This window comes from Physcomitrium patens, chromosome 2 (genome assembly GCF_059467195.1).
Source record: "Physcomitrium patens ecotype Gransden chromosome 2, ASM5946719v1, whole genome shotgun sequence".
Taxonomy (NCBI): domain Eukaryota; kingdom Viridiplantae; phylum Streptophyta; class Bryopsida; order Funariales; family Funariaceae; genus Physcomitrium; species Physcomitrium patens.
This window is the reverse complement of record NC_143411.1, coordinates 17,246,088-17,318,176: the sequence shown is the minus strand read 5'-3', so window position 1 is coordinate 17,318,176 and position 72,089 is coordinate 17,246,088. Positions and strand designations below refer to the sequence as shown.

Sequence of the window (72,089 nt, the reverse complement as noted above, 5' to 3'; positions counted from 1 at the left end):
AGGAAAATGAGGATGCCCAGCTACAATAAGAACCGTGCGACTGGATAGTGAAATATCGCCACAACAACCAGGTTCCTTTCTTTCTGCTCAACTCGCCCTTTATTTTATAATTCCTTTATTTATTAGCCCTCAAAAACTAAAAACCTTAGCATTATTAGATTCAGGAGCATCTGCTTGTTTCTTAGACAAAGAATTTACAAAGCATTATAAGATCTTTTTAGTACAAAAATCCAAACCTGTTCACGTTGAGGTCATAGATGGGCGACCTTTATTGTCTGGTAGTATCACCCATGAATCAGAACCTATAGAAGTGACATTTAAGGGCCATAGTAGCCATATTATTTTCAATAGTATTAGAATCCCATCAAATCCTATTATTTTTGGTCTTTCTTGGTTCGAAAAGCATAACCCATCCATAGATTGGAGATTGCAGAAGATGACCTTTCTCACAAAACCATCCAAGAGCAAGCCTCGTAGAAAATCCCAAATAGAAAAATTCTTATTCATTGGAGCAAGAGCATTTGTAAGATCATCAAAGGAAGGCACACCGTTTGTTATTTATGCGGCTTCAACTACCGGAGAGAAGATCTCGACAGCAAGTATACCAGAGCAATATAAGGATTTTAAAGACGTGTTTCAAAAGAAGAATGCTGACATGCTACCGAAACACTGACCATATGATTGCACCATAGACTTGCAAGAAGGAGCGCAACCACTTTTTGGCCCAATCTACAATCTATCACAGAGGGAGTTGGCAGAGTTGCGGAAGTATATCGATGAGAATTTAGCCAAGAACTTCATCCATCATTCAAAATCATCAACTAAGGCATCCATCTTATTTGTGAAGAAGAAAGATGGCTCGTTGCGGATGTGTGTAGACTATTGAGGCCTCAACAAGATAACAAAGAAGAATCGTTACCCGTTACCCTTGATTTTTGGTCTCTTAGAACAACTTGGATGTGCAAAGATCTTTACAAAAATTGATCTAAGGAGAGCTTACAACCTCGTACATATCAAGGAAAGAGATGAGTGCAAGACAGCATTCCGTACAAGATATGGCCATTTTGAGTACAATGTCATGCCCTTTGATCTTACCAATGCTCCAGCAGTCTTCCAACATATGATGAATGATATTTTTTGGGAGCACCTTGACGATTTTGTTGTCATCTACTTGGATGATATTCTGATATTCTCCAAAAATAAGGAAGAACATGAGAAGCACGTTCGTTTGGTCTTGGAGAAACTATGCAAGCGAGAACTATATGCCAAGTTAAAGAAGTGTTTATTTCACCAAATGGAGATGGAGCTTTTGGGATTCGTTGCGACTACGGAAGGCTTGAAGATGGACCTCAAGAAGGTGGAAGCAATCATCTCCTAGGAGGTTCCAAAGACAATTAGAGATGTACAATGCTTTCTTGGTTTTGCCAACTTCTATCGGATCTTCAACAAGAATTACTCTCAAGTTGCTGCTCCTCTCACTTGGTTGACATGCAAGGATAAGCTGGAATGGGGACCTCTAGCGGAGAAGGCGTTTCAAGACCTGAAGACCGTATTTACTACGGCTCCAATTTTGGTACATCCAGACTTTATAAAGGCCTTCTATTTAGAAAATGATGCTTCGAATTTTGCTTTGGGAGTTATACTTTCACAAATGGAAGACGACAAGAAGCTCCATCCGATTGTATTTTATTCTCGAAAGTTCTCTGCTGCTGAAATCAATTATGAGATCCACGATAAAGAACTTCTTGCTATAATGGATTCTTTCCAAGAATGGCGTCACTTTCTTGAAGGAGCTGCACACCCACTGACCGTATATACAGATCATAAGAATTTGGAGTATTTCATGTCGGCTCAAGTTCTAAATCGACGTCAAGCTCGGTGGAATATGTCATTATCTAGGTTCAATTTTGTTATCACTTATCGACCTGGAAAGCAACAAGGACTATCTGATGCCTTATCGAAGAGATCGTATCTTGTACCAAAGGCTGGAGAAGCAACATTTGATCAACAATGTACTACGTTGTTGAAGCCAGAGTAATTTTGGCTTTGCGCTACTATTGTGCCAATTAATGCTGACTTCCTGAATCAAGTACGTGCCGTGATCATTGAAGATTCAGTAGCCATTGATATTAAGCAGTATGCCAATGACGACAAGTTCAAGGTGGAGGGAGATCTTTTATACTTTGAGGAGCGGTTGTATATTCCAAAAGGACCAGCACGACTTCGAATTCTTCAATCTCGCCACGATTTTGTAGTTACGGGACATTTTGGATTCAACAAGACCTTAGAGCTTATTTCTCGAGATTTTTGGTGGCTCCAAATGTAGAAGGATGTGAAAGATTTTATCCTCTCCTGCGACATCTGTTCAAGATCCAAGAATCCTTGGCATCGCTCTTATGTACTCCTATAGCCATTACCGATTCCACGTCGACCATGGTCTTCAGTTTCCATGGACTTCATCACGGACCTGCCATCATCGAACTCATTTGACAGCATCTTTGTCGTGGTAGATCGGCTTACAAAGATGGTACACTTTGTTTCTTGTAAAAAGACATCGTCCAATGAAGTCACAGCAAGGCTCTTTCTCGATAATATATATCGATATCATGGACTACCAGATGATATCGTATCAGATCGAGGAACCTAGTTCATATCAAAGTTTTGGAGATCTCTTTTTGAGATATTCTAAGGTGAATATCAAGCTTTCTTCGGCTTTTCATCCTCAAACTGACGGCCAAACGGAACGGGTGAACCAAGTCTTGGAACAATACTTACAATACAGCATCAACTATCAGCAAGACGATTGGACTGCATATCTGCCGCTAGTTGAGTTTGCATATAACAACACCCTCCATGCATCGACTCAATACACATCATTCTTTTCCAACTATGGGTATCATCCGAAGCTTGATTTATTGAGTTTGTCAATAAATAACAATCCAGCAGCTGAAGGCTTTGCAAAGCAACTATCAAAGCTTCAAACTACGTTGAAGCTTCAATTACAATCTGCTCAAGAATCCTACAAGACGCCTACAGATAGATTTCGAAATCAAGCACCTACTTTCAAAATTGGAGATAAAGCATGGCTTCTTCGACGGAATATCAAGACCAAGCGATCATGTGATAAGTTGGACTATCAAAGATTGGGACCATTTATCATCCAGAAGCAAATCAATCTAGTGGCGTACCATCTGAAATTACCGACTTCTATGAAGGTACATCCAGTCTTTCATGTTTCTTTGTTGGAGCCTTATCGAGAGTCGTCTTTTCCTGAAAGAGTGCAATGTCCGCCACCTAGTATTGAAATCGAGAATCATGAGGAATACGAGGTTGAAAAGGTGTTGGATTCACGATGAAGGTGGGGCAAGTTGGAGTATCTTATTCATTGGTGTGGCTACGACATTAATGAGCGAACGTGGAAACCAGCTGAAAATCTTGCTAATGTGCTACAAAAGGTACAGGAGTTTCATCAACAACATCCTTATAAACCTAAGCCGATTTGATGATAGCTTCCTTCTGAAGCTTGCTCACCCAAGAATATAAGAAAAGAAGAGAGCACCACCAAAACTCGTAGTTGTTGTAGTTATTTTTTCCAAGATAAAGTAGAATTTTTTCAATAGCCATAGTTTGGTCTTCTGATATGGATAGCCAAGAGATAGATACTATGTCAGTCAGATTATCCCAACTGACTAGCTCACGAAGGCGACCCCGAGATGAAGAACCACCTACACCATGACGACGACGAAGGATACCGAGTAACCGATCACTGGTGATTGTATTTGAGTTTGAGCCTACTTACAATGGTCAGCCAGAAGGCGTGTTTGTAGGAAAATTTCACAATGAAGACATGAAAGTTCATGCTTGGTCAGAAGTCGAAGGCATAGGCCACTACCGTTGGCTTCAAGGGCCGATGAATCACTTACCTCGTGAACAACAGTTGGAGTTCATAGTAAACGTTATGCAACAGATCTTCATTTTCTTGCATTGGTACTGATTAACAACAATATTGCTTCTCAGAGACCTCGAAGCTAAAAGAGGGGGTGATGTTAGGGACATAGTACTTAGAACCTTCTAGAGACAAGTTTCTAGAACCTTCTAGAAGCTTCCTAGTTGATGGAAGTTGCTTGAGAAGTTTTTTAGTTGGTGGAAGTTGCTTGAGAAGCTTTCTAGTTGGTGGAAGTTGCTTGAGAAGCTTCTTAGTTGGTAGAAGTTGCTTGAGAAGCTTCCTAGTTGGTGGAAGTTACTTGAGAAGCTTCCAAAATAGGAATATATATTAGAATCGAGGCTGAAGAGTTCTTCAGTCTCGACAACACATCTCTTGGAGCTCTAGCTCACCTCTCTGGTATTATTCTTGTATTCATCTGATTAATCTAGTTCTTATCAGTTCTTCTTGAACTTCTTGTTAGATCTCGAGCCTGTATTTCTGTTTCCGTGACATCCAGAATGGATGAGTCAGCAGCAGCATCAGTTGGAACTCCATGATGCCTAGATTATAAAACTGGAGGCTTAAGTCCGTGAATTGGGTGAGTGTAATGAAGATCTATCAAATCAGTAAAAAAAGAGCCAATGGAAGATTGGAGGAGGAGGAGAATTTGAATTTAGAATTAGAATCGGTGGAACCTACATTCGATAATGCAGCAAATGATTAATTGGGTGGACCAGAGGAATTAATAATTTTGTAGAGTTTTGTTAAGTAGTTTTTAGATAGGAATCAATTGTATGTTTGCAAGGACGTTGCTTAGATAGGAGTGGAGCTATGTAGAATAGATATTAGTTCGTTTTTATAAGATATTTGTAAAATAAACTAATAGTCCATAGAATAGTTAGTTTAGGAGGACGGATGATTGATTCTGTTATTAAAAGTGCTTATTATAGGATTACGATTAGAATCTGGAAATCAGTAGGAATTATATAAGAATTGTAGAAGTTTGTTGGAGAGCCAGACTATGATAGTCATGAGCCGGGGTTAAGCTTGGTGCTTCTTCTTTATTTTTTTGTTTTCTTTGTTGTTGAAGAGTAATGGATAGTTTTTGAATGCTGAGAAGTGAGTCTGTGGAATAAATCAGAGATTGATTTATGAGTTATTGATTATGTAATTAGAGTACTGAGTGATTGAATTATATGAGAAATTATTGGAAGATTGATTATGGATGGAAGATTATGATTGTTGTTTATTGACAGTTGTGTGTGTGTGTTTCAATAGAAGAAGTCTGTGATTGCAAGAATTCTGTGAATTCAGATTGGTTGGAGTGAAGTCTGTTATTCCTAGTATTGGATGGAATTTATTGAGTTTTGAGCGGTCTTTTGAGAGTGCAGGGTTGCACATTGTGGTTATCAGTTTATGGAGGAGTATTATTATTGGAAGGAAGTATTGTAATATTTCTTAGTATTTTAGTGGTTTGAAATACAGTTAATTGTATAATCCTAACAAGTAAAATTCATGCACTTAGTCTTTCTTTGTGTTCGAATTTTCCTATACAAGTTTATTCTGGGAGAAAATTGTAGAATAAGTAAAACGGCAATCACAATAAGATAGATGATATAAATCAAGGAGGCTCAGACAATAGACGTAGTCAGAACCTTGTAGAAGAATATTTTAGAACTATATAAATATTCATGGACTAACAAGTTTGAAATGTAAATGGACAAGAAGCATCAAAAGCATTTAGAAATGATATTGGAAAAGTAAAGAGGTTTCATGAAAAAAATATCACTAGATTTTTGAGGATCTATACTTGTGAAATAGAAATCTATCAAATTTCAAATGACAAGATGATTGAAAACTTTAATCTAGCAATTATCTAAAAATTAAAAAAAATATGAAATAATTATATAGAAGCATGCATGTGAATACATGGACTAGATTTAAATAGAGATTAAGAAATACATACTTTAAAGAAAATATTGAAATAATATCTAAAAAAAGTTTTTTTGATTGGATGGAACAACAACCAAATAAAGATATAGAATTAAATAGGCTACTAAGGGAATTAAAGAAGAAGTTTGGACAACATCCTTTATTTGAGAAGCGCTTTTTAGATTTGAAAAAATCAAAGTTTCTCTACAATTATACATGCGCACTAGAAGATAGATTATTTTTTCTTCTTTAAGATGGCATGGCTAAGGTGGTTTTACTATCAATTGGAGAAGATTGGAAGAAGCAATGACCTTCATTACCAAGAAACATCATATGAAGGCTAGAAGATTAGAGCAAAGAATAGAAATAACATTAATGATAGTTCTAAAGATTCTTGTAATGACTTTGATTCCTTCTATTTCATCAAGCTCTTCAAAAGATAAGACTATAGACAAAGACATTCTTAAAGAATTAACAAATGACATAAAAATTGAAAGTAAAAATCAATGTTTTAAAAAAAAATATAAAGTCAAGTCTTTCATGACTAGTTGAAAGATCAAAAGAATTTGAGGTTAGATATATTTGGTGTGATGATCCAAATTTCAAATGTAGTGATTGTGGATAATACAAAGATGCCATGACGAGTGACATTGTTATCTTCAAAGAAATCAAAATTAAAGATGCTATAGCAAATAAGCCTTTAGAGACTAATTTTGAAAGAAATAGTATGAAAAAATTGATGGAAAATAGATTTAAAAAAAAATCTTCAAATAGTAGGAAAACAAAAAAATTATTATTGAAGCTGAATATAATAAGGTACGAACCTCTGTACATGTATCTAAAGAAGTGATGGTCAAAGGAGTACAAATTATTAGAAGAATAATTAAATAAAATCATCCAATTGATGCAACTACCATTAAGGCATATTTGATAAGTAAGCATGGTATAAAAGAATCCTGTGATGCATTAGTAAAGGTCAGGACAAACAAAATTAGTGAAGAAGAAGGAAAAAAAGATCTAATTTATAAGAAAAAGATTCCAAGTAGTAGAAAGATTGCTCTAGGAAATAGACCAACTAGCAATGCAAGGTAAGAAGCATGACCTTTTGCTTTATATCTAAGAGCTAATATTTCACTTTTAAAAATAAAGTGGAAGGAAAAGATAAGCAACAATAAGAGCAAGAAGAAAGAAGACAATATTTAAAAAAAAGATAAAGCACCAGCCTATAATCTCAAATTTGATATTGAATCCATAATTGATATGAAAGGCATTTTGGAATAGAAAATTTCAAATGCCAAGATTGAATTTACTTTGAGAGGAGCTTGTGATATTACCAAAAAAGATTTTCATAAGCTTATCATTGATGTGATTAAAAAAAAGATTCAAATGGTAACTAAAATAATAATAGTAAAGACACTAAATACTATAATAATTAAAAAAAAGATAAAGAGATTTAAAAAGTATTTTCTTTAATTTGTAATAATGTAGGCAATAGTAACCAAAAAAAAAAAAAAAAAAAAAAAAACATGGAGTGATTATTGGTAGGACTCAAAATACAAAAATTAAAGTTATAAAAGAAATTTTGTATAATAAAATAAAAAATAAAGTGTTGCAAATATTTTTATATAATGAAATTGCTTACATCATAGTAGAAGTGAAAATTTATAAGAATAAAGAAAGAATTGCAATAGAAGCCAAGATATTACAATTTAGAATTGGCTAGCTAAAAAAAGTGATGGTGAAGTTTTGATAATTTATACTCATCCATTCCAAGTAAGAGCTATAATAGAGATATATCTAAAGATTTGAGACCTTGAAGAATTAATTTTAGCATTGGTGGATTTTGGCTTTAACATCAACATCTTATTTAAAAAGGTTTATAAAAGATCAAATGGCCAATTAATTTTGGCCAACTATAGATGTATATTGAAAGCTGCTAACAATAAAAGAAATAATATTTATAGAGCATGTTTAGCAATAGACAATAAAATTGGTGATGTTGACGTGGAACAAAACTTCTTGGTATAGAATCAACAAAGTTATTTAATCATTTTAGAAAAAACATATATTATTGCAATAAGAATAAAAATCAAGGTGTTAAATAATAGCTCACATTATATTATGGTGCATAACTATGATTGTAAGAAGTTAGTTCAATTTTTCAAAATAAAGGCAAATCATAAGAGGCATTGAGATCAACTTAAAAAAATTTCTTAAAAACATAAACATGATGAGTTTCTTCATTTTTAGATTGCACATATGGAGTATTTGGTTCCATGAATGCAAAGAAATCATTTACTATTGTAAGCTCTAATATACAATGGAGTGAGTATAGAAATAGAATTTAATAAAGAATAGGTTTGTAAATTATAAAAAGGTTAAGAATTAAAGGTTTAAATATAGAAGATTAATTAAGAAGATTAAATAAAATAAAAATAATTAATATGATTTTGAATAATGTATTTATTTTTCTAATTATCAAAAAAAGATTTTGAAACAAAGTTTTATAAATTTTGGAGACTTTACAATAGAAGATCATTGCATCTACTGATCTAATGCTGGAAATTAATATAAAAAGCTTATATGAAGAGATATTCAAGATAGCTACAAAAACAAGATTGATTGAAACTTATGGCTTAAAAAATAAAACAATAGTGAATACTAAGTATAAAATTGTAGCAAAGAAGAGAATTGGGTACCAATACAACTGCAATGGAATTCCAAAGATCATATCAAGAAGGCTAAAGAATAGCCTAGATTGAAAGAAACAAGAGAGATTAGATATAATTATATGAAGGAAATATAAACCAAGCTAAAGATTGGAGGAAATGAGTTCTTACAAGAATTTGAAGAGAATAGGTTCCAAAAAATAATCTCTAAGCATAGTTAATATTTATCTCTTTATTAAATGATATTAGATATATTAAATCAAATAGCTTCATGTCAATGGTCATTTTAATTATTCCACATTTATCTTAGTATTCAAAGCTAATTCTTACATCTAAAGCCTTACTAATTAAATTGATAAATATATATATAAAAAAAATACAAATGAAAAAACTTCACCATCTTTACTCCAATCAATAGTTCATAGTGCTAAAAAGGCTAGAACTTTGAGGTTCATCCAATACACACAACTAGCTAAGAATATGAAACTAAATATATATATATATATATATATATATATATATAAAATGAAGCCCCTAAAGTTTTGATTAGATATTCTATGTATTTATTAGAAATTTCTATTCTGATTATAATTAGTTTCAGCTTCCATCAAAAAGTAGAGATTTGACAACTACAAAGACTCTAGTGGAACTTATAAAGATATGCAATTTGCCTCAAAATGCCACAAACTTAGTAGTTCATATGCAAAGTGCCACGAATCAAAGCTTAGGAGAATTCAAGCTTGAAAAGACTATTCTTTTTGTAGATGATATACTTATCAATGGCTACAAAGAAGGGCCCAAAGACTTGATATTGGATGTTGATGTATGAAAAAGATTTGTGAATGATCACATTGATGATTTAGAGAACATTTTAAAGAGGCTTGAAGAGGTGGATCTAACCTTGTCCATTGATAAGTCCAAATTTGGAATAGATGAGATTGTGATGGTTAGACACTTATATAAGAGATATGATAAAAAACCTAATCATAAAAAAATTGATACTATTACTAGAATGAAGGTATATAATAGCATCATTGAAGTAAGAAGATTTTTAGGAGCTTGTATCTTCTATCAAACTTGAGTTCTACACTTTTTTCACATAACTGAATCACTATAAAATCTCTTTAAAAAAAGAGCCTAAAATTCAAATAAGTTCAAAAGTAAGAATTAGCCATAGAAGGTTTAAAAGAGATTTTGAAGCCACCACTAATCTTGAGGCAAGTTGACTATAATAGTGATAGACTAGATATTATTGTTAAATAAGCCTAATTGCTATTGATTGGACTAATAATTAAGGTAATAATAAAATAAAAAAAACAAAAAAAAGAAATTTGCAATCAGATTTAGAGCAAGAATTATCTCAGACAAACAAAGAACATATCCACAAGTAAAAAAGAAGTTTTTGGAAGTGCTCACAATTATGAAGGCAAATAGAAATTACTTAATTGGAATAAATGTGGTATTTAAAATTGATTGCTTATCATTGTTAGATATAATTTTTAATTATTTTATTCATAATATTACCATATTGAAGTTGATAGCCTATATTAGACCACTCAATCTTATATTGGTACACGTTTTTAGCAAGATGAACATTGAAGCCAATATGCAATCTAGAACTAAATATATTTGTGAAAAAAAGATAGAAACACAAGAGATTAGTGAAGATGATGAAAATGAAGATTATAGCTATATATTAGCTATTAATAAAATAAACACAAGTAATAAAGATCATCATTTTAGAAAAGATCTTTATAGAGGCAAGTTAAAAAATATTGGCATCTATTTGAGTATGATGAGGGACAAGAAAGTTGGTCAAATAAGGCTTTCAAAGACATCAGACATTAGTCTTATGGCTATATTCTGAGAGATAGTTTCTTATAAAAGAGGCTAAAGAAGAAGAATGGAGTACTATTGAGAATGGTGGATGATACAAGGACCAAGAACTAAGTTTTCAAAGAATTTCATGATACACTTTGGGTTAGCCACAAAGAAGTTTGAACCACCTACCATAAGATCAAGGAGCAATATTGATAGAAGGATTTTTACAAAGATGTAGAGGATTTTGTGGCTTCTTACACTAAATGTCAATTGCAATTCAAAGTCAAATTTAGACATGAATTGTATCTCACATATCTACTTGCTATGTATTTTTAGTAGGTGATTGATTTGGTAGCTATGCCATTGGGATTATGGGGTACAAAATATCTTGTCTTGATAAAATTTTAAAAAAAAAAAAAAAAAAAAAAAAAAAACTCTTAAATTATGCCAAAGTTAGAGCTTTGAAAACCAAGACAATATATAGAGTGTGCAGATCCATCTTGAAAGATATCTTTAACAAATATGGTGGCATTGAAAGAATGAAGGCTAATTGAGGAGAATTAGATATAATAGAAGTCATTTTTTTTATAAAGATATAATTTGAAGTTGAAGCTAATAATTATTTATAACCTTAAGGCTAATGGCAAGAATAAGAGAGGACATCTTTCCATCATAAATGTTCTTATCAAGACTTGCAAAGGTAAGTCAAAGTAATAGCTAAGACTTCTATTATTTGCTTTATAGATAGATAAAACTATTTATAGTACTATTATTAGTTATATGTCTATTGAATTGATGTTGGATCAAAAGTCAATTATGCCTATGGGAGATTTTGTGCCTACTTGGATGTTATTAGATTGTAAGAATGTCATTACAATAGAGAGATTATTGAAACTCCAAATTCAACAGCTTGAAAGATTGCCTAAAGATGAAGGAATTGCATTGAAGAAACTAGAGGCTACCAAATAGAGTAACAAGGAGAGATTTTACAAAATTCATCATTTGAAATTCAAATTAATTAGAGTTAAAGATTAGATATTAATATTTGATAGTAGTTTGAAGCAACAATATAGCACTCTTAGAAAGTTTGCTCAAAGATGGTTTGGTCTATATGTGGTGGTAATAGTACATGATAATGCCACTTATTTTTTTTGTGAGTTGGATGGCACAAGATTAAAGATACTTGTGGCTGAAAAATAAATGAAGGCATTTAAAAAGAGAGATAATAGATTTAGTCCAAATGATCTTATAAATTTTGAGAATCCACATCTAGACCAAGGTAAAGATGTGGAGTTATTTAAAGAAGATGAAGAAAATGAAGAAAATGAAGATATTTAGGTTGGCATATGCCAAAGAATGTGCAAATTTGAAAAGAGTGGATGTCGTGTTGAGAAGTGATTTAATATGTAAAATTAATATAAAATATTATAAAATTTAATTTATAATAAAAAATAAAAAATAATATATATATATATAAGTTAAGATAGATTGATATGAGCTTGAGATAGAATAATATGGTACTAAAATAAAGAAATATGGAATGACACAAAATAATAGAGATTGGTGTTGACTTTTAGACCATTCTCTCTTTTTTTTTTTCTTAGACTTTTTTTCTTTAAAAAAAGAACCAATCACTCTTTAAAGATTTTTTTAGAGGTTTTTTCATAGTGTGTTTAAAATTTGATTTTGATATTTTTAGGAGTTGTTTTTTTTAATAAGTTCTCTAAAAAGCTCTTACTTGCTTCAAAAAGAATTACTATAAAATTGCAATGCCTTTTGGAATAAAAAAAAAAAAATCAACTACTCTTAAGGATTTTTATTTGGAAGTTTTTTCAAAGTATATTTTGAATTTTGGTTTGAAATTTTAAAAAGTTACTCTTTTCTTTATAAGCTTTCCAAAAAGATCTTACTTATTTAGAAAGAAGATAGTATGAAGCTGTGGTGTCATTTTTTATAATAAAGAGAAGCCAATTGCTTTGTGCTAATATGATTTGTAGCTTTATTTATTTATAAAGCATGTTATAAAGAGTTTTAAAAAGTAAGATTTTGTGTAAATATATAAGGGCTAAATAGCTCTCTAAAAAACCATCATATATTCAAATCTAATGAAGTATAGAGTTGTGATATCAATTTGAATGAAGAAGAAATATCAACTATTGTATACTATCAAGAACTACCATGTACATATGAAGTGGTGGAGTTTGTTTGAATGAAAGGCAATATTTGACCATATCTAGTTGTAACCATAAATCTTATATTTTTTTGAAGCAAACTCTTTCATTCTAATAATAATGGATAAGAACCATTCCATAATAAGTATTCTTAGTTGCACAAGGAAAATCCAAAAAATTCTATGTATTGCAAACATCTTAAGGACAAGATGTGAGATACCTTGTGAAATAAAATATTATGTGTTCAAAGTAACTACACTCAACTACGATAATAGTATCCATTCGAAGAGCCCATACCTACTCATGGATGATATTGTAGAAGTAATTTGATGACATGGTACTAGAGGAGTGGCAAGCAAGGAAATAAGGTGTTATTATGAGCTTGTCAAAATTAACAAAGATACTAAAAGGTAGAGAGCTATTTGAAAGTCAGAAAAGGTATTTAGTGGATGTTGAGAAGTAGCATAGTATTTAATAGATCCTGAGTAGTAGCACCACAAATTAGTTAGTATTGGACTGAAGATTATATAATTTTGATTGAGCAATAAAATAATTTTTATCTTTTTTTATATCATTATATATATCAAATCCAATCTTACAAGGTCTTGTCTCATACTTATAAGTAACTTCAAAAGCCTAAAAAATAATAATTATCGTTAATTTTATTATCTAAAGATGAAATTACTATAGCTTCAAAAGAATTATTTGTCATTAATCAAAAGTTACATCTTCTTCTTTTGGTGTAAGATTAAAACTTCTAAAAAACCTATTTAACAAATTCTATTGTTCTTCAAGTTGATAAGTGATTTTAAATTCAAATCTTAATAAAGATATGCTCCAAAGGACTTGATGAAGATTTAAAATATATATTGGTATAAAATGTTCAAGGTTCTTGTAATTTTTTTATATAGTGATTGGACTCGAAGCACTTTCCAAATGTTAACATTATTCTTGAAATGAATCTATAGTTGCAAGAAGTTTTTTTGTTGTAGATCTCATACTTAATTTTGGTTGCTAAATTTTTTTTGAATCAAAAGCTATTAAATGAAGTTTTTCATATACTCCCATTTGTAACAATACTTCATTCAAAATAAAGTCTAATATGTCTATTTCCATAAAATACTATTTTGGAGAATCATTGCAATATAAGATTAGTATAGAAATAAAAATCATCTTTGAAACTTCAAGTAATGCTTTTGTTTCTTTGTTCTACTAAAGTTTGTCTTTATAATTCTAGCATATTATTATAGCTACAACTTAAGAAGAATTCTTGATAAAGATTTAATGACAATTGGTAAATACAAAAAAAATATTGGATATTTTTTGTTATTCTTTAAACCTTCCAATCCATAATAATTTTAATTTTTTTAGGGTGTATTATAAGGCTATCATTTGAAATAAATATATCTTAAGAAATCAACTTGAATTATATAAAATATACACTTTTTCATCATGGTATATAATCCTACATCTCTAAGTTTTTGCAACATACAACAAATATAAAATCTACGCTTTTTTATATTCTTAGAATAAATTAAAATATTATTTAAATAAAAAATGATAAATCATTTAAAATTTTACAAAACCAATATTATTTATAAGATGTTGAAAAATAATTGGTACATTTTTTAGTCTAAAAGGTATGATATTATATTTTTAAAAATTATATTTGATTTAAAACATAGTTTTATATTCATCTCCTTTTATATGTACCAAGTTGTATGTTTTTTGTAGATCTATTTTGATATAGATCTTTATTTTATTCAATTGATCAAGAAATCGTATTATAAAAGGTAAATGATACTTATTCTTAATTTTTATTTTGTTAAGTTCATAATAATTTACATACATTTGTAGTGATTTATTTTATTTTTTTCACAAATGAGATAAAAGCTCCTATTGGAGACTTAAAATGGCATATGAAGTTCTTAGCCAGGTTCATATCAATATATCTCTTAAGTATAATTAACTTTTTTTAGAATAAGATATAAATTAATCCAAATGGCAATTGAGCTCTTTCTTGAAGATCAATTGAACAATTATAGGAACAATGCTCTTGAAGAATATCTACATTTTTTTTTTCAAAAATATCTCAATAATTTTGATATTGGCTTGAAGTGTTGCTTGAAGTCTTTCTACCATCAAAACAACTATGGCATAAATAGAAAAAAAAAAAAAAAAAAAAAAACATCTTTTTTTTTTGCAGTATAAATAAAAGCTTTTGTATGTAGTTGTATTGAACTTAAGATTTTTTTATTTTAATAACAAAGTTTTGAATTATGATATAAAAATAATAAAAATAAAAATAAATCAAACTTACAAGAAATTGAGTCAATTCAAGAATTATATTTCTCAAGCCACAATAAACCTAAAATAATAGGATTAAAAAAGAATCTAATTATATTAAAAATTGATGAGTTGTTATATTAATTAATTGCTACAATTTCATAGATAATATATTTTGAAGACAATAAACAACCATTCATGACTTCTACATACATGGATTTAATTTTCTTAATTAAAATTATTTGATGTTTTTTTAATAAAATATTTATTTATAAAATATGTTGAAGCTCTTATATCTAACAATGCAAAGACTTTACATTTTTTTGGTACTAAAAAAATATCTATTATAAAGCAAGGTGAAGGATTTGAAGAGTGAATAGGATCTTTGATAGTTGTTGCATAAGATTCCAATTGCATAATTTTTATTGTAAATGGAGAAATTGGTTATTTGATACATTATCTTTTTTGGCAACTATGCTCCTCATTTTGTGATTATATTGCTTTTTTTAACAATGTTGAATAGTGTGCTTAGATTCTCCACAATATAAGCAAAAACCTTCTTAACAATATTAAGTCTTTTATTATTTAAGGAGGTGTTTAAAATATACCATATTAATTTACATATATTTTAGCTTTGATAAATAAGTTTTTGAAAACTTAAGAATTGTCATCATCACTTGACTTATTCTTCTCCAATCAAATCTTTGTTCTTAATATCTTTCAAAAAGTCAATTCTTACATACATGACTTAAGTATTAAATTGTTCTATAAATCCACTCTTTGCATTGTCAATGACAAATCTTTGACATTATCTTTAAGTCTATATTAAAATTGATTAATAAGGGCTTTGTCATTTTAATCCACGTTGCAAGCAAGGTTTTGGAATTTAGCATCATATATAGTGGTTGTATGCTATTCTTGTTGTAAAGATAGGAGTTTTATCTTTGCTATCTATTTTTAAATATATATTTTTTAAATATGGCTATAAATACTTTAAAAAAAATTATACCATAATAGAATTGTGAATCTTTTTTCATCAAAAGTGTAAATCATATATATATATATATATATATATATATATATATATAAATATGAATGCTTTTATGAATCCAACTTAAATAAAACCATTAGGCTATAGGAAAAGATGTAATTTTAGATAGAACTTGATTTACTATAGAAACTCTCAAAATCTTGATCTTATTCCATCAAACTCTCTAGCATATTGATCCTTCTCTCCTTTGTAGTTGTAATATTAAGACTTTTCAAATCCAATTATAAGATTGATCTATTTGATTCTTACAACTTCACAACTTTTAAGCATATACTATAAATTTCATTGTTGCCTTTTATAATAGGCATATATAAATTACCTTTGTCAATGACATTGGAAATATGTGAGATTTCTATCCTAAGAAAATTAACAAACTCATGAAGTTCTCCAGTAGTTGCAAACCTATTATTATTTTTGATAAATGTAACATCTATGATTTTTCCATTTGTTTCCTCAACACACAACAAAAACACAATAACTAAAATCATAATACAAATACTGCATCAATGATAATAGTAATAAAAAATATTGAAATAAATAGATTGTTTTTTTTAGAATTTTAAATATTTTAAAATTTTAAAATTTTAAATAATATAGTTAATATTATTTAAAAATAATCATCATATAAAAAAATAAATATAATATATAATAATATAAAAAAATAAAAAATAAACAACCTTAGATTCTAAATAATGGTGCTTTTAAAATTTTGTGTGGTAGAGCATTGAACATCTTTAAGATGAAAAAATAAAATAAAAATAAAAATAAAAGTCATATGTCCAATGAATCAACTTTTATTTATCAAATTAGATATCTACTACATCTATATTAAATATTTATGAAAAAAATATCAAATTTGTTGGCATTTCAATTTTAAATTGTTAATAACATCTAGAAGTCTATTGAATGAAATGAATGTTAATCTAAAAACTTAATAAAAAATTGTGTAATTGATTGAAAATTTGCAATAAAAGAATGACATTCAAGGCAATTTAATTGTATACTAACAATGTATTTCTATAACATTCAATGTGTTTCAAACACATCTTTTTTTTTTTTAAACTATGTTATTCAAGTTTTGTATTACTACTTGGAATAAAACCATTGGAACAAAAAATAAAATAAATCACTATGATAGAGCACTTGGAGCAAAATCTACAACACATTTTTCTATCTTAGATGAGAATCAACTTAATTGACTCAAAATATGTGATGACATGCCTTCCCATGCGAAGGCATGTCATATTTAAGTTATCTTCCATCCATTTTGTATTGTGCAATTTTATTCAAGTTTCATCAAAATATATCTTTTATTTTCGGCGATGCCAAAGAGGACTCATCCACAGATGATAACTGCGTGACCAGTTGCTCTCTCCCCCTTCAGGAACCAGCTTTCGCAACTTGGGGGGGCGCTCCACTTCGGGGTGGCGGAGGCTCAAGGACCATGACCCGCGATGAGAAGGCGCGGTGGGAAAACCCGTGACGTCGTCGTCGTCGCTGTCGTCGGCGCCTCGTCCCTGGGTAGCTGCCTTGTGGATTTCTTCGGCCTCGCGGTGTGCGAAACAGCGCCGTGCACACAAAGGTCCAACAGCGGCATTTTGGATGGTGGCATGGTGATGGAAGTTGCAATTGGCTGGGAAGCGGCTGGAAGGAAGGGGAGGGCGAGATGGGAAGGGCGGATGAAGGTGCGGGGATGAAAGTGTGTCCGTCACCACTCCTGACACCATTACGAAGAAGATTAACCACTCTGGCCCCGGATGCAGCAACGGCAGCGTCAAGGAGCAATGCCATTCTCTTCCCGTCGCTTGTCCGTCTGTGCGGTTTCGAAGCTTCACACATTTCTCGGCGCTTGACCACGCCAACTGTATTCCCCTTTCCGCCATGTCCAGCTTCTTCTCGTTCTTCTTCCTCTTCTTCTTCTTCTTGACCGGCCCGCGTATATGAAGGACTGACCGCCACTTCCCGCAGGATTGCCTCCTCCATCTGCAATCGGGGGCGACGCCTGAGAAACAGATAGCGAGCGCGAGAGCGAGGGCGCCACAGATAGCGAGTGTCCACGCGCGCTGTGGATTGGACGAGGGTTCGGCCGCGTCTTCGCTGCGAGGCAGTGATGGCGGAGTGAGAGTGGGAAGGGCAGCAGGAAGGAGAGCTGGGCAGGGTGATGAGGCGCGGGAGGGAGGGGAAAACGGAAGGAGATGGTGGTGCGAGGGGTTAGGGTTCGGGAGTTAGGGTTAGGGGTTGACGGGCTGCAGTGCGGGGTCGATGGGATGGAGACGGGGCGGATGAGGGGATGGTGAAGTGGAGAGGGGGTGGTGCAGGAGATGACGACGACGACGACGACGACGACGACAACAGGGTCGAATCCCGTCGGGGACGCCGGAGGGGCATGTGCAGGAGGTGCTCCTGCGGGCTCCGAGGTTGTTGCTTCGTCTGTGTCGACGGGGGCGGGTGTGGCAACGATGACAGCGACGGCGACGGGTGCGTCGGGGAGCGGTGGAGCGATAGAGAGTTCGGTTGTGGCCGTGCGGGGGGAGAAGAACGGAGTGGCGCGGGGTGGGGAGAATGCGGACGAGCCGCGGGAGGGCGGGCAAGAGTCGGTGATTGTAGAGAAGCGCGGGGAGCACGCCGCTGTGTGCAAGTGGACGATTAGTCAGTTCGCGAAGGTGAAGGCGCGGGCGCTGTGGAGCCGGTATTTTGAGGTAGGCGGGTACGACTGCCGGTTGCTGGTTTACCCGCGGGGGGATTCGCAGGCATTGCCTGGGTACTTGAGCATTTATTTGCAGGTTACGGATCCCCGGGGATCATCGTCTTCGAAGTGGGATTGCTTCGCCAGTTACAGGTTGTGCGTAGTGAATCAGAAGGATGAAACGAAATCCATTCAGAGGGACTCGTGGCATCGGTTTTCTGGGAAGAAGAAATCGCACGGTTGGTGCGATTTCACGCCGTCGTCGACGGTGCTGGATGGCAAGGGCGGGTTCGTTGTAAATGAGGCGGTCCTGATAACGGCTGAGATTTTAGTACTGCACGAGTCGGTATCGTTTTCGAGGGAGAATGAGCTACCCGCGACAGGGGGTCCTGCTCCCGAAGTTCTTAGTGGAAAATTCACTTGGAAAGTGCACAATCTGTCGCTGTTCAAGGAGATGATTAAAACGCAGAAAATTATGAGTCCCGTGTTCCCTGCCGGCGATTGTAGCTTGAGATTGAGCGTATACCAGTCGTCGGTTAGCGGTGTAGATTACTTATCCATGTGCCTGGAGAGCAAGGACACTGAGAAATCCAGCGTCCCGGAGCGCAGCTGCTGGTGCCTGTTTCGAATGTCAGTGCTGAACCAGCGGGCTGGAATGAACCACATGCACCGGGACTCGTACGGACGGTTTGCTGCGGACAACAAAAGCGGCGACAACACCAGCCTGGGATGGAACGATTACATGAAGATGGCGGATTTTGTGGCTCCGGAGATGGGGTACCTGGTAGAAGACACCGCCGTGTTCAGTGCTTCATTTCACGTGATCAAGGAGTCTAGCACGTTCTCGAAGAACATAGGGCCACTGAGCGCCAGAGCCAACGCGAAGAAGAGCGATGGGTATCAGGGGAAGTTCATGTGGCGGATTGAGAACTTCACCCGGTTGAAAGACCTTCTGAAGAAGAGGAAAATTACGGGGTTGTGCATCAAAAGTCGGAGATTCCAAGTCGGTAATCGAGATTGTCGGCTCATCGTGTATCCGCGAGGTACGGAGCGCATTCTCTGGTCGCTGTGATTGTGGATCGCCGTCCTTGTGTGCAATGCATGAGCGAATTCGGACGTCTGTGTGCACCTCGAACATGGGGTTATGTTCTGAGTGCATTGCGCAGAAAGTGAAACGTGGTTGTGCGCCGAATGCCGCGACCTGTAGGTCGTGGCGAAATCTGGATTGCGGTCGCAAAATCGGAATTGGGCGTTTGGCTTTCGGGCTGTGCTGCTTGTGGAGATGTTTCCGGTTGCTGTGGCAGCAGCTTGGTTTGGATGTGTGTCGAAAGGCTGTGCTCGTGACCAGTGGTTTCCTTGGTGTTGTGTTTTCAGGACAGTCACAACCTCCGTGCCACCTGTCGATGTTCCTGGAAGTCACAGATCCTCGCAACACTTGCGCTGATTGGAGCTGCTTTGTGAGTCATCGTCTGTCGGTTGTCAACCAACGTACCGACGAAAGATCCGTGACAAAAGAATCCCAGAACCGGTATTCGAAGGCTGCGAAGGATTGGGGGTGGCGGGAGTTCGTGACCCTGACTAGCCTGTTCGATCAAGACTCTGGATTTCTTGTGCAGGACATGGTTGTTTTCTCCGCAGAGGTGTTAATTCTGAAGGAGACTTCTACAATGCAGGAGCTCTCCGAGTACGAGGGTGAGGCAGCAGCTTCAGGAGGAGGTTCCGACACGGGTAGAATCGTGAACCGCGGAACTTTCACGTGGCGCGTGGAGAATTTTCTGGCTTTCAAGGAGATCATGGAAACTCGGAAGATTTTTAGCAAATTCTTTCAGGCAGGGGGGTGCGAGCTACGCATAGGTAAAGCCATGACGGCTGTGAAGCGATCGGTCTGAACCCGCAGCAGTAGACGTGTCTCGTCTCGATTTTAAACTAGGTGTTAGAATGGATAGCGGGGACAGCACAGCGTGGTTTGTTCGCTGCTATTGCACTGCAGAAGGGAGGGTTTGATGGCATGCCCGTGCACGGTTGCGAGAAGGAGTTGAGTCTTGAATTTTGCGACAGGTGCAGAGTTTGGAGGAGAAACAGGGATGAGTTGGCGGCGCAGTCTGCGCCTGGGTTCAGTGTAATCATGGCATTAGCGCATGTCCACGATCCGTCTGTGATTTGTCTGATATAGTCCGTGATGGTGATCGTTTTGCAGGTGTATATGAGTCCTTTGATACTCTGTGTATATACCTGGAGAGTGATCAGTCTATAGGATCAGATCCAGACCGAAATTTTTGGGTGAGATATCGCATGGCGGTGGTGAACGTTAAGCATGGAGATCGCACGGTTTGGAAGGAGTCTTCTATCTGCACCAAGACGTGGAACAATTCGGTTCTGCAGTTCATGAAGGTGTCTGACATGGTGGAAGCGGATGCGGGCTTCTTGGTCCGAGACACGGTCGTGTTTGTGTGCGAGATACTGGACTGCTGCCCGTGGTTTGAGTTTTCTGACCTGGATGTAAGTGGGCCTCATGGGAATTGCTATGTTTTGGATTGACGTTGGCGGTCGTTGTGGGAGAGCGCGTGGCGGGTATGTGGTGGCCGCGCTAGGGGGAGCGTTGAGACGACGGGGTAGATTACGGTTTTGGCATGAATTTGGTGGGTCCGAGCTTGCGCGGTCAGGGTCGCTTTGTGGCGTGATGTCTGATTTTGTGGATTGCAGGTGCTGATATCTGACGACGAACAAGACGCGCTGTCCACTGATCCAGAGGAACTGTTGGACTCGGACGACAGTGAAGGCGTTAGTGGTGACGAAGAGGATATCTTTCGAAGCCTACTAGCACGGGCTGGGTTTCACTTGAGCTATGGGGACAATCCTCCGCTTTTGTTGGATCCATCCCAGCTTCAGATCACACTGCGCGAGAAGTTGCTGATGGATGCGGGAGCTGTGGCAGCGTTTTTAGCAGGTACGGGTAGCGAGAAGACTGAATAGTTTGGTTAAGACGCGAGCTTATTTTGCGGGGATGGCACGCGTCAGTGGTGCGATGAGGCGAGGTTGATTGATGCGAGCTTGGGGATGGTAGTTGAGCAGGCTTAGGTGGGGCGTTAGGACGAGGAAGATCTCTGGTGCTTATGAGGCACACGAGTGTTGTGAAAGGAGTTGGTGTGGAACCTGGGGTGTTGCGTTTGTTGCGCGTTGGCTGAGTACTGGCGCATGTGGGATGCACTTTGTAGGCTTGAGGGTGTACTTGGACGATCCAGCAAAGGTGAAGCGGCTGCTTTTGCCAACCAAGGTTTCGACCACAAGTGCGGGAGGAGGCGGAGGTAAAAACGCAGCAGGGAGAGGGGAGGCGTCTTCTCCCAGTCTGATGAACCTGTTGATGGGAGTTAAAGTGCTGCAACAAGCTATAGTAGATCTGCTGTTGGACATCATGGTTGAGTGCTGTCAACCATCGGAAGTGAAGAAGTGCAACGATGTGCCGGTGGAGAACAAACGAGGTGGATTTTATGAAGGGAACAATGTAAGTGGGGTCTCGCTGGCACATACCGCTTTGGGTGAAAGGGGGGGGGGTCCTGAGTGTGGGCGAGGTCGTTTGTTCATCAGACGATAGGAGCGCAATGCTCCCTATTTGAACCTGTAGGGAGTATTGTAGCAAACGTTTTGGATGGAGGTGGCACCTCGTTGTGAAACGGCAATGCGAGTGAAACAGGAGCCTAGCAAGGTCGTGTGATGGAGTGGTGTTTTTGGCGTGCTTGAATGGGTGGGGTTTGTCGTTGTAGGGGACATCGTTGAAACGCTGTATTGTTCAGAGCATGAGTGGTGGGTGGATGGTCACAATGAACAAGTGATGAACAAGAAATAAGTGGGTGGAGAGCAGTGTGGCAGGCAACGTGATTTGGCAACTTTCCTGGCTTGGAAATTGTTGGTGCAGTAGCTGTGTGTTGTGTGTCCTCGCGCAGCGAGCGGTGTCGTAGGATATGATTGAGATGGAGATGTAGAGTGAATATTTTGGATACTGATTTGCGTGGATGGCCGAAGTGGCAGGCTGCTAAGCCCGCGGCCGCAGGGGGAGTGGACTGGCGGAACGGCGGTTCAGCTGTAGAATCTCGAGATAGTGGATTAAGCTCAATTGATCAGCGACTAGAAGTAGGAGGAGATGGATCTTCAGGAGCACAGGCTGTGCAAAGCAGTGACTCGTTGGCTGTAGATATGCCAGTGGGAAGGGCTGCTGCTCTATCTGTGTCGTCCGTGCAGTCTGAGCCGGCAGCGAGCCAAGAGTCATGTGTTCCAGATACTATGAATAATACTTTCTCAAACCATGCTCAGAAGGTACCGTGGACGGGGACACTTGCTGTGTTGCGTGTCATTGATTGTGAGAACAAGGCTGTGTTTGTGCAGTCAGTCAGGTTTGCAGCTATGAATGATGTGGTTTAATGTTTTGTACGGTTTTTCACAGTTTGCATGGGTGAGGAACGGTGGTTACGTAATTATTTTGAGCATGGTCGGGCGGAATCGGAAGGCGATATGGAGGGTGATGTCTGACCGTCGGATTTGGGGTGTGATGGGTGGCGTGTGCAGCCGAAGTGGCCTGAGCAATCCGACGAGCTTTTGGGATTGATAGTGAATTCTTTAAGAGCCCTGGAAGGAGCTGTACCTCAGGGTGTTCCGGAGCCGCGGCGAAGGCCACAATCAGCGCAAAAGATTGCACTGGTGTTGGAGAAGGCTCCCAAGCATTTACAGCCGGACTTAATAGCTCTGGTGCCAAAGCTGGTAGACTTGTCGGAGCATTCGTTGGTTGCATATTCTTTGCTGGAACGGCTTCAGAGACCGGACGCGGAACCTGCGTTGCGATTACCGGTTGGTGGTCTCGGCTGATATTCTTTGTAGCTTGTGGCGTCGTTGTTTCCGGTCATTGTTTGAGGTTCGATGCGGGCGTTAGCGTCCGCAAGTCGGGTGGATGCGTAGAATGTGAGGGATTGCGGAATGTAGCACGTCCACAATTGAGTCGCACGTTTACCAAGAAGGGAACTTGGTATGGCGTCGGGTTTCGTGCATGGTGATTCTTGTGGAGTGCATCGTGGTCTGCCAGCTAGCCAATAAGTACCGGTTCGTTTATGTGTGGGATGGGCGGAGAGCTTGTTGGATGGGTGGTGAGTATCTGCGACGGAGAGGTGCAAGGTGAGGGTTACGTGTGGTGGAGTGTGAAGTAAGGTGTTTTGGGTGGGTGCTGTGGCAGATGCTGGGAGCATTGAGTCAATTAGAAGTGAGCAGCGACATCTGGGAGCAGGTGCTGCAGCAGGCTTTAGATATTCTGCCGGAGTTAGTGGACGAACCACTGGCGGCAGTGATGAGCTTCGTGTTCAAGGCTGCTACCGAGAGCCAACAGTTGCTGCGAGCGGTGAGTGGCCTGGGCATGCACATCAGCATGTGGTGTGGCGTCCTGCAGTGTTTTGTTGTTGCTGTTGTTGCGGGCGTGGAGAAGTCGTAGCAGGTGTCGTTTTCGGTGATTTGATGTTTGGAACGTGAGCGTGATCAGGTTGCGGCAGTGCGGAGAAGGTTCAAAAAGCTGGGCCCGGCTGTCTCTCCTCGGGTGCTGGATGTGGTGCGGAGCACTGTGAGCAGCAATGCAGACGTGGCGGAAGCACTACTGCGGGACATCGATAACGATTCCGATCGCAGCGAGACTGATATTACAACGGCAGGAATAAACATAGTGTTTGGAGACAACCGGGATGGCGATGGAGCCGCTCAATTGCAGGTTTTCTGCTGCACTTGTTGACGTTGGGGATGGAGGGTCACCCCTCTTTCCGCCCGTGTTGTATGTTCGCGTTTTGTTTTGTTTTTGTTTATGTTGTTTAACTTGTCGTGACAGGTTGTGTCGCATTCGTGGAGGAGGTGGGTTTTGTCGCGGGGGACTCCCACACATGTGGTTCAGGTTCTTGGTCGTGGGAGTTTGCTGAAATGTTTGTGGCGGACCAACCTGTATTTGCAGGCAGCAGCTGAGAAGGTGGCAGCGTCTTGTTGGAGGGTTGCCGATGTGGACTTTCTGGTTGAAATGTTGACGATGCCGACGTTGAGAATAGAGGCCCAACGTGTGTTCGAGCGAGCGATTGCGCGGGGGGCTTTCGGGGAGCAATCAGTAGTCATGGTGCTGGAAAGACGACGATCTCAGCGGCTCATTCTCGGCACTCGAATGGGTGCTAGTGCTGGGAATGCAGCGGCATCCCATGTTCAGGATCCATTGATGCCTGGGACTCCAGGCGGAGGAATTGACTACTTACATCCTGTGGAAGAGGATGTGGACTTCCCCGCAGTTCTTCAGCTCGCGGAAGCTCTGGCCCTGTCTCGCGATCTAAGAGTTCGCGAGTTCGTGTCGACGATGTACGCGGTTATGTTCAAAGTGTACGGCGACGAGGGTTATCATGAGCGTATGCTGAGGGGTCTTGTAGAGCGAGCAACCAGTAGCACTAGCGGCCCACACGAGGTAGAGTTAGGAATGGCTATACTGACGTTCTTGGTGCGGGAGGAGGAAGGGACGGCGCGTCCTGTGTTGAGCATGATGTGTAAGGTGGCCGAAGCGGCGAACGGGGAGCGGAACGTTTTGTGGCAGCAGCTACGAGCTCGGGAAGATGACATCGTACGATTGAGGAACGAGCGCCAAGCAGAGTTGGCTCGAGTATCTCGAGAGAAGGCCGTGTTGTCTCAAAGACTTGTGGACGCCGACATAGCGCAAGGTCGATTAAAGGTAGTCCTCAGCTTAAAGCCAGTTGTTGCGAATGCGTAGATGTAGGATGAACACGCTGGGCTACCAAGCGTCGCTCAAAGCGGTTGTTGGCGTGGCACTCCAGGAGTGGGTTTGTAGTTCTTGGTGGCGACAATGACGAGCATTGTCGATTTAGCGTCCTTGTGCGCTTCCATTCTGGTCATGGAATGGGATTGGCAGTTCAGAGTACATCGTGTGTGGTTGAAGAGCGGATGTTGTGACAGTGGAAGTAGAGGTGGGCTTGGGTTCCGCTGGGCGTGATACAGTTGTGGATGTGAGGTAGAAGTGTTTTCGTGAGAGTTAATGGTGGTGTGGCCGGCATTGGGATGGCTTTGTCTTGACGAGGTTGTTTACCTGGTGACAGGCGGAAATGAGAGCAGAGATCGACAGAGTGGGTCGTGAAAAGAAAGACATGGCCGAGCGGATTCGGGAAGTTGAGAATCAGCTGGAATGGGTGCGCTCCGAGCGAGAGGAGGAGATCGGGAAGCTCCTGAACGAGAAGAAGGGGCTACAGGACCGGCTGAGGGACACCGAGGCCCAACTTGCGCAGCTCAAATCGCGTAAACGAGATGAGCTGAAGGTAGTCATCGAAGCCCCGCGGAGATGAAGAAATAATGAGTGTCCGTTGGGCGTGCGGTGTGATTGGCAGTTTGTTTGTTTTCGTTTTCGTTTTCGTTTTTGTTTTTCTGTTGCGGGTGGATGCGGAGTGCGTTGCGTGTTTTTATGTACGCGAAGCTGATGTGATACGTGCAGAGGGTTATGAAAGAGAAGAATGCGTTGGCTGAGAGATTAAAGACCGCGGAATCCGCGCGGAAGCGATTCGATGAAGACATCAAGCGATATGCGACGGAGTCGGTAACCCGAGAAGAGATTCGGCAGTCCCTCGAAGACGAGGTCCGCCGGCTGACTCAAACAGTAGGCCAGACGGAGGGAGGGCTCAGGGAGAAGGAGGAGCAGGTGATGCGGTGCGAAGCGTACATCGACGGAATGGAGTCGAAGCTGCATGCTTGTCAGGTACGTGAAGTTGTGTGGTGCGTGGTGTGATGCGGGTCAGTGATAAGTCGCAGCGCAAGAGGCTACGGAGGTCCCGTACGTGGACTTCGAGTGGTTTGATTTGTGGGGGTGGTTGAAGTGACGAAATGGTTTGGTTGAGTTGGAACTGAGTTGTGGGAATGCGTGATTGCATGTGCAGAATTACATCCAAACGCTGGAGGCGTCTTTGCAGGAAGAGATGTCTAGACACGCGCCGCTGTACGGGGCCGGTCTTGAAGCACTGTCGCTGAGCGAGCTAGAGACGCTAGCGCGCATCCATGACGAAGGGCTGCGGGCGGTCCGGTTACTGCAGCAGCAGAGAGGGGCGGGGGGTGCGGAGCACATGGCGAACATGGAGTCCATGGCAAACCACTCCCCACTCCCTCCGCCTTTGGGCATGTATGCAACTCCACCACCGATCGCCGTGGGGATGCCCTCCATCATGGCGAACGGGATGAGCGTGCACGGTAACGGGCACATCAACGGCACCGTGGGGCCGTGGTACCCTCCAACTTAAGCTTATGAAAATTGCCGGGTTGTATTCCCGGGGGGGAGGGGGGTGGCGGGGGGAGGTGGGCATGCGCACCTCATGTTACTTCAGCGAACGAATGTTTTAGAGTAAAATTATTTCTTTTATTCCGCCTTGGACATGCGGTATCACTTGGCTACTACTTGTCTCGGTGTGTCGGTGCAACTGTGATGTGTGTATCATTGGAGTTCAGCCCAGAGCTGAAAGCGGGTCCGGGGTGGTGTGAGGAACGGACCAACCGGTGGAGGGTTTGGATAGTCGTCAGAACAGGGCTTGCGTTGAATGTGTGGATGTGCGGGTTGGGAAAGGTGTTCAAACTGGTGACAAACTGATTCAGGTGATGTGGGTTTAGTATAAGTTCATCCAGAAGGACTTTAAGGGTGGCTACCACAATAATTATGCGGATAACATGGTGTGTGAATATGATGAACTGTCTGTGCCGGCACGAAAGCCTACAAATGCACCGACAAAGCGTTGAGGATTTCATGCGTCTTACCCGTTGTTTGGTTGTATGATGGGATTTGTGTTGGTAACGTGTTAATTTTTGGCCGTAGCGCGCTGGCAGCGTTCTGCAACTTGTTTATGGAAAGATATGGTTGAAGTGTAGGTGTATCTCGAATAAATCCTGGACATGCTGATTGTTGCAAGTGAGCCCGAATCTTCTGGTTAGTCGTGGTGGTATGGTCTTGAAGTGGTAAGATTTAGTTATGAATGCTATTTTGATTAATCGATAGTTTTCTAGGAGATAGGGTTGCGCTACTCAAAGAATATATTGATGGAAACTTGGCGAAGAACTTTATACTTTATTCCTAATCCTCTAAATGAGCATTTATTTTGTTAATAAAAGAAAAAAATAAATCATTGCAAATTTGTATGGATTATTGACAAAGTTCAATTACCACGGATAATTGGTACCCTCTTGTTGTGATATCTTACATTTGCAGTAATTATTTTACTTAAATTTGTTAAATCCAAGTGATATTATCTAGATTTTGTTTTAATGTATCATATCATTGCTTGGCACAACTATTCAGAAACTTCGACTTTGACGCGTTAAATGTATAAAACTATTATGTTTTTTCAAGAATTCTGTAATGTATAAGTATTTTGGCCTGAATTATTCTTTCCAATTTTAACTTCAATTAATTTAAGAGATGTTTAAAATTTGAAATATTAATTTACATCTTAAATTTTAAACATTTGAAAACATATTCTACAAAAATTCTTTCAACCTTAAATCTAAACTATCATATGACATACAAAATATCCCCACATTGACAATGACCACAATGACCAAGAAACAAATCTTTACCCAAAATTCTAAAGCTTAAACCCTCGACCTAAAATTTGATTCATAACAACAAACAAATTTGAAACTTTAAAGATCATCCTAGACATGTAGCAAATGAATAAGGTGAAAATTGGAAATAAAGGGTTAAATCCATTTGGGATGTGATTCCTAAAGCTTTTGCAAGGTCTGCCACTACTAAATCTCTTGGATATCTCTTGGATTTAACAAAATTAAGTAAAATAATTACTGCAAATGTAAGATATCACAACAAGAGGGTACCAATTATCCGTGGTAATTGAACTTTGTCAATAATCCATACAAATTTGCAATGATTTATTTTTTTCTTTTATTAACAAAATAAATGCTCATTTAGAGGATTAGGAATAAAGTATAAAGTTCTTCGCCAAGTTTCCATCAATATATTCTTTGAGTAGCGCAACCCTATCTCCTAGAAAACTATCGATTAATCAAAATAGCATTCATAACTAAATCTTACCACTTCAAGACCATACCACCACGACTAACCAGAAGATTCGGGCTCACTTGCAACAATCAGCATGTCCAGGATTTATTCGAGATACACCTACACTTCAACCATATCTTTCCATAAACAAGTTGCAGAACGCTGCCAGCGCGCTACGGCCAAAAATTAACACGTTACCAACACAAATCCCATCATACAACCAAACAACGGGTAAGACGCATGAAATCCTCAACGCTTTGTCGGTGCATTTGTAGGCTTTCGTGCCGGCACAGACAGTTCATCATATTCACACACCATGTTATCCGCATAATTATTGTGGTAGCCACCCTTAAAGTCCTTCTGGATGAACTTATACTAAACCCACATCACCTGAATCAGTTTGTCACCAGTTTGAACACCTTTCCCAACCCGCACATCCACACATTCAACGCAAGCCCTGTTCTGACGACTATCCAAACCCTCCACCGGTTGGTCCGTTCCTCACACCACCCCGGACCCGCTTTCAGCTCTGGGCTGAACTCCAATGATACACACATCACAGTTGCACCGACACACCGAGACAAGTAGTAGCCAAGTGATACCGCATGTCCAAGGCGGAATAAAAGAAATAATTTTACTCTAAAACATTCGTTCGCTGAAGTAACATGAGGTGCGCATGCCCACCTCCCCCCGCCACCCCCCTCCCCCCCGGGAATACAACCCGGCAATTTTCATAAGCTTAAGTTGGAGGGTACCACGGCCCCACGGTGCCGTTGATGTGCCCGTTACCGTGCACGCTCATCCCGTTCGCCATGATGGAGGGCATCCCCACGGCGATCGGTGGTGGAGTTGCATACATGCCCAAAGGCGGAGGGAGTGGGGAGTGGTTTGCCATGGACTCCATGTTCGCCATGTGCTCCGCACCCCCCGCCCCTCTCTGCTGCTGCAGTAACCGGACCGCCCGCAGCCCTTCGTCATGGATGCGCGCTAGCGTCTCTAGCTCGCTCAGCGACAGTGCTTCAAGACCGGCCCCGTACAGCGGCGCGTGTCTAGACATCTCTTCCTGCAAAGACGCCTCCAGCGTTTGGATGTAATTCTGCACATGCAATCACGCATTCCCACAACTCAGTTCCAACTCAACCAAACCATTTCGTCACTTCAACCACCCCCACAAATCAAACCACTCGAAGTCCACGTACGGGACCTCCGTAGCCTCTTGCGCTGCGACTTATCACTGACCCGCATCACACCACGCACCACACAACTTCACGTACCTGACAAGCATGCAGCTTCGACTCCATTCCGTCGATGTACGCTTCGCACCGCATCACCTGCTCCTCCTTCTCCCTGAGCCCTCCCTCCGTCTGGCCTACTGTTTGAGTCAGCCGGCGGACCTCGTCTTCGAGGGACTGCCGAATCTCTTCTCGGGTTACCGACTCCGTCGCATATCGCTTGATGTCTTCATCGAATCGCTTCCGCGCGGATTCCGCGGTCTTTAATCTCTCAGCCAACGCATTCTTCTCTTTCATAACCCTCTGCACGTATCACATCAGCTTCGCGTACATAAAAACACGCAACGCACTCCGCATCCACCCGCAACAGAAAAACAAAAACGAAAACGAAAACGAAAACAAACAAACTGCCAATCACACCGCACGCCCAACGGACACTCATTATTTCTTCATCTCCGCGGGGCTTCGATGACTACCTTCAGCTCATCTCGTTTACGCGATTTGAGCTGCGCAAGTTGGGCCTCGGTGTCCCTCAGCCGGTCCTGTAGCCCCTTCTTCTCGTTCAGGAGCTTCCCGATCTCCTCCTCTCGCTCGGAGCGCACCCATTCCAGCTGATTCTCAACTTCCCGAATCCGCTCGGCCATGTCTTTCTTTTCACGACCCACTCTGTCGATCTCTGCTCTCATTTCCGCCTGTCACCAGGTAAACAACCTCGTCAAGACAAAGCCATCCCAATGCCGGCCACACCACCATTAACTCTCACGAAAACACTTCTACCTCACATCCACAACTGTATCACGCCCAGCGGAACCCAAGCCCACCTCTACTTCCACTGTCACAACATCCGCTCTTCAACCACACACGATGTACTCTGAACTGCCAATCCCATTCCATGACCAGAATGGAAGCGCACAAGGACGCTAAATCGACAATGCTCGTCATTGTCGCCACCAAGAACTACAAACCCACTCCTGGAGTGCCACGCCAACAACCGCTTTGAGCGACGCTTGGTAGCCCAGCGTGTTCATCCTACATCTACGCATTCGCAACAACTGGCTTTAAGCTGAGGACTACCTTTAATCGACCTTGCGCTATGTCGGCGTCCACAAGTCTTTGAGACAACACGGCCTTCTCTCGAGATACTCGAGCCAACTCTGCTTGGCGCTCGTTCCTCAATCGTACGATGTCATCTTCCCGAGCTCGTAGCTGCTGCCACAAAACGTTCCGCTCCCCGTTCGCCGCTTCGGCCACCTTACACATCATGCTCAACACAGGACGCGCCGTCCCTTCCTCCTCCCGCACCAAGAACGTCAGTATAGCCATTCCTAACTCTACCTCGTGTGGGCCGCTAGTGCTACTGGTTGCTCGCTCTACAAGACCCCTCAGCATACGCTCATGATAACCCTCGTCGCCGTACACTTTGAACATAACCGCGTACATCGTCGACACGAACTCGCGAACTCTTAGATCGCGAGACAGGGCCAGAGCTTCCGCGAGCTGAAGAACTGCGGGGAAGTCCACATCCTCTTCCACAGGATGTAAGTAGTCAATTCCTCCGCCTGGAGTCCCAGGCATCAATGGATCCTGAACATGGGATGCCGCTGCATTCCCAGCACTAGCACCCATTCGAGTGCCGAGAATGAGCCGCTGAGATCGTCGTCTTTCCAGCACCATGACTACTGATTGCTCCCCGAAAGCCCCCCGCGCAATCGCTCGCTCGAACACACGTTGGGCCTCTATTCTCAACGTCGGCATCGTCAACATTTCAACCAGAAAGTCCACATCGGCAACCCTCCAACAAGACGCTGCCACCTTCTCAGCTGCTGCCTGCAAATACAGGTTGGTCCGCCACAAACATTTCAGCAAACTCCCACGACCAAGAACCTGAACCACATGTGTGGGAGTCCCCCGCGACAAAACCCACCTCCTCCACGAATGCGACACAACCTGTCACGACAAGTTAAACAACATAAACAAAAACAAAACAAAACGCGAACATACAACACGGGCGGAAAGAGGGGTGACCCTCCATCCCCAACGTCAACAAGTGCAGCAGAAAACCTGCAATTGAGCGGCTCCATCGCCATCCCGGTTGTCTCCAAACACTATGTTTATTCCTGCCGTTGTAATATCAGTCTCGCTGCGATCGGAATCGTTATCGATGTCCCGCAGTAGTGCTTCCGCCACGTCTGCATTGCTGCTCACAGTGCTCCGCACCACATCCAGCACCCGAGGAGAGACAGCCGGGCCCAGCTTTTTGAACCTTCTCCGCACTGCCGCAACCTGATCACGCTCACGTTCCAAACATCAAATCACCGAAAACGACACCTGCTACGACTTCTCCACGCCCGCAACAACAGCAACAACAAAACACTGCAGGACGCCACACCACATGCTGATGTGCATGCCCAGGCCACTCACCGCTCGCAGCAACTGTTGGCTCTCGGTAGCAGCCTTGAACACGAAGCTCATCACTGCCGCCAGTGGTTCGTCCACTAACTCCGGCAGAATATCTAAAGCCTGCTGCAGCACCTGCTCCCAGATGTCGCTGCTCACTTCTAATTGACTCAATGCTCCCAGCATCTGCCACAGCACCCACCCAAAACACCTTACTTCACACTCCACCACACGTAACCCTCACCTTGCACCTCTCCGTCGCAGATACTCACCACCCATCCAACAAGCTCTCCGCCCATCCCACACATAAACGAACCGGTACTTATTGGCTAGCTGGCAGACCACGATGCACTCCACAAGAATCACCATGCACGAAACCCGACGCCATACCAAGTTCCCTTCTTGGTAAACGTGCGACTCAATTGTGGACGTGCTACATTCCGCAATCCCTCACATTCTACGCATCCACCCGACTTGCGGACGCTAACGCCCGCATCGAACCTCAAACAATGACCGGAAACAACGACGCCACAAGCTACAAAGAATATCAGCCGAGACCACCAACCGGTAATCGCAACGCAGGTTCCGCGTCCGGTCTCTGAAGCCGTTCCAGCAAAGAATATGCAACCAACGAATGCTCCGACAAGTCTACCAGCTTTGGCACCAGAGCTATTAAGTCCGGCTGTAAATGCTTGGGAGCCTTCTCCAACACCAGTGCAATCTTTTGCGCTGATTGTGGCCTTCGCCGCGGCTCCGGAACACCCTGAGGTACAGCTCCTTCCAGGGCTCTTAAAGAATTCACTATCAATCCCAAAAGCTCGTCGGATTGCTCAGGCCACTTCGGCTGCACACGCCACCCATCACACCCCAAATCCGACGGTCAGACATCACCCTCCATATCGCCTTCCGATTCCGCCCGACCATGCTCAAAATAATTACGTAACCACCGTTCCTCACCCATGCAAACTGTGAAAAACCGTACAAAACATTAAACCACATCATTCATAGCTGCAAACCTGACTGACTGCACAAACACAGCCTTGTTCTCACAATCAATGACACGCAACACAGCAAGTGTCCCCGTCCACGGTACCTTCTGAGCATGGTTTGAGAAAGTATTATTCATAGTATCTGGAACACATGACTCTTGGCTCGCTGCCGGCTCAGACTGCACGGACGACACAGATAGAGCAGCAGCCCTTCCCACTGGCATATCTACAGCCAACGAGTCACTGCTTTGCACAGCCTGTGCTCCTGAAGATCCATCTCCTCCTACTTCTAGTCGCTGATCAATTGAGCTTAATCCACTATCTCGAGATTCTACAGCTGAACCGCCGTTCCGCCAGTCCACTCCCCCTGCGGCCGCGGGCTTAGCAGCCTGCCACTTCGGCCATCCACGCAAATCAGTATCCAAAATATTCACTCTACATCTCCATCTCAATCATATCCTACGACACCGCTCGCTGCGCGAGGACACACAACACACAGCTACTGCACCAACAATTTCCAAGCCAGGAAAGTTGCCAAATCACGTTGCCTGCCACACTGCTCTCCACCCACTTATTTCTTGTTCATCACTTGTTCATTGTGACCATCCACCCACCACTCATGCTCTGAACAATACAGCGTTTCAACGATGTCCCCTACAACGACAAACCCCACCCATTCAAGCACGCCAAAAACACCACTCCATCACACGACCTTGCTAGGCTCCTGTTTCACTCGCATTGCCGTTTCACAACGAGGTGCCACCTCCATCCAAAACGTTTGCTACAATACTCCCTACAGGTTCAAATAGGGAGCATTGCGCTCCTATCGTCTGATGAACAAACGACCTCGCCCACACTCAGGACCCCCCCCCCTTTCACCCAAAGCGGTATGTGCCAGCGAGACCCCACTTACATTGTTCCCTTCATAAAATCCACCTCGTTTGTTCTCCACCGGCACATCGTTGCACTTCTTCACTTCCGATGGTTGACAGCACTCAACCATGATGTCCAACAGCAGATCTACTATAGCTTGTTGCAGCACTTTAACTCCCATCAACAGGTTCATCAGACTGGGAGAAGACGCCTCCCCTCTCCCTGCTGCGTTTTTACCTCCGCCTCCTCCCGCACTTGTGGTCGAAACCTTGGTTGGCAAAAGCAGCCGCTTCACCTTTGCTGGATCGTCCAAGTACACCCTCAAGCCTACAAAGTGCATCCCACATGCGCCAGTACTCAGCCAACGCGCAACAAACGCAACACCCCAGGTTCCACACCAACTCCTTTCACAACACTCGTGTGCCTCATAAGCACCAGAGATCTTCCTCGTCCTAACGCCCCACCTAAGCCTGCTCAACTACCATCCCCAAGCTCGCATCAATCAACCTCGCCTCATCGCACCACTGACGCGTGCCATCCCCGCAAAATAAGCTCGCGTCTTAACCAAACTATTCAGTCTTCTCGCTACCCGTACCTGCTAAAAACGCTGCCACAGCTCCCGCATCCATCAGCAACTTCTCGCGCAGTGTGATCTGAAGCTGGGATGGATCCAACAAAAGCGGAGGATTGTCCCCATAGCTCAAGTGAAACCCAGCCCGTGCTAGTAGGCTTCGAAAGATATCCTCTTCGTCACCACTAACGCCTTCACTGTCGTCCGAGTCCAACAGTTCCTCTGGATCAGTGGACAGCGCGTCTTGTTCGTCGTCAGATATCAGCACCTGCAATCCACAAAATCAGACATCACGCCACAAAGCGACCCTGACCGCGCAAGCTCGGACCCACCAAATTCATGCCAAAACCGTAATCTACCCCGTCGTCTCAACGCTCCCCCTAGCGCGGCCACCACATACCCGCCACGCGCTCTCCCACAACGACCGCCAACGTCAATCCAAAACATAGCAATTCCCATGAGGCCCACTTACATCCAGGTCAGAAAACTCAAACCACGGGCAGCAGTCCAGTATCTCGCACACAAACACGACCGTGTCTCGGACCAAGAAGCCCGCATCCGCTTCCACCATGTCAGACACCTTCATGAACTGCAGAACCGAATTGTTCCACGTCTTGGTGCAGATAGAAGACTCCTTCCAAACCGTGCGATCTCCATGCTTAACGTTCACCACCGCCATGCGATATCTCACCCAAAAATTTCGGTCTGGATCTGATCCTATAGACTGATCACTCTCCAGGTATATACACAGAGTATCAAAGGACTCATATACACCTGCAAAACGATCACCATCACGGACTATATCAGACAAATCACAGACGGATCGTGGACATGCGCTAATGCCATGATTACACTGAACCCAGGCGCAGACTGCGCCGCCAACTCATCCCTGTTTCTCCTCCAAACTCTGCACCTGTCGCAAAATTCAAGACTCAACTCCTTCTCGCAACCGTGCACGGGCATGCCATCAAACCCTCCCTTCTGCAGTGCAATAGCAGCGAACAAACCACGCTGTGCTGTCCCCGCTATCCATTCTAACACCTAGTTTAAAATCGAGACGAGACACGTCTACTGCTGCGGGTTCAGACCGATCGCTTCACAGCCGTCATGGCTTTACCTATGCGTAGCTCGCACCCCCCTGCCTGAAAGAATTTGCTAAAAATCTTCCGAGTTTCCATGATCTCCTTGAAAGCCAGAAAATTCTCCACGCGCCACGTGAAAGTTCCGCGGTTCACGATTCTACCCGTGTCGGAACCTCCTCCTGAAGCTGCTGCCTCACCCTCGTACTCGGAGAGCTCCTGCATTGTAGAAGTCTCCTTCAGAATTAACACCTCTGCGGAGAAAACAACCATGTCCTGCACAAGAAATCCAGAGTCTTGATCGAACAGGCTAGTCAGGGTCACGAACTCCCGCCACCCCCAATCCTTCGCAGCCTTCGAATACCGGTTCTGGGATTCTTTTGTCACGGATCTTTCGTCGGTACGTTGGTTGACAACCGACAGACGATGACTCACAAAGCAGCTCCAATCAGCGCAAGTGTTGCGAGGATCTGTGACTTCCAGGAACATCGACAGGTGGCACGGAGGTTGTGACTGTCCTGAAAACACAACACCAAGGAAACCACTGGTCACGAGCACAGCCTTTCGACACACATCCAAACCAAGCTGCTGCCACAGCAACCGGAAACATCTCCACAAGCAGCACAGCCCGAAAGCCAAACGCCCAATTCCGATTTTGCGACCGCAATCCAGATTTCGCCACGACCTACAGGTCGCGGCATTCGGCGCACAACCACGTTTCACTTTCTGCGCAATGCACTCAGAACATAACCCCATGTTCGAGGTGCACACAGACGTCCGAATTCGCTCATGCATTGCACACAAGGACGGCGATCCACAATCACAGCGACCAGAGAATGCGCTCCGTACCTCGCGGATACACGATGAGCCGACAATCTCGATTACCGACTTGGAATCTCCGACTTTTGATGCACAACCCCGTAATTTTCCTCTTCTTCAGAAGGTCTTTCAACCGGGTGAAGTTCTCAATCCGCCACATGAACTTCCCCTGATACCCATCGCTCTTCTTCGCGTTGGCTCTGGCGCTCAGTGGCCCTATGTTCTTCGAGAACGTGCTAGACTCCTTGATCACGTGAAATGAAGCACTGAACACGGCGGTGTCTTCTACCAGGTACCCCATCTCCGGAGCCACAAAATCCGCCATCTTCATGTAATCGTTCCATCCCAGGCTGGTGTTGTCGCCGCTTTTGTTGTCCGCAGCAAACCGTCCGTACGAGTCCCGGTGCATGTGGTTCATTCCAGCCCGCTGGTTCAGCACTGACATTCGAAACAGGCACCAGCAGCTGCGCTCCGGGACGCTGGATTTCTCAGTGTCCTTGCTCTCCAGGCACATGGATAAGTAATCTACACCGCTAACCGACGACTGGTATACGCTCAATCTCAAGCTACAATCGCCGGCAGGGAACACGGGACTCATAATTTTCTGCGTTTTAATCATCTCCTTGAACAGCGACAGATTGTGCACTTTCCAAGTGAATTTTCCACTAAGAACTTCGGGAGCAGGACCCCCTGTCGCGGGTAGCTCATTCTCCCTCGAAAACGATACCGACTCGTGCAGTACTAAAATCTCAGCCGTTATCAGGACCGCCTCATTTACAACGAACCCGCCCTTGCCATCCAGCACCGTCGACGACGGCGTGAAATCGCACCAACCGTGCGATTTCTTCTTCCCAGAAAACCGATGCCACGAGTCCCTCTGAATGGATTTCGTTTCATCCTTCTGATTCACTACGCACAACCTGTAACTGGCGAAGCAATCCCACTTCGAAGACGATGATCCCCGGGGATCCGTAACCTGCAAATAAATGCTCAAGTACCCAGGCAATGCCTGCGAATCCCCCCGCGGGTAAACCAGCAACCGGCAGTCGTACCCGCCTACCTCAAAATACCGGCTCCACAGCGCCCGCGCCTTCACCTTCGCGAACTGACTAATCGTCCACTTGCACACAGCGGCGTGCTCCCCGCGCTTCTCTACAATCACCGACTCTTGCCCGCCCTCCCGCGGCTCGTCCGCATTCTCCCCACCCCGCGCCACTCCGTTCTTCTCCCCCCGCACGGCCACAACCGAACTCTCTATCGCTCCACCGCTCCCCGACGCACCCGTCGCCGTCGCTGTCATCGTTGCCACACCCGCCCCCGTCGACACAGACGAAGCAACAACCTCGGAGCCCGCAGGAGCACCTCCTGCACATGCCCCTCCGGCGTCCCCGACGGGATTCGACCCTGTTGTCGTCGTCGTCGTCGTCGTCGTCGTCATCTCCTGCACCACCCCCTCTCCACTTCACCATCCCCTCATCCGCCCCGTCTCCATCCCATCGACCCCGCACTGCAGCCCGTCAACCCCTAACCCTAACTCCCGAACCCTAACCCCTCGCACCACCATCTCCTTCCGTTTCCCCTCCCTCCCGCGCCTCATCACCCTGCCCAGCTCTCCTTCCTGCTGCCCTTCCCACTCTCACTCCGCCATCACTGCCTCGCAGCGAAGACGCGGCCGAACCCTCGTCCAATCCACAGCGCGCGTGGACACTCGCTATCTGTGGCGCCCTCGCTCTCGCGCTCGCTATCTGTTTCTCAGGCGTCGCCCCCGATTGCAGATGGAGGAGGCAATCCTGCGGGAAGTGGCGGTCAGTCCTTCATATACGCGGGCCGGTCAAGAAGAAGAAGAAGAGGAAGAAGAACGAGAAGAAGCTGGACATGGCGGAAAGGGGAATACAGTTGGCGTGGTCAAGCGCCGAGAAATGTGTGAAGCTTCGAAACCGCACAGACGGACAAGCGACGGGAAGAGAATGGCATTGCTCCTTGACGCTGCCGTTGCTGCATCCGGGGCCAGAGTGGTTAATCTTCTTCGTAACGGTGTCAGGAGTGGTGACGGACACACTTTCATCCCCGCACCTTCATCCGCCCTTCCCATCTCGCCCTCCCCTTCCTTCCAGCCGCTTCCCAGCCAATTGCAACTTCCATCACCATGCCACCATCCAAAATGCCGCTGTTGGACCTTTGTGTGCACGGCGCTGTTTCGCACACCGCGAGGCCGAAGAAATCCACAAGGCAGCTACCCAGGGACGAGGCGCCGACGACAGCGACGACGACGACGTCACGGGTTTTCCCACCGCGCCTTCTCATCGCGGGTCATGGTCCTTGAGCCTCCGCCACCCCGAAGTGGAGCGCCCCCCCAAGTTGCGAAAGCTGGTTCCTGAAGGGGGAGAGAGCAACTGGTCACGCAGTTATCATCTGTGGATGAGTCCTCTTTGGCATCGCCGAAAATAAAAGATATATTTTGATGAAACTTGAATAAAATTGCACAATACAAAATGGATGGAAGATAACTTAAATATGACATGCCTTCGCATGGGAAGGCATGTCATCACATATTTTGAGTCAATTAAGTTGATTCTCATCTAAGATAGAAAAATGTGTTGTAGATTTTGCTCCAAGTGCTCTATCATAGTGATTTATTTTATTTTTTGTTCCAATGGTTTTATTCCAAGTAGTAATACAAAACTTGAATAACATAGTTTAAAAAAAAAAAAGATGTGTTTGAAACACATTGAATGTTATAGAAATACATTGTTAGTATACAATTAAATTGCCTTGAATGTCATTCTTTTATTGCAAATTTTCAATCAATTACACAATTTTTTATTAAGTTTTTAGATTAACATTCATTTCATTCAATAGACTTCTAGATGTTATTAACAATTTAAAATTGAAATGCCAACAAATTTGATATTTTTTTCATAAATATTTAATATAGATGTAGTAGATATCTAATTTGATAAATAAAAGTTGATTCATTGGACATATGACTTTTATTTTTATTTTTATTTTATTTTTTCATCTTAAAGATGTTCAATGCTCTACCACACAAAATTTTAAAAGCACCATTATTTAGAATCTAAGGTTGTTTATTTTTTATTTTTTTATATTATTATATATTATATTTATTTTTTTATATGATGATTATTTTTAAATAATATTAACTATATTATTTAAAATTTTAAAATTTTAAAATATTTAAAATTCTAAAAAAAACAATCTATTTATTTCAATATTTTTTATTACTATTATCATTGATGCAGTATTTGTATTATGATTTTAGTTATTGTGTTTTTGTTGTGTGTTGAGGAAACAAATGGAAAAATCATAGATGTTACATTTATCAAAAATAATAATAGGTTTGCAACTACTGGAGAACTTCATGAGTTTGTTAATTTTCTTAGGATAGAAATCTCACATATTTCCAATGTCATTCACAAAGGTAATTTATATATGCCTATTATAAAAGGCAACAATGAAATTTATAGTATATGCTTAAAAGTTGTGAAGTTGTAAGAATCAAATAGATCAATCTTATAATTGGATTTGAAAAGTCTTAATATTACAACTACAAAGGAGAGAAGGATCAATATGCTAGAGAGTTTGATGGAATAAGATCAAGATTTTGAGAGTTTCTATAGTAAATCAAGTTCTATCTAAAATTACATCTTTTCCTATAGCCTAATGGTTTTATTTAAGTTGGATTCATAAAAGCATTCATATTTATATATATATATATATATATATGATTTACACTTTTGATGAAAAAAGATTCACAATTCTATTATGGTATAATTTTTTTTAAAGTATTTATAGCCATATTTAAAAAATATATATTTAAAAATAGATAGCAAAGATAAAACTCCTATCTTTACAACAAGAATAGCATACAACCACTATATATGATGCTAAATTCCAAAACCTTGCTTGCAACGTGGATTAAAATGACAAAGCCCTTATTAATCAATTTTAATATAGACTTAAAGATAATGTCAAAGATTTGTCATTGACAATGCAAAGAGTGGATTTATAGAACAATTTAATACTTAAGTCATGTATGTAAGAATTGACTTTTTGAAAGATATTAAGAACAAAGATTTGATTGGAGAAGAATAAGTCAAGTGATGATGACAATTCTTAAGTTTTCAAAAACTTATTTATCAAAGCTAAAATATATGTAAATTAATATGGTATATTTTAAACACCTCCTTAAATAATAAAAGACTTAATATTGTTAAGAAGGTTTTTGCTTATATTGTGGAGAATCTAAGCACACTATTCAACATTGTTAAAAAAAGCAATATAATCACAAAATGAGGAGCATAGTTGCCAAAAAAGATAATGTATCAAATAACCAATTTCTCCATTTACAATAAAAATTATGCAATTGGAATCTTATGCAACAACTATCAAAGATCCTATTCACTCTTCAAATCCTTCACCTTGCTTTATAATAGATATTTTTTTAGTACCAAAAAAATGTAAAGTCTTTGCATTGTTAGATATAAGAGCTTCAACATATTTTATAAATAAATATTTTATTAAAAAAACATCAAATAATTTTAATTAAGAAAATTAAATCCATGTATGTAGAAGTCATGAATGGTTGTTTATTGTCTTCAAAATATATTATCTATGAAATTGTAGCAATTAATTAATATAACAACTCATCAATTTTTAATATAATTAGATTCTTTTTTAATCCTATTATTTTAGGTTTATTGTGGCTTGAGAAATATAATTCTTGAATTGACTCAATTTCTTGTAAGTTTGATTTATTTTTATTTTTATTATTTTTATATCATAATTCAAAACTTTGTTATTAAAATAAAAAAATCTTAAGTTCAATACAACTACATACAAAAGCTTTTATTTATACTGCAAAAAAAAAGATGTTTTTTTTTTTTTTTTTTTTTTTTTTTCTATTTATGCCATAGTTGTTTTGATGGTAGAAAGACTTCAAGCAACACTTCAAGCCAATATCAAAATTATTGAGATATTTTTGAAAAAAAAAATGTAGATATTCTTCAAGAGCATTGTTCCTATAATTGTTCAATTGATCTTCAAGAAAGAGCTCAATTGCCATTTGGATTAATTTATATCTTATTCTAAAAAAAGTTAATTATACTTAAGAGATATATTGATATGAACCTGGCTAAGAACTTCATATGCCATTTTAAGTCTCCAATAGGAGCTTTTATCTCATTTGTGAAAAAAATAAAATAAATCACTACAAATGTATGTAAATTATTATGAACTTAACAAAATAAAAATTAAGAATAAGTATCATTTACCTTTTATAATACGATTTCTTGATCAATTGAATAAAATAAAGATCTATATCAAAATAGATCTACAAAAAACATACAACTTGGTACATATAAAAGGAGATGAATATAAAACTATGTTTTAAATCAAATATAATTTTTAAAAATATAATATCATACCTTTTAGACTAAAAAATGTACCAATTATTTTTCAACATCTTATAAATAATATTGGTTTTGTAAAATTTTAAATGATTTATCATTTTTTATTTAAATAATATTTTAATTTATTCTAAGAATATAAAAAAGCGTAGATTTTATATTTGTTGTATGTTGCAAAAACTTAGAGATGTAGGATTATATACCATGATGAAAAAGTGTATATTTTATATAATTCAAGTTGATTTCTTAAGATATATTTATTTCAAATGATAGCCTTATAATACACCCTAAAAAAATTAAAATTATTATGGATTGGAAGGTTTAAAGAATAACAAAAAATATCCAATATTTTTTTTGTATTTACCAATTGTCATTAAATCTTTATCAAGAATTCTTCTTAAGTTGTAGCTATAATAATATGCTAGAATTATAAAGACAAACTTTAGTAGAACAAAGAAACAAAAGCATTACTTGAAGTTTCAAAGATGATTTTTATTTCTATACTAATCTTATATTGCAATGATTCTCCAAAATAGTATTTTATGGAAATAGACATATTAGACTTTATTTTGAATGAAGTATTGTTACAAATGGGAGTATATGAAAAACTTCATTTAATAGCTTTTGATTCAAAAAAAATTTAGCAACCAAAATTAAGTATGAGATCTACAACAAAAAAACTTCTTGCAACTATAGATTCATTTCAAGAATAATGTTAACATTTGGAAAGTGCTTCGAGTCCAATCACTATATAAAAAAATTACAAGAACCTTGAACATTTTATACCAATATATATTTTAAATCTTCATCAAGTCCTTTGGAGCATATCTTTATTAAGATTTGAATTTAAAATCACTTATCAACTTGAAGAACAATAGAATTTGTTAAATAGGTTTTTTAGAAGTTTTAATCTTACACCAAAAGAAGAAGATGTAACTTTTGATTAATGACAAATAATTCTTTTGAAGCTATAGTAATTTCATCTTTAGATAATAAAATTAACGATAATTATTATTTTTTAGGCTTTTGAAGTTACTTATAAGTATGAGACAAGACCTTGTAAGATTGGATTTGATATATATAATGATATAAAAAAAGATAAAAATTATTTTATTGCTCAATCAAAATTATATAATCTTCAGTCCAATACTAACTAATTTGTGGTGCTACTACTCAGGATCTATTAAATACTATGCTACTTCTCAACATCCACTAAATACCTTTTCTGACTTTCAAATAGCTCTCTACCTTTTAGTATATTTGTTAATTTTGACAAGCTCATAATAACACCTTATTTCCTTGCTTGCCACTCCTCTAGTACTATGTCATCAAATTACTTCTACAATATCATCCATGAGTAGGTATGGGCTCTTCGAATGGATACTATTATCGTAGTTGAGTGTAGTTACTTTGAACACATAATATTTTATTTCACAAGGTATCTCACATCTTGTCCTTAAGATGTTTGCAATACATAGAATTTTTTGGATTTTCCTTGTGCAACTAAGAATACTTATTATGGAATGGTTCTTATCCATTATTATTAGAATGAAAGAGTTTGCTTCAAAAAAATATAAGATTTATGGTTACAACTAGATATGGTCAAATATTGCCTTTCATTCAAACAAACTCCACCACTTCATATGTACATGGTAGTTCTTGATAGTATACAATAGTTGATATTTCTTCTTCATTCAAATTGATATCACAACTCTATACTTCATTAGATTTGAATATATGATGGTTTTTTAGAGAGCTATTTAGCCCTTATATATTTACACAAAATCTTACTTTTTAAAACTCTTTATAACATGCTTTATAAATAAATAAAGCTACAAATCATATTAGCACAAAGCAATTGGCTTCTCTTTATTATAAAAAATGACACCACAGCTTCATACTATCTTCTTTCTAAATAAGTAAGATCTTTTTGGAAAGCTTATAAAGAAAAGAGTAACTTTTTAAAATTTCAAACCAAAATTCAAAATATACTTTGAAAAAACTTCCAAATAAAAATCCTTAAGAGTAGTTGATTTTTTTTTTTTTATTCCAAAAGGCATTGCAATTTTATAGTAATTCTTTTTGAAGCAAGTAAGAGCTTTTTAGAGAACTTATTAAAAAAAACAACTCCTAAAAATATCAAAATCAAATTTTAAACACACTATGAAAAAACCTCTAAAAAAATCTTTAAAGAGTGATTGGTTCTTTTTTTAAAGAAAAAAAGTCTAAGAAAAAAAAAAAGAGAGAATGGTCTAAAAGTCAACACCAATCTCTATTATTTTGTGTCATTCCATATTTCTTTATTTTAGTACCATATTATTCTATCTCAAGCTCATATCAATCTATCTTAACTTATATATATATATATTATTTTTTATTTTTTATTATAAATTAAATTTTATAATATTTTATATTAATTTTACATATTAAATCACTTCTCAACACGACATCCACTCTTTTCAAATTTGCACATTCTTTGGCATATGCCAACCTAAATATCTTCATTTTCTTCATTTTCTTCATCTTCTTTAAATAACTCCACATCTTTACCTTGGTCTAGATGTGGATTCTCAAAATTTATAAGATCATTTGGACTAAATCTATTATCTCTCTTTTTAAATGCCTTCATTTATTTTTCAGCCACAAGTATCTTTAATCTTGTGCCATCCAACTCACAAAAAAAATAAGTGGCATTATCATGTACTATTACCACCACATATAGACCAAACCATCTTTGAGCAAACTTTCTAAGAGTGCTATATTGTTGCTTCAAACTACTATCAAATATTAATATCTAATCTTTAACTCTAATTAATTTGAATTTCAAATGATGAATTTTGTAAAATCTCTCCTTGTTACTCTATTTGGTAGCCTCTAGTTTCTTCAATGCAATTCCTTCATCTTTAGGCAATCTTTCAAGCTGTTGAATTTGGAGTTTCAATAATCTCTCTATTGTAATGACATTCTTACAATCTAATAACATCCAAGTAGGCACAAAATCTCCCATAGGCATAATTGACTTTTGATCCAACATCAATTCAATAGACATATAACTAATAATAGTACTATAAATAGTTTTATCTATCTATAAAGCAAATAATAGAAGTCTTAGCTATTACTTTGACTTACCTTTGCAAGTCTTGATAAGAACATTTATGATGGAAAGATGTCCTCTCTTATTCTTGCCATTAGCCTTAAGGTTATAAATAATTATTAGCTTCAACTTCAAATTATATCTTTATAAAAAAAATGACTTCTATTATATCTAATTCTCCTCAATTAGCCTTCATTCTTTCAATGCCACCATATTTGTTAAAGATATCTTTCAAGATGGATCTGCACACTCTATATATTGTCTTGGTTTTCAAAGCTCTAACTTTGGCATAATTTAAGAGTTTTTTTTTTTTTTTTTTTTTTTTTTTTTAATTTTATCAAGACAAGATATTTTGTACCCCATAATCCCAATGGCATAGCTACCAAATCAATCACCTACTAAAAATACATAGCAAGTAGATATGTGAGATACAATTCATGTCTAAATTTGACTTTGAATTGCAATTGACATTTAGTGTAAGAAGCCACAAAATCCTCTACATCTTTGTAAAAATCCTTCTATCAATATTGCTCCTTGATCTTATGGTAGGTGGTTCAAACTTCTTTGTGGCTAATCCAAAGTGTATCATGAAATTCTTTGAAAACTTAGTTCTTGGTCCTTGCATCATCCACCATTCTCAATAGTACTCCATTCTTCTTCTTTAGCCTCTTTTATAAGAAACTATCTCTCAGAATATAGCCATAAGACTAATGTCTGATGTCTTTGAAAGCCTTATTTGACCAACTTTCTTGTCCCTCATCATACTCAAATAGATGCCAATATTTTTTAACTTGCCTCTATAAAGATCTTTTCTAAAATGATGATCTTTATTACTTGTGTTTATTTTATTAATAGCTAATATATAGCTATAATCTTCATTTTCATCATCTTCACTAATCTCTTGTGTTTCTATCTTTTTTTCACAAATATATTTAGTTCTAGATTGCATATTGGCTTCAATGTTCATCTTGCTAAAAACGTGTACCAATATAAGATTGAGTGGTCTAATATAGGCTATCAACTTTAATATGGTAATATTATGAATAAAATAATTAAAAATTATATCTAACAATGATAAGCAATCAATTTTAAATACCACATTTATTCCAATTAAGTAATTTCTATTTGCCTTCATAATTGTGAGCACTTCTAAAAACTTCTTTTTTACTTGTGGATATGTTCTTTGTTTGTCTGAGATAATTCTTGCTCTAAATCTGATTGCAAATTTCTTTTTTTTGTTTTTTTTATTTTATTATTACCTTAATTATTAGTCCAATCAATAGCAATTAGGCTTATTTAACAATAATACCTAGTCTATCACTATTATAGTCAACTTGCCTCAAGATTAGTGGTGGCTTCAAAATCTCTTTTAAACCTTCTATGGCTAATTCTTACTTTTGAACTTATTTGAATTTTAGGCTCTTTTTTTAAAGAGATTGTATAGTGATTCAGCTATGTGAAAAAAGTGTAGAACTCAAGTTTGATAGAAGATACAAGCTCCTAAAAATCTTCTTACTTCAATGATGCTATTATATGCCTTCATTCTAGTAATAGTATCAATTTTTTTATGATTAGGTTTTTTATCATATCTCTTATATAAGTGTCTAACCATCACAATCTCATCTATTCCAAATTTAGACTTATCAATAGACAAGGTTAGATCCACCTCTTCAAGCCTCTTTAAAATGTTCTCTAAATCACCAATGTGATCATTCACAAACCTTTTGCATTCATCAACATCCAATATCAAGTCTTTGGGCCCTTCTTTGTAGCCATTGATAAGTATATCATCTACAAAAAGAATAGTCTTTTCAAGCTTGAATTCCCTTAAGATTTGATTCGTGGTACTTTGCATATGAACTACTAAGTTTGTGGCATTTTGAGGCAAAGTGCATATCTTTATAAGTTCCACTAGAGTCTTTGTAGTTGTCAAATCTCTACTTTTTGATGGAAGCTGAAATTAATTAATCAAAATAGAAATTTCTAATAAATACATAGAGTATCTTGCAAAAGCCTTAGAAACCTCATTTTTAATCAATAATGGTATATCTTGTAAAAGCCTTAGGAATCTCATCTGCAAATGGATTTAACCCTTTATTTCCAATTATCACCTTATTCATTTGCTACACGTCTAGGATGATCTTCAAAGTTTCAAATTGCTTTGTTATTATGAATCAAATTTTAGGTTGAGGGTTTTAGCTTTAGCATTTAGGGTGAAGATTTGTTTCTTGGTCATTGTACTCATTGTCAATGTGTGGGGATATTTTGCATGTCATATGATAGTTTAGATTTAAGGTTGAAAGATTTTTTTTAGATTATGGTTTCAAATATTTAAAATTTAAGATATAAATTAGTTTTTAAAATTTTAAAAGCTCTCTTAGTTTTATTGAAGTTAAAATTGGAAAGAATAATTTAGGCCAAAATACTTATATATTAGAGAATTTTTGAAATAATTTATTAGTTCAACAAAGATTTATCTTTGTTGGAAGATAAACATTGAAGTTGGAAATAGAAAGCTATTAGCAATCAAGAGATTTTGGGAGCTTTTATTTCAATTTGTGAATTTAATTTTTAAATTTTTTTTTGTGATGTTATATTATTTTTTGATTTAATTTAAATTTAAATTTTAATTAAGATCAATAATTAAATTAATTTTTATTAATATTTTAAAATAATTATTATAAGTTATCAAGATTTATTAGAAATTTTATTAGAATAATTTTAGATTTATTTAGAATTTGATTAAGATTTAGGATTTATTTAGGATTTAGATTTTAATTCGGATATGATTTAGATTTAAATCAGATTTGATTGAAATTTAAATAAGATTGATTTAAAATTTTATTAGGTCTAAATCTAAAATTAAGATTTAGGATTTGATTGAAGTTTGATTTAGATTTCATTAGGATTGATTTAAAGTTTTATTAGGATTTTATTAGAATTTGATCAAGAATTTTTGAAGGTTATACTAAGGTTTTATTAGAAATCAATTAAAATTTCTTTTTTTATTATTTATTAAGATTTATTTTATATTTATATAAATATATTAAAAATTATTATATGTTTTTTTATATTTTTTTATGTTTTTTTATGAATTCTTTGAGATTCTTTTAGAGTTTAATTAATGATTGAATAGCATTGTTATAATTTTATTGGAATTTTTTAGATATCTATTAAATTTATTTGGATTTTATAGTCATATTTATAATTACTTAAATAATATGATTAAGTAGGCATAGATTAAAGTAAGTTAATTTCATAATATTTTATAGAAAAGCTTTTTAGAAGCTTTATAGATGCCATTTCATCTTTATTCATATTTAAGGTAATTGATAGATTAGAAATTTGGCTAAGAAGTTAAATATGTGTCTTATGTATTGATAGCTTGTGGTACAAGCTAATAATGTGGAGCCCATATAGAAAACATGCCTTATAAATTAAAACATACATTTTAAAAATTGAATATATGTTAGAGGTCCAATAGAACATTATTACGTAGCTTTTAGATAGATAATATATATAAAGACAAGATTGAAGCGTCCTTTGCACTTGACAAGTTTTTTTTTACTTCTAGTCTAATTTCACAAGTCTTTAGTTTTTTAGTCTTTTGCAATAGCTATTCTAGTTTCTTATTTAATAGGCTTGTTTTTTAAATTTCTAATTTTTCACCTTACTTTGAATCATATATTACTTGTTTACATATCTTATTTGAATTCTCGTCTTTGACAAATTAACAAAAAATTGAACTTATTTTTTTTTATCTTATTTTTAAAAATAAGTGGATTACTTCACTTTTATTATTGTATTTCAAAGGGTGTAGACTACCTTCTTTGAACTAATATTTACTTTTTTAATATTAATTTTTTTTAAAAGAGTAGATTATTTTTCTTTTTTAAAATTTTTATTTGATATTAGAAGTTAGAGATTATTTTTCTCTAATTTAACTTAAGAATTTATTAAGTTGTTTGAAATGGAAGAAAAAATCATAGATACTATTTTTAGTAAAAATGAAAATAGATTTACAACTACAGAAGTACTATTTCTACATCTATGGAAGAAATCTATAATCTATACCAAGAAGTTATGAAGTTGAGAGAAGCAAGTAGATCAATATTACAACCAAATCTAGGAGGTCTCGCTTTTAGAAGAATGAAAGAGACAAGGATTAGTATGCCTAAGATGTTTGATGGAACAAGATTAAAATTTCAAAGATTTCTACAACAAGACAAACTCTATTTAAGATTGCATCTTTTCCAATATCCTAATAGATTTATTCAAGTTGGATTCATAGGCTTACTTCTATCTAGAAGTGCTTTGTGTCAATTTGTACTTTTGATGGAAAAAGTTTCACAATTCTTTTATCATTTGAATTTATTTTTAAAAGTATTTATGGGCACATTTAGAAAAATTAATTAAGAAAGATTAGTAAAGATCAAGCTCTTATCTTTGTGATAAGAATTACAATCAACCACCATATATATTGTTAAATTCCAAAACCTTGCATATGACATTGATTGAAATGACAAAGCCCTTATCAATCAATTTTGATATATATTAATGTCAAATATTTATTATTTTCAATGTCAAAAGTAGATTCTTTGGAATAATTTATTGCTTAAGCCAATACATGTAATAATTAACTATTTAAAAAACATGAAGAATATAAATTTGGCTAAAAAAAATAAATCAAGTAATGAAACTAGCTCCTAAGTTTTCAAACACTTATTTATCAAGGCTAGAATCAATACAAATTGATACAATATATTTTAAATTTCTTCTTGATAAAAAAAAATACTTGATGTTGTTAAGAGGATTTGTGCCTATATTATAAAAAAACTGAGTATAATGTTCAATATTATCTAAAAAAATAATGCAATTACAAAATGAAGAGCATGGTTGCCAAAAAAGACAATGTATTGAAAAATGAGTTTTTTTAGCTATAATAGGCATCATGTTGTTAGAATCATGTATAGCATCTAATAAAAGTTTTATTTTTTTCTTAAATTACTTGTGTTGTTTTACAATAGATATGTATAGGACCTAAAAATCACAAAGTCTTAGCTTTATTAGATTTAAGAGCCTTAGCTTGTTTTGTAGATAAAGATTTTGTTAAAAAATAAGAAATACTATAAGACAAAAAAAAAAAACTAACATACATAAAAGTCATAAATAGTCATTTTTTTTTTAGACATAATATCTATGAGATTATTTCTTTAGATGTAGTAATTAAAGATCATAATAGCATAGTAATATATAATGTAATAAGATCTTTTTCTAATCTAGTTATTTTAAGATATCATAGTTAAGAAAGTTAAAACTTCAAATAAATTAAGTCAATTCTAACTGTAGAATAAGTAGTTATTTTCAAAATGTAGATACCTAGTGTATAGTGTAAACAGAGATAGATAACTGCTGAAAAGGTGGTTCAACAGGTAGAATGGATGAATAGTTAGAAAAAATAGTTATCATTTGAAGTATAGGAGTTGGTATCTTGGGGTAGTATAAGGAGGATGGAAGAGGGGAAGAAAATGCTAGACTGTGATAGTACTGAGCCGGGGATAAGCTTGGTGCTATCTCTTCTTCTTAGTTTTCTTGTTTCTTTTGTGTTAGTGTTGATTCTAGTGAAGAGGATCGATTTAATGAATCAATGTTTGATTTATGAAGTTGTTTATAGATCACTGTTTATTAGTTGTTGTGAAAGATTAATGATGTATAGAAGTTTCCAGTCACTGTTTATCGCAAGGTTGTAAGTTCAGTGGAGAAGAATTGTAATCAAAGGAATTATTTTGATCAGATTCTGTAGATTGGAAGTTGTTTGTTTCAGGGTTTGGATTATGCTTGTGTGTTCGTGAATTACTCAGGGTACTGAAATTGATGTCGTGGTTGTTATCATATTGATATGAGAGAGTAGACAATAGGAAGAAAAATTAAGTGTTCTTCGGTATGGTAAGCATTCAGCAGTAGCGGTTAATTGTAAGACCCTAACAATTGGAGCTCATATACATGGTCTTTTCCTATGTTCGAATCCTCCTATACGGATTTATTCTGGGAGGTTTCTTCCGGAATGAGTAAAACGACAACCACACTAACCTTGATTTTTTTGTAGTTTAATTTAAAATATTATTAATTAAATAAAAATAAATAAACTTAATATATTTAGATTTCTATTAATAGATATTAGAGCTTTCATATATATAACAAATATCAAAGTGAGAGTATTTATTTTAAAAATATTTAGAGTCTTGGTTGCAATTAGTCAACCAAGTACAAGATTGATCATAATTTTGAGCACAAGATTAAGATAAGTTTGAGCATAAGATGGGATGAATAATTTCAAACAAATTTGGATGAAAACTTATCTATAAAATAGATGAAATTTTGCTTGTATCTACAAATAGATCCCTCCTCAGTCAAACAGCCATCTCAATCTCTTCATTCCTTTAAATTCAATGATTCTTAGCTTGATAGAAAGTTGACCTTAAAATATTTTAGCTTTAATAAATTTCATAGGAAGCAAATTTTTGAGCCATGAGAAATATCTCCTCAAAGATGGCATTCTCAAGCTACTATGATTGTAGACCTCTTTCTTAAAAAAATCTCTATAAATTCAATTGAATTGAGATTTTGGCAAGCCTTAGCTTTTTGAAGAGTTAAAAATAAGATGCATTTATAAAAAAAATTCATCACTTAATTCAAAAAATTAAGAGATTTTTTAAAAAAAATATAAAGCTTTTCAATTTTACTACATTTTTTTATAGTTTTTAAGCAAATGAGTATACACAAGCCTCTCAAATCTTAATTTAGGCAACATGCATAACTTAAAATAAGTAAAATCACTTCAAGAATGATTCCACTCTTCTACACATCTATCTTAATTATAAATCATAAGAAGATTTAACTCTCAAACAACATTGAGCAAACTTAGTAAGACCAAAAAAAACCTAAATAAGAAAAAAAAAGACTACTATGGAAGAGAAAAAACCGCCTTTCTTTCAAAAAAACTCCATCCTAAGTCAAAAGCAAGCCTAAAAGTCATATCCAATTATTCAACCTTAACCAATTAATTTTTTTTATCCAAAAGATATTCCTTATACAATAGCCAAATTCATCTTCTAATTGCTTGCAAATGGTAGTTTCAAATGACAAACCAAATTTGATACTAAATTTAAAATCTTAAAATTAATAAAAAAATCTAATTCTTTTTAATTTTTTTTTACCAACAATAAATTCCAACTTAAAAACTAAATTTAATTTCAAGTCTATCATTTTTATCAAATAAATAGTTAAAATAAAAATAAAAAGTAATATAAAGTATTAATGATAAAAAGATATCTAAATCTTAATAAAATTAAGATTAAAAAAGAAATACAAGATTTTGAGAGAAAATTATAAAAATAAAAGAATTAAAGATTCAAATACTAAGCATGCACTATATTTGTTGCCAAGTGATAGAAGCCCAAATGGTGCTACCTACCATCTATAAGCTATTGATAATATGAAAAATTACTTTAAGATCCATAGTTATGCAAAAATAATAATTACATTTTAGTTACTTTTTATTTGATAATGCTATTTTAAAAATGAATCTACAATTGCAAAAAGCTCTTTAATATAGATGTTGTAATTAATTTCAATTGCCAAAAATTTCTTGGAATGAAAAGTTATCAAGTAGAGCTTGTCAACTACTCCCATTTATGATAAAAACAACTTCCATAGCAAAGTTTGATGCATCCATTTCTATAGAAAAAAATGCCTTAAGAAAGTTGATATAGTAGAAGATTGATATACAAATAAATGTTGACTTCAAGGCTTCAAAAGATCCTTTAACATCTTTGCTCTACTTAAATTTGTCTTTGTAATTTAAATATATATGAAGACTTGCAACTTGAAAAAATTTCTTGATGAAGATCAGATAATAAGTGAAAAATCTCAAAAAATATTATACATCTTTGACTATTTTTGAGATCTTCCAATCTATAATAGTTTAGACCTTTTTAAGATCTATTATAAGACCATCATTTGAAATGATGTATCATAAGAAGTCAACTTGAAAAGTGTAAAATATACACTTTTATATCTTAGCATAGATTTGTGCATGACTTAATTTTAGTAATACATGACAAATATAAAATTTATTCTCTTCTATGTTCTTAGAGTAGATTAATATGCTGTCTAAATAATAAATAACAAAATCATCCAAAAATTCATAAAAGATATCATTTGTTAGATATTAAAAAGTAGTTGATATATTTGTAAGTCCAAAAGACATTATATTATACCCAAAATATCCATATTTGATTTAAAATGGAGTTTTCTATTCATCTCATACTTTAATACATACTAGGTTGTATGTTCTTTGTAGATCTATTTTTGTATAGATCTTTGCTTGATTTAATTGATCAAAAAGTCTTAAAATCAAAGATAGAGGATACTTATTTTTGATGGTGAACTTGTTGAGTCTTTAATAGTCTACAGGCATCCACAAAGATTTGTCTTTTTTCTTCACAAATAAGATAAGAATTCCAATTGGAGATTAAAAATAGTATATGAAGTTTTTAGACAAATTTTTATCAATATATTTTTTAAGTGTAGCCAATTTGTTCCTTAATAGGCTATAAATTGGTCCAAATAATGATTGATTTTTTTTAAAAAAAATAGATAGAAAAATTATAAGAATAATATTCTAAAAAAATATCTACATTTTTTTTTCAAAAACATCTTGATAATCTTAGTATTGGCTTAGAATGCCACTTGAAGTCTTTCTATCAAGAATAGATGTGGTGTATATAGCAAAAGGTGATTTTGTTTTTGCCACATGCATGAAAGCTCTCACACCTATCAATAATAGTTTAAATGTATTGATTTTATGGATTTCTACTTGCCTACCAAAATCTTAGGCTAAACTATGAAAAAAATTAAAATTAATTGAAATCCAATCTATTTGAGAGTTATAATTTTTTATCTTCAATAATCCTAAAATAATTGGATTAGAAAGAGATCTATGTCAAGGACAAGAACTTGATAAAAAAAATAAATAAGTGAGACTTTTCTCAAAGAAAGATGATAAAATAAAAATAACTAAATATGTATATTAAGAAAGAAACTAGTGTCATGATGTAATTCGACTATATAGTGAAATTATAATCAAAATTGAATTTTTAATTAATATCTAATTATCTTAGTTCAATTATAATTTGAGGTATCTAAATATGGATTTTATAAAAGCCTCTTAGGTTATTTTCTTATCTTAATAGTTAGTAGATTGAAGGTTAGTTAATAATTTTACCTTCTAAGTTGTAGAGACTGTTCTATTACTTTAGAAAGACCATAAATTGATAAAATTAGGATAAAAGAAATAAGTGGTTGATATGGTTGATACTAGAGTCAAGTTAAGGATAGAATTGGGCTAAAAAATCCTTACGATAAGTTAGATTGATACTCGGGAATCGACCATTTGTGAGACAGGGTCAAAATCAGACCTTTGATCACTAAAACGACCACTGAGGGCAAATTAGGGATTCATTTGAAGATCGAAGGATAGCATTTGAAAGCTAGCTTGAAGTTCTTTCTAAAGGCATAAGGATTGTTTTTGGAGGATTTTTGAAGACTTAACAATTGTTATTCAAAGTCAAGATTTATATCAATGATTTGGATTTTATATAATATAATTAGGGCTAGCAATTTTGGCTAGTTTGTGCAATTGGTGTAACATCTACAATTGAAAATTTGATATTGTTTAGATTATTGGGTGTACTAAGTCTATACAAATTTTTTTAATAATCTAATGCCGTGGTTTAGAGATATCTAGTTTTTAGCACAAGAAGGTTTCAGAAGATGGAAGTTTGAGGTTGAATAGGATTTCTATGAAATATGAAGATCTATCAGTTGGATTAAGGTGAAATTTGGCATGGACTTGAAGATCAAGCTACATACCAATTTTGAGACAAAGTTAACGGTTGAAAAGGGAGAAATCACTGTTGGGATTTCTGCTTTATTTTTTAAGTTGGCGGCCGAGTGATATGAGTGCAATTTTTGGAGGTTTTCTCACAATTTGTAAGTTAGATTGGATTAAAAATTCTTGGGCATATAGAAGACTTACATTGACAATTGCATGCAAAATTCCACATGAAGTGGACTATTAGAGTGGATGTTACAACTTATTAAAGCTCACTGATTAGGATTGGGGCTTACAAGAAAAATCTAAATTGCTTAAATATGAAAGTAAAAATGTAATTGGGATTTATTTATAATTAAGATTACTAAGAAGAATATTTTTTAGTACTTTTGAATTAAAATTCAGATTATATTCTTCTCATATGGACAAAATCTATTAGGATTTCTTGATTACTTATGAAACAAAATCTCACCTTTGACAACTAGGTGCATGATGCATTCCTGAGTAAGAAAACATGTAATATGAGACCAAAATGGCTATTGCCAAAAGACATGAAAACTAGAAATCCTTGAAACTAGACTAGAAAGAAGAAAAGAGTTGACAAGAGTGAAGAAGGCTTCATTCTTGCCTCTATATATACTATCTACCTAGGAGCTATATGGCGATGTTCTATAGGAGCTCCAAAAACGTGTTGACTTTGCACAATATATATCTTAACTTGTAAGGCAAGTTTTTTATGTAAACACTATATAACTAGTTCATTCCTTAAGCTATCAATATGTGTAGAGCATCATTAACTTGTTGATCAAGTTGCTAACCTATTAATTAAGTATGTAGCAAATTATATTTGCGACATACTTTGATCTTTGTTTTCTTTCAAGATGATTGATATGGCCTCTCAATCATCAATAGTGTCCCATATCAGGATAAGAAGATCATCCAGTTATTTGATCATTGGTGAGGCCTTCATAACTTCTTTCAAATAAAATATTTAAAACATTGTAAAGAGTTGTTTGTACTTCTAGTAAAATCATTAAACATTGAGAGTCCCTTTCAAAGTTGTGATACCAAATTCGTTGTATCTCGCCATTTATTTGAAGAAGAACATGTCGTTCTTGAAAATCTTCATCTTGATTGCATTGTCTTAAAGGTTGTGACAATCGTAATGTTTCGTCTAGTAGGTCAGTAAACAAAGGCTCTTGAGTCGAATCCGCCGGTTGTTGATTCTCCATCTCCTGAGTATCACAACTACAAAGGAGCTACAAACAAGCATTAAAAGTAGAATGTTATCTTACTTAGATCTTGTTTATTTTATAATGAAGGTTTTTATCTTAATTTTGATGGATGTCGTCAATGAAAAGCCTCCACCACCTTTACTACATTTGCAAGATTTTTTACTAGCTCTCATGTGCGTTCACTAATATTATATCTGTGCCAATGGACAAGATATTTCAATTTATTTTGGTGCTGCCTTGAATCTAGGACTTCTTTCACTTCGAACTGTTCATAATTATCTACTTCTATAAGAGGAGGTATAGCTTGTCTTCTTTTTAGTATGTCCACTATCTTCTTTGGTTCAAGAAGAGATATATCGAATACTAGATGGATTTTCATTGACTCCTATACATCTAAACAATATGCAACTAGATTGATTTGTACAGAAATAGAAAATGATTCAAGCCTTTAATAGTCCAACTTGTGACAAGGACGAGTGGTCTTGATATTGCAACAAAGTAACTATACCTTATCATCCGTGTGGAATAGTGGTTGTTTCTTTTGATAGACATTCGCATTGATCTTTTATTGTTCTTGAGCTTCTTTTAAGTGAACCTTCATTGTTGCATGTAGCTCTGATAAATGATTTGCCAAATCTTTCATGGTAAGATTATCAGCTTTTGAAAAATCAAAAGTATTAAGTCATGGATGATGTCAAGGACAAGAACTCGATGAAAAAGCAATTCAGACAAGTGAGCCTTCATTCGAAGAAACATAACAAAATGTAAATAAATAAGTATGTATATTAAAAGAAAAACTAGAATGGCTATTGCCAAAAGACAAGAAAACTAGAGACCTTTGAAACTAGACTAAAAGCAAGAAAGGAGTTGATAAGAGTGAAGAAGGCTTCACTCTTGTCTCTATATATACTATCCAACTAAGGACTACGTGGCGACGTTCTATAGGACCTCTAATATGTGTTGACTTTGTAGGACACATGCCTTGACTTACAAGGCAAGTTTTTCTACGTGTGGGCCACATAGTTAGCTTGATCTTCAAGCTAACAACATGTGTGGCACATGGCCAACTTGTTGACCACGTTTCTAATCCAAAAAGTCAATTAAAGACACCTATGAAGTCAAAGCAGCATCTATAAAGCTTCTAGGAAGCTTCCATATTAAATACTATAGAATTAACTTACTTTTACCTACTTTTACTTACTTCCATCTATTTGTATATGTAATTACTAGCTTACATGAGTATGTCCATGACATTACCCCTCCTTCTAGGGACGAGTTCCACGAGGAGCAGTTATCATATGTTGAAAAAATCTATGATGCGATGAATAGTATTCGCCACATACTCTGCTTTTTGTTCTCTTTGAAGATGATTGATAGGGCCTTTCAACCATCGGTAGTGTCCCATACCAGGGCGGAAAGACCACTCAGTTATTTGATCATTGTTGAGGCCTTCATAACTTCTTTCGAATAGAATATTTGGAACACCATCAGAAGTTGTTCCTACCTCTAGCAAAATCACCAAACATTGGAAATCCCTTCCCAAATCGTGATACCAAACGCGTTGTATCTTGCCATCTATTCGAGGAAGAACATGTCATTCTTGAAGATCTTCATCTCGATTGCGTTGTCTTGAAGGTTATGATAATGATAATGTTTCATCCGATAGGTCAACAAATAAAGGCTCTTCAGTCGAATCCGCTGATTGTTGGTTCTCCATCTCCTGAGCATCACTACTGCAAAGAAGCTACGAACAAGGATTGAAAGTAGAATGTTATCTTGCCTAGATGTTGTTTCTTTTATAAAAAAGATTTTCATCTTGATTTTGATGGATGTCATCAATGAAAAGCCTCCACCGCCTTTGCTGCATTTACAAGATTCTTTGTTGGCTCCCATGTACGTTCATTAATACCATATCCACACCAATGGACAAGATATTCTAATTTATTTTGGTGCTGCCTTGAATCTAAGACTTCTTCTACTTCAAACTCTTCATTATTGTCTACTTCTATAGGAGGAGGTGGAGTTTGTCATCTTCTTGATATGTCCACTGTCTTGTATGGTTCAAGAAGAGACATGTGGAATACTGGATGGATTTTCATTGACTCTGATAGATGTAAACGATATGCAACTAGATTGATTTGTACAGAAATAGAAAATGGTCCCAACCTTTGATAGTCCAACTTGTCACAAAGATGAGTGGTCTTGATATTATGATGAAGTAGTCATACCTTATCACCCAAGAGGAATGGTAGTTGTTCCTTTCAATAGATATCCGTATTGACCTTTTGTTGTTGTTGAGCCTCTTTTAACTGCGCCTTTATTGTTGCATGTAGCTTTGATAAATGAATCACGAAATCTTTTGCAGCAGGATAATCAACTTTTGAGAAGTCAAAAGTATCAAGTCGTGGATGATAACCATAATTAGCAAAGAAAGGTGTTTGTTTTATAGAAAAATGTACCGTATTATTGTAAGCAAACTCTGTCAATGGCAAAAGAGTTGTCCAATCATCTTGTTGGTAGTTAATGGTACATCTTAAATATTGCTCCAAAACTTAATTAACACGCTCCATTTGTCCATCAGTTTGAGGATGGAATGCCGAAGATAGTTTTATATCGACTTTTAGAATCTTGAAAAGAGTCCGCCAAAATCTTTGATACAAATTGAGTTCCCCTATCTGATATAATATCCTTGGGTAATCCATGATAATCATAGATATTGTCAAGAAAGAGCTTAGCTGTTTCTTCACCTGTGATAGATTTTGTACATGGTACAAAATGTGCCATCTTGGTAAAATGATCTACTATCACGAATATAGAATCATAAGAATCTGAGATTGGAAGATCCGTGATGAAGTCCCTAGAAACAGAAGACCATGGTTGTTTTGGAATGGGTAGTGGCTGAAGAAGTCCAAAAGGTCGATGACAAGGAGTTTATGATCTTGAGCAAACATCACATGATTGTACAAAATCTTTGATTGCCTTCCACATTTGAAGCTACCATAAATCCCTAGATATCAGCTCCAAAGTCATATTATATCTAAAATATCTTGCTGTTAGGAAGTCGTGACAAGCTTGAAGAATACGTAAATATGCTTGTCTTTCTGGAACATATAGGTGTCCTTTAAAATAGAGTTGATTGTTCTTGAATTCAAATCTAGAGGGATCATGAGATTTAGAAGAATTATTCTTGATATCATGAACAAGAGGATCTGAAGACATACTTAATTGGACTTGCTTAAGAAAAGTTAAATCAACAGTCAATGTTGATTTTATTGCTCAAAGATGAAATTGCTCCAGCTTCAAGAGAATCGTTTTTTGTTGCTCAAAAGCTACATACCTTTCTTTTGGTGCAAGATAAGAACGTCTAGACAAGGCATCGAATAAACCTTATTGTTTTTTTGGCCGATAAGTGATGATGAACTCGAATCTTGATAAAGACATGCTCCAACAAGCTTGACAATAATTTAATACACGTGCTGACATAAAATACTCGAAGTTCTTGTGATCCATATACACGGTGATTGAACTGGAAGCGCCTTCTAGATAATGATGCCATTCTTGAAAAGAATCCACAATTGTAAGAAGTTCTTTGTCATGGATCTCATAATTGATTTCTGTTGCTGAGAATTTTCTTGAATGAAAGGCTACTAGATGAAGTTTGTCATCTGTTCCCATTTATGATAAAACCGCACCCAGAGCAAAGTCTGATGCATCTGTTTCCATAAAGAATGCTTTGGAAAAATCAACACGATACAAGATTGGTGCAAAAACAAATGCTGTGTTCAAAGATTCAAAAGCAACTTCCGCTTCTTGATTCTATTGAAGTTTGTCTTTACAAGTCAAACGTGTAAGTGGAGCCGCAACTCGAGAAAAATCCTTGATGAAGATCCGATAGTAGTTGATAAATCCCAAAAAGCATTAGACATCTCTTACCATTTTTGGGATCTTCTAATTTATAATAGTTTGAACTTTCTTAGGATCCATCATAAGTCCATCATTTGAAATGATATAACCTAAGAAATCGACTTGAATAGTGTGGAATACATAGTTTTCTATTTTGGCATAGAGTCCTGCATCTCTTAATTTTTGTATTACATGACAAACATGAAGTTCATGTTCTTCTGGATTCTTAGAATAGATCAAGATGTCGTCTAGATAACAGACTACAAAATCGTCTAAAAACTCTTGAAAGACATCATTCATTAGATGTTGAAAAGCTGTTGGTACATTTGTAAGTCCAAAAGGTATGATGTTGTATTCAAAATATCCATACCTAGTTCGAAATGTAGTCTTCCATTCATCTTCTTCTTTGATGCGTACTAGATTGTATGCTCCTTGCAGATCTATTTTTGTATAGATCTTAGCTTGATTCAGTTGATCAAGAAGTCCAGATATTAAAGATAGTGGATACCTGTTCTTGATGGTAATCCATTTGAGTCCTCGATAATCAACACACATCCGCAATGATCCATCTTTTTTCTTCACAAATAAAATTGGAGCTCCTGCTGGAGATTTAGAATGGCATATGAAATTCTTGGCTAGATTTTCTTCAATATACTCCTTGAGTTTAGTCAACTTATTTTGTGATAAACTGTAAATTGATTCGAATGGCGGTTGTGCTCCTTCTTGAAGATCAATTGAGCAATCATAAGGACGATGTTTTGGGAGTGTATCCACATTCTTTTTTTTTGAATACATCTTGAAATTCTTGATATTGGCTTGGAATGCCACTTGAAGTCTTTCCACCAATAGAAATATATGTGGCATAAATAATATATGGTGATTCTTTCATAGCAGCATGTAAGAAAGCTTTTGCACCTATAAATATGGGTTTAATTAAACTGGACTTATGATTCTCGACTGGATTAACTACATTGTTAGTTATACTTTTAAAAAAAGTAAGTATTTGAGAAATCCAATCTATTTGACAGTTGTATTTTTCTAACCACGATAAACCTAAAATGACTAGATAAGAGGGAGATCTAATGATATTAAATACTACAAAGCTATTATGACCATTGATTATTACTTCTATAGGAAGGATTTTGTGAGTAATATCACCAAAAGACAATGGACGACCATCTATGACTTCTACATGAACAGGTTTAGTTTTCTTTACTAAAGATATGCTATGTCTTTTAGTAAATTCTTCATCTAAGAAACACACCGAGGTTCCTAAATCTAACAAGATAGAGGCTTTGTAATATTTAGGTCCTAAAATAATATTTAATGTAAAACAAGGAGAGGGTTGTGAGGAGAGAATAGGACCTTTACTAGATGTTGTGCAAGGTTCCAGCCGCACGGTCCCTATTGTAGTTGGACAAATTCGTTTTCTAACATATTGTCTTCTTTGATAGCCATACTCTTCATTTTGTCATTGCATCATTTCTTTGGATAATGTTGAGCAGTATGCTTTGATTTTCCACAATATAAACATAATCCTTCTTGACGACGACGAGTCTTTTCTTGCTCAGTAAGAGATTTGAAATATACTGCATCAATTTACATATCCTCTACTTCCGAATGTATGTGTTAAAGAGGTGTTGGTGTTGCCATTGAATTATAGTAACGTTGAGGTCTACTTATACAATTCTCAGATCAAAATTCAAAAGGACGATTGTCGCACTTCATAGCAAAGTCAATTACTTGACTCAATGTTTGAGGATTAGGTAAGTTGAGCATTAATTTTTTTACCTCATATTGTAATCCGTAGAGAAATTGGCTAATAAGTGCAGCATCATCCCACTTGCTATCAGTTACAAGTTGTCAAATTTGTGAAGCGTATAATATTAGTAATCAATTGCCTTGTCATAAAATATGGATCTTATTGGTTGTAACACGAATTGCATCATGTTCTCCATATATGGATCAAAACTCCGCTAGAAAAGCCTCTAAATTATCCAATATTGGATCTCTTCATTTAAGAAAAGATGAAAATCATGATAGTGTTGAACTTGAAAGAAATGTACCAATGAATCTAACTTGCGAACTTGGAATTGGATAGCTTTGGGATTGAAGTTCAATCACAAGTTGTACTTGATTGATAAATCCTTGAAACTTGGATCTAGTGCCATTAAACTTCTCAGGTAGGGTATTTCTTTATTCTCTTACACTGGAAGGGCATTCCACCATAGGAGAAAGGACATGGTTTGGTGCAGATGTTGAAGCAGCTCCAACCATTTCTATATCTTCACTTCCTGCCAATCTTGTTGCTCCTTGTGGTGGTAAATTGAGTTGATGCATTACAAGCATTAATTTCTTCAATTGTTCTTGCATTTGTGCCATTACACTCTTCATTTCAACAAGTGTTGCCATAATAACACTTAGAAAAGAAAATATGTCTAATATTGCTTAAGACAAATAGAAGAGAGGACTTGAGAACAAAGAAAATACTAAGGACAATATCAGTTTAGAAGAGGGTAATCCGCAACTTCTAATATGCTTATATCTTATCAAGAAAAAGAGGTAATCCACTCTTAATCAAGATTAGACAAAGCTTTGATATTGTAGATGTACTCTTGTGAATCTATCAAGGACAAGAACTCGATGAAAAAGCAATTTAGATAAGTGAGCCTTCACTCCAAGAAAGGTAATAAAATATCAATAAACAAGTATATATATTAAAAGAAAAACTGGAATGGTTATTGGCAAAAGTAAACTAGATACCCTTGAAACTAGACTCGAAGCAAGAAAGGAGTTGACAAGAGTGAAGAAGGCTTCACTCTTGTCTCTATATATACTATCCAACTAGGGGCTACGTGGCAACGTTCTTTAGGACCTCCAATATGTGTTGACTTTGTAGGACACATGCCTTGACTTACAAGGCAAGTTTTTCTACGTGTGGGCCACATAGTTAGCTTGATCTTCAAGCTAACAATATGTGTGGTACATGGCCAACTTGTTGACCACGTTTCTAATCCAAAAATTTAAATAAAGATACCTATGAAGTCAAAGTAGCATCTATGAAGCTTCTTGGAAGCTTCTATATTAAATACTATAGAATTAACTTACTTTTATCTACTTTTATTTACTTCCACCTATTTGTATTTGTAATTACTAGCTTACATGAGTATGTCCATGACAGATAATAATCATAATTAGCAAAGAAAGATATTTATTTTGTAGAAAAATGTATCGTATTATTATAAGCAAACTGTGCCAAGAGCAAAAGTTTTATTCAATTATCTTATTGGTAGTTGATGGTACATCTTAAATACTTCTCCAAAACTTGATTAACATGCTTCGTTTGTCGATCAGTTTGAAGATGGAATATTGAAGATTGTTTTATATCCACTTTTAGAATCTTGAAAAGAGTCCGCCAAAATCTTGATACAAACTGAGTTCCGTTATCTGATATAATATCCTTAAGTAATCCATGATAGTGATAGATATTGTCTAGAAATAATTTTATTATTTCTTCACTTGTGATAGATTTTGTACATGGTACACAATGTGCCATCATCATAAAATGATCTACTGTCACAAATATAGAGTCATAAGATCTTGAGATTGGAAGACCGTGATGGAATCCATAGAAACAGAAGACCATAGTTGTTCTGGAATAAAAAATGGCTGAAGAAGTCTATAAGGTCGATGACAAGGAGTTTTTGATCTTTGTAACATCATAAGATTGTACAAAATCTATAATTGCCTTCTACATTTGGAGCCACCAAAAATCTCTAGATATTAGTTCTAAAGTTTTATTGTACTCAAAATATCATGCTATTGGAAAGTCATGATGAACTTGAAGAACATGTAATTGAGCTTTACCTTTTAGAACATATAGGCATCCTTCAAAATATAGTAGATTGTTCTTGAATTCAAACTTGGAAGTATCATGAGACTTTGAAGGATTTTTCTTAATATCACGAATAAAAAGTTAGAAGACATACTTAATTGAACTTGCTTAATGAATGTTGAATCAACAGTTAGTATTGATTTCATTGCTCGAAGATGAAGATGCTCTGGCTTCAAGAGAATTGTCTGTTGCTGATCAAAAGTAGTTCTTCCTTTATTTGGTGCAAAGTAAGATCGTCTAGAGAGTACATTTGACGAATCTTGTTGTTTTTTTGATCGATAAGTGATCTTAAATTTGAATCTTGAGAAAGACATACTGTAATAGGTAGGACGACGATTCAAAATATGTGCTAATATAAAATATTCAAGATTCTTGTGATTTGTATATACAGTGACTCGGCTAGGAGTACTTTCTAGATAATAGTGCCATTCTTGGTACGAATCTACTATTGCAAGAAGTTCTTTGTCATGGATCTCGTAGTTAATCTTAGCTGCTAAAAAATTTCTAGAATGAAAAGCTATTGAGTGAAGTTTATCATTTGTTTTCATTTGTGATAATACAACAACCAAAGCAAAGTCTGATGCGTGTGTTATTATAAAAAATGGTTTAAAAAAATTGACGCGATATAAGATTGGTGCAAAAACAAAGGCTGTTTTTAAAGCTTCAAATGCTACTTTTGCTTCTTGATTCCCTTGAAGTTTGTCTTTATAAGTCAAATGTGTAAGTAGAGCTGTAATTTTAAACAAGTCTTTGATGAAGATCCGATAGTAGTTCGTAAATCCCAAAAAGCATTGGACATCTCTTACCGTTTTTGGAATCTTCCACTCTATAATAGTTTGAATTTTCTTAGGATCTATCATAAGTCCATCATTTAAAATGATATATCTTAAGAAGTCAACTTGAGTAGTATGATGAATATGAAGTTCATGTTCTTATGTATTCTTAGAATAGATTAAGATGTTCTCTAGATAACAAACAACAAAATCATCTAAAAACTCCCAAAAGACATCATTCATTAGATGTTGGAATGTTGTTAGTGTATTTGTAAGTCCAAAAGGCATGACATTATATTTGAAATGTCCATACCTTGTTCAAAACGTAGTCTTCCATTCGTCTCCTTCTTTGATGCGTACTAGATTATATGCTCTTTGTAGATCTATTTTTGTATAGATCTTAGCTTGATTCAACTGATCAAAGAGTCTAGATATCAAAGGTAGTGAGTATCTATTCTTGATGGTGATTTTATTGAGTCTTCGATAATCGATACACATCCGCAATGATCTATCTTTTTTCTTCACAAATAAAATTGGAGCTCCTACTAGAGATTTGGAATGGCGTATGGAGTTCTTGGCTAGATTTTCTTCAATATACTCCTTGAGTTCAATCAACTCATTTTGTGATAAACTGTAGATCAATCCAAAATAGATGTGGCATAAATGAGACAAGGTGATCCTTCTTTTGCAGCATATAAGAAAGCTCTTGTACATACAAATACAAGTTTAATTGTACTAGATTTATGACTTTTGTAGAAAAGATATTAGTTCTTTTTTGTAAGATATTGATAAAATAGATTAATAGTCCATAGAATAGTTAGTTCAAGAGACGGATGGTTGATTTAGTTATTAAAAGCGGTTAATTACAGGATTACGATTAAGATCTGAAAATCAGTAGCAATTATATATGAGTTGTAGAAGTTTGTTGGGGGGCTAGACTGTGATAGTCATGAACCGAGGTTAAGCTTGGTGCTACCTCTGTGTTTTTTTTGTTTTCTTTGTTGTTGAAGAGTAATGGTGTCACGGACACAGAAATACAAACTCCAGATCTAACAAGAAGTTCAAGAAGAACTAGCAAGAACTAGATTAATCAGATGAATACAAGAACAACACTAGAGAGGTGAGCTAGAGCTCCAAGAGATGTGTTGTCGAGACTGAAGAACTCTTCAGCCTTGATTCTAATATATACTCCTATTTAGGAAGCTTCTCAAGCAACTTCTACTAACTAAGAAACTTCTAGAAGGTTTCAGAGACTTGCTTCTAGAAGGTTCTAGAAACTTGTCTCTAGAAGGTTCTAAGGATTATGTCCCTAACATCACCCCCTTCTTTAGCTTCGAGGTCTCTGAGAAGCAATGTTGTTGTTAATCAGTACCTACGCAAGAAAATGAAGATCTGTCGCATAACATCTGCTATGAACTCCAATTGTTGTTCACGAGGGAAGTGGTTCATCGGCCCTTGAAGCGAATGGTAGTGGCCCACTCCTTCAACTTCTGACCAAGCATGAACTTCCGTGTCCTCATTGTGAAATTGTCTTGCAAACATGCCTTCTGACTGACCATCGTAAGTAGGCTCGGATTCAAATACAATCACCAGTGATCGGTTACTTGATATCCTTCGTCATCGTCATAGTATAGGCGGTTCTTTATCTTGGGGTCATTTTCGTGAGCTTGTCGGTTGAGATAATTTGACTGGCATAGTATCTATCTCTTGGCTATCCATATCAGAAGACCAAACTATGGCTACTGAAAAAATTCTATTTTATCTTGGAGAAAATAACTACATCAACTACGAATTTTGGTGGTGCTCTCTTCTTTTCTTATATTCTTGGGTGAGTAAGCTTCAGAAAGAAGCTATCGTCGAACCGGCTTAGGTTTATGAGGATGTTGTTGATGAAACTCCTATACCTTTTAAGGCACATTGGTGAGATTTTAACCTAGCTCCCACATTCGCTCATTAATGTCATAGCCGCATCAATGAACAAGATACTCCAACTTGCCCCACCTTTGTTATGAATCTAGTACCTTTTCAACCTCGTATTCCTCGTGGTTCTCGATCTCAATACTAGGTGGCAGACATTGCACTCTTCTAGGAAAAGACGACTCTCAATAAGGCTCCAACAAAGAAACATGAAAGATTGGATGTACCTTCATAGAAGCCGGTAATTCTAGATGGTACGCCACTAGATTGATTTGCTTCTGGATGATAAATGGTCCCAATCTTCGATAGTCCAACTTATCTCATCGTTGCTTGGTCTTGATATTCCGTTGAAGAAGCCATGCTTTATCTCCAATTTTGAAAGTAAGTGCTTGATTCCGAAATCTATCTTGAGACGCCTTGTAGGATTCTTGAGCAGATTCTAATTGAAGCTTCAACATATTTTGAAGCTCTGATAGTTGTTTTATAAATCCTTCAACTGCTAGATTGTTATTTGTTGACGGACTCAATAAATCAAGCTTCGGATGATACCCATAGTTCGAAAAGAATGGTGTGTATTGAGTCGATGCATGGAGGGCGTTGTTATATGCAAACTTGGCTAGCGGCAAATATGTGGTCCAATCGTCCTTCTGATAATTGATGCTGCATTATAAGTATTGTTCCAAGACTTGGTTCACCCATTCCATTTGGCCATCAGTTTGAGGATGAAAAGCAGAAGAAAGCTTGATATCCAACTTCAATCTCTCGAAGAGAGATCTCCAAATCTTTGATATGAACTGGGTTCCTTGATCTGATACGATATCATCTGGTAGTCCATGATATCGATACACATTATCGAGAAAGAGCCTTGCTGTGACTTCATTGGATGATGTCTTCTTGCAAGGGACAAAGTGTGCCATCTTTGTAAGTCGATCTACCACGACAAAGATGTTGTCAAATGAGTTCGATGATGGCAGGTCTGTGATGAAGTCTATGGAAATTGAAGACCATGGTTGATGCAGAATCGACAATGGCTGTAGGAGTTCATAAGGGCGATGCTGAGGATTCTTAGATCTTGAAGAGATGTTGCAAGAGAAGACAAAATCTTTCACTTCCTTTCACATTTGGGGCCACCAAAAATCTCGAGAAATAAGCTCCAAGGTCTTGTTGAATCCAAAATATCCTGCAGCTGCAAAATCGTGGCGAGATTGAAGAACTCAGAGTCATGCTAGTCCTTTTGGGATATATAACCGCTCCTCAAAGTATAAATGATCTCCCTCCACCTTGAACTTGTCGTCATTGGCACGCTCCTTAATATCAATGGCTACTAAATCTTCAATGATTATGGCATGTACTTAATTCAAGAAGTCAACATCAATTGACACAATAGTAGCGCAAAGCTGAAATTTCTCTAGCTTCAATAATGTCGTACATTGTTGATCAAACGCTACTTCTCCAGCCTTTGGTACAAAATACAATCTCCTCGATAAGGCAACAGATAATCCTTGCTACTTTCCAAGTCGATAAGTGAAAATAAAATCAAACCTAGATAGCAACATACTCCACCGAGCTTGACGTCGATTTAGAACTTGAGCCGACATGAAATACTCCAAATTCTTGTGATTTATATCTACGGTCATTGGGTGTGCAGCTCCTTCAAGAAAGTGACGCCATTCTTGGAAAGAATCCATTATAGCAAGAAGTTCCTTATCGTGGATCTCATAATTGATTTCAGCAGCAGAGAACTTTCGAGAATAAAATACAACCGGATGGAGCTTCTTGTCGTCTCCCATTTGTGAAAGTATAGCTCCCAAAGCAAAATCCGAAGCATCAGTTTCTAAATAGAAGGCCTTTATAAAGTCTAGATGTACCAAGATTGGAGCCATAGTAAATGTGGTCTTCAGGTCTTGAATCGCCTTCTCCGCTAGAGGTCTCCATTCCAGCTTATCCTTGCATGTCAACTAAGAGAGAGGAGCAGCAACTTGAGAGTAATTCTTGATGAAGATCCGATAAAAGTTGGCAAAACCAAGAAAGCATTGTACATCTCTAATCGTCTTTAGAACCTCCCAGAAGACGATTGCTTCCACCTTCTTGAGGTCCATCTTCAAGCCTCCTGTAGTTGCAACGAACCTTAAAAACTCCATCTCCATTTGGTGAAATAAATACTTCTTCAACTTGGCATATAGTCCTCGCTTGCGTAGTTTCTCCAAGACCAAACGAACGTACTTTTCATGCTCTTCCTAGTTTTTGGAAAATATCAAAATATCATCCAAATAGATGATAATAAAATCATCAAGGTGCTGTCAAAAAATGTCATTCATCATATGTTGAAAGACCGCTGGAGCTTTGGTAAGACGAAAGGATATGACATTATACTCAAAATGGCCATACCTTGTACGGAACGTTGTCTTCTACTCATCTCCTTCCTTGATTCGTACGAGGTTGTAGGCTCCCTTTAGATCAATTTTTGTAAAGATCTTTGCACTTCCAAGTTGTTCTAAGAGACTAGAAATCAAGGGTAATGGATAACGATTCTTCTTTATTATCTTGTTGAGGCCTCGATAGTCCACACACATCCGCAACAAGCCATCTTTTTTCTTCACAAATAAGATAGGCGCTCTAGCTGACGATTTTGAATGACGGATGAAGTTCTTGGCTAGATTCTCGTCGATATACTTCTACAACTCTGCCAACTCCGTCTGCGATAGATTGTAGATTGGGCCAAAATGCGGTTGTGCTCCTTCTTATAAGTCTATGGCACAATCATATGGTAAGTGTTCCGGTAGCATATTGGCATTCTTCTTTTGAAACACGTCTTTAAAATCCTTATATTGCTCAAGTATACTTGTCGTTAAGATCTTCTCCCCGATAGTTGGAGCCGCATAAATGACAAACGATGTGCCTTTCTTGGATGATCTTATAAACGCTCTTGCTCCAATGAATACGGATTTCTCTATTCGGGGTTTTCTACTAGGCTTGCTTTTGGATGGTTTTGTAGAAAAGGTCATCTTCCGCAACCTCCAATCTATGAATGAGTTATGCTTTTCCAACCAAGAAAGATCAAGAATAACAGGATTTGATGGAGTTTTAATAATATTGAAAATAATATGACTACTATGGCCCTCAAACGTCACTTCTATAGGTTTTGATTCATGGGTGACACTACCAGACAATAAAAGACGCCCATCTATGACCTCAACGTGAACATGTTTGGATTTTTGTACTAAAGGGATCTTATTACACTTTGTAAATTCTTTGTCTAAGAAAGAAGCAGATGCTCCTCAATCTAATAATGCTAAGGTTCTCAGTTTCTGAGGGCCAATAAGTAAAGGAATTGTAAAGCAAAGGGCAGGTTGAGCAAAAAGAAAGGAATTTGGTTGTTGTTGTGATATTTCACTGTCCAGTCACACGATTCCTATTGTGGCTGGGCATCCTTGTTTTCCTAAACAAACGCGTCCCTAGTCGTGACAATACGTCAATTTTGCTTCTTGGAGCAGTTTCCAACTTTGTAGCCTTCTTCATCACAATACAAGCATAGACCTTCCTCCATACGTCGCTTTTTTTCTTCTAGGATAAGAGATTTGATACGTATCGCATCAATTTGCATGTCTTCTACCTCTGAATGTGAATTCATGCTGCTTGCCAACATAGTTGGAGCGTGGTGAACCGTATGTTCTCTTGAACGTTGATCTTGGTGGCATTGGAATAGGCGATTATTGCACTTCACAGCTTGGCTAATAGCTTCGTTGAGTATTTGTGGATCAGGAAGAGTTAATAGCAAATCTTTCATATCATCCCTTAAATCCTAATAGAATTGACTCATCAACGCTTCTTCATCCCAACTGATGTCGTATGCTAATTGCCTAAAGTTTGGTGCATAGACTAATGTAGAACGCATCCCTTGTCGTAGTGACCGGATCTTTGTTGTAGCCCATCGAACCTTGTCGTGTTCACCAAATACTTCCGCAAACGCCTCCAAAAAGATTTCAAAGTTGTTTAGTATGGACGATCATTTCTTAAACAAAGGAGCAAACCATGATAGAGCTTGCCCTGTAAGTAAGGTTCCAACAAGCCCAACACGTGACTCCTCTGTTGGATAGCATTCGGGCTGTAAAACTGTTATCAACCTGATTTGATTGATGAATCCTCAAAACTTGGAACGCATACCATCGAATTTGTTTGGAAGGCTAACTCGAGGCTCCTTATGTTGTAGAATCAGCGGTACTTGTTGAACTTGAGGCAAAGTTGCTTCTCTAAGTGCAGAATTTGAGGCTGGTGCAACCTAGATTGTGCCATCCCAAATGCTCCATCATTATGAAGCCTTGCTACAACTCCTTCAATCTCTGTAGTTCTTTGTGATAACGTAGCGAGGGCATTCATGATAGCATTCAACTTGGACTCCGAACTTTTCGTCAGACTAATGTCTTGACCTCTGACCATTCTAAGAGAAGGACAGAAATGACTCTACAAGAAGACAATATTGGTTTAGAGGAGGGTACTCCGCAACCTCTAAAATGCCTTAAGAGCTTCAAGAAAAGGAGTAATCCACTCTCTCTAAGAAGAATAAGACTCCAATATTGTAACAAAAGAAGTATCAGTTTAGAAGAGGGTAATCCGCAACCTCTAAAATGTTAGTACACTTCGAAGCAGAGGGGTAATCCGCACTCTAACGAGAAAGAAACTAACTCTAATATCTGAGGTGAGTGAAGTCTCGATAAACTGTCACGGACACAGAAATACAGACTCGAGATCTAACAAGAAGTTCAAGAAGAACTGACAAGAACTAGATTAATCACATGAATACAAGAACAACACTAGAAAGGTGAGCTAGAGCTCCAAGAGATGTGTTGTCGAGATTGAAAAACTCTTCAGCCTCGATTCCAATATATACTCCTATTTAGGAAGCTTTTCAAGCAACTTCTACCAACTAAAAAACTTCTAGAAGGTTTCAGAGACTTACTTCTAGAAGGTTTTAGTAACTTGTCTCTAGAAGGTTTAAAGGATTATATCGCTAACAAATGAATAGTTTTTGAATATTGAAAAGTGAGTCTGTAGAATAAATCAGAGATTGATTTATAAGTTATTGATCATGTAATTGGAGTATTATGTGATTGAATTCTATGAGAATTTATTGGAAGATTGATTATGGATGAAAGATTATGATTGTTATTTATTGAGAGTTGTGTGTATTTTCGACAAAAGAAGTCTATGATTACAGAAATTTTGTGAATCTAGATTGGTTGGAGTGAAGTTTGTTATTCTTGGTATTGGATGAAATTTATGAGTTTTAAGCAGTCTTTTAAGAGTGCAGGGTTGTATACTATTGTTATTAGTTGATGAAAGAGTATTGTTCCTGAAAAAAAACATTGTAGTATTACTTGGTATTTTAGTGG

General features: G+C 37.0%; 2 protein-coding genes across 4 annotated transcripts; one reads left to right on the top strand and one right to left on the bottom strand.

Moving 5' to 3' along the window:
* The first annotated feature begins 18,095 nt into the window (after positions 1-18,095).
* Positions 18,096-27,331, top strand: LOC112275139 (uncharacterized). 2 transcript variants are annotated; one of them, XM_073529071.2, is made up of 13 exons: positions 18,096-19,584; positions 19,916-20,395; positions 20,739-21,040; positions 21,245-21,488; positions 21,757-22,043; positions 22,568-22,852; positions 23,102-23,380; positions 23,760-23,921; positions 24,060-24,281; positions 24,516-25,268; positions 25,651-25,866; positions 26,040-26,300; positions 26,479-27,331. In XM_073529071.2, exons 1-13 carry the CDS (start codon positions 18,177-18,179, stop codon positions 26,833-26,835), a joined length of 5,256 nt encoding a protein of 1,751 aa, XP_073385172.1. In that variant the 5' UTR covers positions 18,096-18,176; the 3' UTR covers positions 26,836-27,331. The 2 variants fall into 2 exon arrangements, with proteins under 2 accessions (XP_073385172.1, XP_024360999.1); XM_024505231.3 differs by having other exon boundaries at positions 22,562-22,852.
* A 1,513-nt stretch (positions 27,332-28,844) lies between these two features.
* Positions 28,845-38,083, bottom strand: LOC112276652 (uncharacterized). 2 transcript variants are annotated; one of them, XM_090248166.1, is made up of 13 exons: positions 36,592-38,083; positions 35,781-36,260; positions 35,136-35,437; positions 34,688-34,931; positions 34,133-34,419; positions 33,324-33,614; positions 32,796-33,074; positions 32,255-32,416; positions 31,895-32,116; positions 30,908-31,660; positions 30,310-30,525; positions 29,876-30,136; positions 28,845-29,697 (listed from the first exon to the last, which is right to left on the bottom strand). In XM_090248166.1, the coding sequence occupies exons 1-13, from the start codon at positions 37,997-37,999 to the stop codon at positions 29,341-29,343; spliced, it is 5,262 nt and encodes a 1,753-aa protein (XP_090104292.1). In that variant the 5' UTR covers positions 38,000-38,083; the 3' UTR covers positions 28,845-29,340. The 2 variants fall into 2 exon arrangements, with proteins under 2 accessions (XP_090104292.1, XP_090104295.1); XM_090248169.1 differs by having other exon boundaries at positions 33,324-33,608.
* Between the last annotated feature and the right edge of the window lie 34,006 nt (positions 38,084-72,089).

Excerpts from the sequence above, each read along its gene's own strand:
- LOC112275139 (XM_024505231.3), top strand. The coding sequence starts at position 18,177 with ATGACGACGACGACGACGACGACGACGACAACAGGGTCGAATCCCGTC. Across the intron at positions 19,585-19,915 it reads GCTCATCGTGTATCCGCGAG|GACAGTCACAACCTCCGTGC; the intron begins GTACGGAGCGCA and ends TTGTGTTTTCAG. Across the intron at positions 21,489-21,756 it reads TGTGGCAGCGTTTTTAGCAG|GCTTGAGGGTGTACTTGGAC; the intron begins GTACGGGTAGCG and ends TGCACTTTGTAG.
- LOC112276652 (XM_090248166.1), bottom strand. The coding sequence starts at position 37,999 with ATGACGACGACGACGACGACGACGACGACAACAGGGTCGAATCCCGTC. Across the intron at positions 34,932-35,135 it reads TTGAGTTTTCTGACCTGGAT|GTGCTGATATCTGACGACGA; the intron begins GTAAGTGGGCCT and ends TGTGGATTGCAG. Across the intron at positions 33,615-34,132 it reads GATTTTATGAAGGGAACAAT|TGGCAGGCTGCTAAGCCCGC; the intron begins GTAAGTGGGGTC and ends GGATGGCCGAAG.